At 42.4% G+C, this 72089-nt stretch overlaps 2 protein-coding genes across 2 annotated transcripts; both read right to left on the reverse strand.

Moving 5' to 3' along the window:
* Nucleotides 1-2015: 2015 nt before the first annotated feature.
* On the reverse strand, nt 2016-4162 carry LOC139563492 (serine/arginine repetitive matrix protein 1-like). The gene is made up of 2 exons (XM_071382202.1): nt 4104-4162; nt 2016-3990 (listed from the first exon to the last, which is right to left on the reverse strand). Exons 1-2 carry the CDS (start codon nt 4160-4162, stop codon nt 2016-2018), a joined length of 2034 nt encoding a protein of 677 aa, XP_071238303.1.
* A 5544-nt stretch (nt 4163-9706) lies between these two features.
* foxi2 (forkhead box I2) lies at nt 9707-17516 on the reverse strand. The gene is made up of 2 exons (XM_071382379.1): nt 16949-17516; nt 9707-11444 (listed from the first exon to the last, which is right to left on the reverse strand). The coding sequence occupies exons 1-2, from the start codon at nt 17514-17516 to the stop codon at nt 10753-10755; spliced, it is 1260 nt and encodes a 419-aa protein (XP_071238480.1). The 3' UTR covers nt 9707-10752.
* Between the last annotated feature and the right edge of the window lie 54573 nt (nt 17517-72089).

Genomic DNA, 72089 nt, shown 5'->3' on the forward strand with positions numbered 1-72089 from the left:
TGTTGGAGTATCAGTGTGTGTTGGAGTATCAGTGTGATGGTGTATCAGTGTGATGGTGTATCAGTGTGTGATGGAGTATCAGTGTGATGGTGTATCAGTGTGTGTTGGAGTATCAGTGTGTGTTGGAGTATCAGTGTGTGATGGAGTATCAGTGTGATGGAGTATCAGTGTGATGGTGTATCAGTGTGTGATGGAGTATCAGTGTGATGGTGTATCAGTGTGATGGAGTATCAGTGTGTGATGGAGTATCAGTGTGATGGTGTATCAGTGTGATGGTGTATCAGTGTGATGGAGTATCAGTGTGTTGGAGTATCAGTGTGATTGAGTATCAGTGTGATGGAGTATCAGTGTGATGGAGTATCAGTGTGTGATGGAGTATCAGTGTGATGGTGTATCAGTGTGATGGAGTATCAGTGTGATGGTGTATCAGTGTGATGGAGTATCAGTGTGATGGAGTATCAGTGTGATGGAGTATCAGTGTGATGGTGTATCAGTGTGATGGAGTATCAGTGTGATGGTGTATCAGTGTGTAGGGCCCTGTCAGTGTATATAGAGACAGTGTGTAGGGCCCTGTCAGTGTGTATAGAGACAGTGTGTAGACTGTAGGACCCTGTCAGTGTGTATAGAGACAGTGTGTAGACTGTAGGGCCCTGTCAGTGTATATAGAGACAGTGTGTAGGGCCCTGTCAGTGTGTATAGAGACAGTGTGTAGACTGTAGGACCCTGTCAGTGTGTATAGAGACAGTGTGTAGACTGTAGGACCCTGTCAGTGTGTATAGAGACAGTGTGTAGACTGTAGGACCCTGTCAGTGTGTATAGAGACAGTGTGTAGGGCCCTGTCAGTGTGTATAGAGACAGTGTGTAGACTGTAGGGCCCTGTCAGTGTGTATAGAGACAGTGTGTAGGACCCTGTCAGTGTGTATAGAGACAGTGTGTAGACTGTAGGGCCCTGTCAGTGTGTATAGAGACAGTGTGTAGACTGTAGGACCCTGTCAGTGTGTATAGAGACAGTGTGTAGACTGTAGGGCCCTGTCAGTGTGTATAGAGACAGTGTGTAGACTGTAGGGCCCTGTCAATGTGTATAGAGACAGTGTGTAGACTGTAGGGCCCTGTCAGTGTGTATAGAGACAGTGTGTAGGGCCCTGTCAGTGTGTATAGAGACAGTGTGTAGGACCCTGTCAGTGTGTATAGAGACAGTGTGTAGACTGTAGGGCCCTGTCAGTGTGTATAGAGACAATGCAAAAATAATATTCAAATACAAATGTCATCTCAGATAGTACGTTTTGCCATTTTGTTAACTATTTAGTGAACTATTTATACTGAACAAAAATATAAACGCAACAATTTCAATGATTTGACATCCTCTTCCCCTCCTGTAGGTATTACAGACTCAATCAGGGAGAGGTTGAAGACACTGCCACATCTGACGAGCGTCAGAGCCGATGTAGGAGGATTCAATGTTAGTCCTGTATTGACACATTGTCTGTTTGATGGTTCGTCTGAGGGCATAGCAGATTTTCTTATAAGCGTCTGGTTTAGTGTCCTGCTCCTTGACGTCAGCAGCTCCAGCCTTTAAATTCATGGCTTCTGGTTGGGATATGTACAGTTTACTATTCTATCCTAAGTATTCTACAAATATTCTATATATTCTATTCACATACTGTCCATAATGTCTATAATGTCTATACATCCCATCACATATATACATGCATATTTATACTCTGGACTCTGACATTGCTCGTCCTAATATTTATATATTTCTTAATTCCATTATTCTACTTTTAGATTTGTGTGTATTGTTGTGAATTGTTAGATACTACTGCACAGTTGGAGCTAGGAACACAAGCATTTCGCTGCACCTGCAATAACATCTGTTCAACATGTGTATGCGACCAATAAAATAAAATGTTGATTTGATTCTGTCTATATAATAGTTAAATTCAGTGGTTCAAACAGAGGCAGCTGGATCGCTGAAGAAACGTCGACATGTTATATGTGTTGTAATAAGGTATTGGTCAATACATTCCTCTGCCCTCTCGGTGTCGGCGTGGACTGGGAGTCTCTGCCCTCTCGGTGTCGGCGTGGACTGGGAGTCTCTGTCCTCTCGGTGTCGGCGTGGACTGGGAGTCTCTGTCCTCTCGGTGTCGGCGTGGACTGGGAGTCTCTGCCCTCTCGGTGTCGGCGTGGACTGGGAGTCTCTGTCCTCTCGGTGTCGGCGTGGACTGGGAGTCTCTGTCCTCTCGGTGTCGGCGTGGACTGGGAGTCTCTGTCCTCTCGGTGTCGGCGTGGACTGGGAGTCTCTGCCCTCTCGGTGTCGGCGTGGACTGGGAGTCTCTGTCCTCTCGGTGTCGGCGTGGACTGGGAGTCTCTGCCCTCTCGGTGTCGGCGTGGACTGGGAGTCTCTGTCCTCTCGGTGTCGGCGTGGACTGGGAGTCTCTGCCCTCTCGGTGTCGGCGTGGACTGGGAGTCTCTGTCCTCTCGGTGTCGGCGTGGACTGGGAGTCTCTGTCCTCTCGGTGTCGGCGTGGACTGGGAGTCTCTGTCCTCTCGGTGTCGGCGTGGACTGGGAGTCTCTGTCCTCTCGGTGTCGGCGTGGACTGGGAGTCTCTGCCCTCTCGGTGTCGGCGTGGACTGGGAGTCTCTGCCCTCTCGGTGTCGGCGTGGACTGGGAGTCTCTGTCCTCTCGGTGTCGGCGTGGACTGGGAGTCTCTGTCCTCTCGGTGTCGGCGTGGACTGGGAGTCTCTGCCCTCTCGGTGTCGGCGTGGACTGGGAGTCTCTGTCCTCTCGGTGTCGGCGTGGACTGGGAGTCTCTGCCCTCTCGGTGTCGGCGTGGACTGGGAGTCTCTGCCCTCTCGGTGTCGGCGTGGACTGGGAGTCTCTGTCCTCTCGGTGTCGGCGTGGACTGGGAGTCTCTGCCCTCTCGGTGTCGGCGTGGACTGGGAGTCTCTGCCCTCTCGGTGTCGGCGTGGACTGGGAGTCTCTGTCCTCTCGGTGTCGGCGTGGACTGGGAGTCTCTGCCCTCTCGGTGTCGGCGTGGACTGGGAGTCTCTGTCCTCTCGGTGTCGGCGTGGACTGGGAGTCTCTGTCCTCTCGGTGTCGGCGTGGACTGGGAGTCTCTGCCCTCTCGGTGTCGGCGTGGACTGGGAGTCTCTGTCCTCTCGGTGTCGGCGTGGACTGGGAGTCTCTGCCCTCTCGGTGTCGGCGTGGACTGGGAGTCTCTGCCCTCTCGGTGTCGGCGTGGACTGGGAGTCTCTGTCCTCTCGGTGTCGGCGTGGACTGGGAGTCTCTGTCCTCATACGAGTGTCGGCGCTGGACTGGGAGTCTCTGTCCTCTCGGTGTCGGCGTGGACTGGGAGTCTCTGTCCTCATACGGTGTCGGCGTGGACTGGGAGTCTCTGTCCTCTCGGTGTCGGCGTGGACTGGGAGTCTCTGCCCTCTCGGTGTCGGCGTGGACTGGGAGTCTCTGTCCTCTCGGTGTCGGCGTGGACTGGCGAGTCTCTGCCCTCTCGGTGTCGCGCGTCGGACTGGGAGTCCCTGTCCTAACTCGGTGTCGGCGTGGACTGGCGAGTCTCTGTCCTCTCGGTGTCGGCGTGGACTGGGAGTCTCTGCCCTCTCGGTGTCGGCGTGGACTGGGAGTCTCTGCCCTCTCGGTGTCGGCGTGGACTGGGAGTCTCTGTCCTCTCGGTGTCGGCGTGGACTAGCGAGTCTCTGCCCTCTCGGTGTCGCGCGTCGGACTGGGAGTCCCTGTCCTAACTCGGTGTCGGCGTGGACTGGCGAGTCTCTGCCCTCACGGTGTCGGCGTGGACTGGGAGTCTCTGCCCTCACGGTGTCGGCGTGGACTGGCGAGTCTCTGCCCTCTCGGTGTCGGCGTGGACTGGGAGTCTCTGTCCTCTCGGTGTCGGCGTGGACTGGGAGTCTCTGCCCTCTCGGTGTCGGCGTGGACTGGGAGTCTCTGTCCTCTCGGTGTCGGCGTGGACTGGGAGTCTCTGTCCTTATTGTACAGTCAGTTCATAAAGGTCCCTCAGAGTCCCTGTCCTAACTGTGTCTGTACAGCGGTTCATAAAGGTCCCTCAGAGAGAGTCCCTGTCCTAACTGTGTCTGTACAGCGGTTCATAAAGGTCCCTCAGAGTCCCTGTCCTAACTGTGTCTGTACAGCGGTTCATAAAGGTCCCTCAGAGAGTCAGTCCCTGTCCTAACTGTGTCTGTACAGCGGTTCATAAAGGTCCCTCAGAGTCCCTGTCCTAACTGTGTCTGTACAGCGGTTCATAAAGGTCCCTCAGAGAGAGTCCCTGTCCTAACTGTGTCTGTACAGCGGTTCATAAAGGTCCCTCAGAGTCCCTGTCCTAACTGTGTCTGTACAGCGGTTCATAAAGGTCCCTCAGAGAGAGTCCCTGTCCTAACTGTGTCTGTACAGCGGTTCATAAAGGTCCCTCAGAGTCCCTGTCCTAACTGTGTCTGTACAGCGGTTCATAAAGGTCCCTCAGAGAGAGTCCCTGTCCTAACTGTGTCTGTACAGCGGTTCATAAAGGTCCCTCAGAGTCCCTGTCCTAACTGTGTCTCTACAGCGGTTCATAAAGGTCCCTGTCCTAACTGTGTCTGTACAGCGGTTCATAAAGGTCCCTCAGAGAGAGTCCCTGTCCTAACTGTGTCTGTACAGCGGTTCATAAAGGTCCCTCAGAGTCCCTGTCCTAACTGTGTCTGTACAGCGGTTCATAAAGGTCCCTCAGAGAGAGTCCCTGTCCTAACTGTGTCTGTACAGCGGTTCATAAAGGTCCCTCAGAGTCCCTGTCCTAACTGTGTCTGTACAGCGGTTCATAAAGGTCCCTCAGAGAGAGTCCCTGTCCTAACTGTGTCTGTACAGCGGTTCATAAAGGTCCCTCAGAGAGAGTCCCTGTCCTAACTGTGTCTGTACAGCGGTTCATAAAGGTCCCTCAGAGTCCCTGTCCTAACTGTGTCTGTACAGCGGTTCATAAAGGTCCCTCAGAGAGAGTCCCTGTCCTAACTGTGTCTGTACAGCGGTTCATAAAGGTCCCTCAGAGTCCCTGTCCTAACTGTGTCTGTACAGCGGTTCATAAAGGTCCCTGTCCTAACTGTGTCTGTACAGCAGTTCAGAGAGGTCCCTGTCCTAACTGTGTCTGTACAGCGGTTCATAAAGGTCCCTCAGAGTCCCTGTCCTAACTGTGTCTGTACAGCGGTTCATAAAGGTCCCTCAGAGAGAGTCCCTGTCCTAACTGTGTCTGTACAGCGGTTCATAAAGGTCCCTCAGAGTCCCTGTCCTAACTGTGTCTGTACAGCGGTTCATAAAGGTCCCTCAGAGAGAGTCCCTGTCCTAACTGTGTCTGTACAGCGGTTCATAAAGGTCCCTCAGAGTCCCTGTCCTAACTGTGTCTGTACAGCGGTTCATAAAGGTCCCTCAGAGAGAGTCCCTGTCCTAACTGTGTCTGTACAGCGGTTCATAAAGGTCCCTCAGAGTCCCTGTCCTAACTGTGTCTGTACAGCGGTTCATAAAGGTCCCTGTCCTAACTGTGTCTGTACAGCGGTTCATAAAGGTCCCTCAGAGAGAGTCCCTGTCCTAACTGTGTCTGTACAGCGGTTCATAAAGGTCCCTCAGAGTCCCTGTCCTAACTGTGTCTGTACAGCGTTTCATAAAGGTCCCTCAGAGAGAGTCCCTGTCCTAACTGTGTCTGTACAGCGGTTCATAAAGGTCCCTCAGAGGGTCCCTGTCCTAACTGTGTCTGTACAGCGGTTCATAAAGGTCCCTCAGAGAGAGTCCCTGTCCTAACTGTGTCTGTACAGCGGTTCATAAAGGTCCCTCAGAGAGAGTCCCTGTCCTAACTGTGTCTGTACAGCGGTTCATAAAGGTCCCTCAGAGTCCCTGTCCTAACTGTGTCTGTACAGCGGTTCATAAAGGTCCCTCAGAGAGAGTCCCTGTCCTAACTGTGTCTGTACAGCGGTTCATAAAGGTCCCTCAGAGTCCCTGTCCTAACTGTGTCTGTACAGCGGTTCATAAAGGTCCCTCAGAGTCTCTGTCCTGTGTCTGTACAGCGGTTCATAAAGGTCCCTGTCCTAACTGTGTCTGTACAGCGGTTCATAAAGGTCCCTGTCCTAACTGTGTCTCTACAGCGGTTCATAAAGGTCCCTGTCCTAACTGTGTCTCTACAGCGGTTCATAAAGGTCCCTGTCCTAACTGTGTTTGTACAGCGGTTCATAAAGGTCTCTGTCCTAACTGTGTCTGTACAGCAGTTCACAAAGGTCCCGTCCACTGGCCACAGCAGCAGAGGTCCCTGTCCTAACTGTGTCTGTACAGCGGTTCATAAAGGTCCCTGTCCTAACTGTGTCTCTACAGCAGTTCATAAAGGTCCCTGTCCTAACTGTGTCTGTACAGTCAGTTCATAAAGGTCCCTCAGAGTCTCTGTCCTAACTGTGTCTGTACAGTCAGTTCATAAAGGTCCCTCAGAGTCTCTGTCCTAACTGTGTCTGTACAGCGGTTCATAAAGGATCCCTGTCCTAACTGTGTCTGTACAGTCAGTTTCATAAAGGTCCCTGCCACGAGTCTGGCTGGTCCTAACTGTGTCTGTACAGTCAGTGTCTATACAACGGTCCCTCAGAGGTCTCTGTCCTAACTGTGTCTGTACAGCGGTTCATAAATGTCCCTCAGAGAGAGTCCCTGTCCTAACTGTGTCTGTACAGCGGTTCATAAAGGTCCCTGTCCTAACTGTGTCTCTACAGCGGTTCATAAAGGTCCCTGTCCTAACTGTGTCTCTACAGCGGTTCATAAAGGTCCCTGTCCTAACTGTGTTTGTACAGCGGTTCATAAAGGTCTCTGTCCTAACTGTGTCTGTACAGCGGTTCATAAAGGTCCCTGTCCTAACTGTGTCTGTACAGTCAGTTCATAAAGGTCCCTCAGAGTCTCTGTCCTAACTGTGTCTGTACAGTCAGTTCATAAAGGTCCCTCAGAGTCTCTGTCCTAACTGTGTCTGTACAGCGTTTCATAAAGGCCCCTGTCCTAACTGTGTCTGTACAGCGGTTCATAAAGGTCCCTGTCCTAACTGTGTCTGTACAGTCAGTTCATAAAGGTCCCTCAGAGTCTCTGTCCTAACTGTGTCTGTACAGTCAGTTCATAAAGGTCCCTCAGAGTCTCTGTCCTAACTGTGTCTGTACAGTCAGTTCATAAAGGTCCCTCAGAGTCTCTGTCCTAACTGTGTCTGTACAGCGTTTCATAAAGGTCCCTGTCCTAACTGTGTCTGTGCAGCGGTTCATAAAGGTCCCTGTCCTAACTGTGTCTCTACAGCGGTTCATAAAGGTCCCTGTCCTAACTGTGTCTGTACAGCGGTTCATAAATGTCCCTCAGAGAGAGCCCCTGTCCTAACTGTGTCTGTACAGCGGTTCATAAAGGTCCCTGTCCTAACTGTGTCTCTACAGCGGTTCATAAAGGTCCCTGTCCTAACTGTGTCTCTACAGCGGTTCATAAAGGTCCCTGTCCTAACTGTGTTTGTACAGCGGTTCATAAAGGTCTCTGTCCTAACTGTGTCTGTACAGCGGTTCATAAAGGTCCCTGTCCTAACTGTGTCTGTACAGTCAGTTCATAAAGGTCCCTCAGAGTCTCTGTCCTAACTGTGTCTGTACAGTCAGTTCATAAAGGTCCCTCAGAGTCTCTGTCCTAACTGTGTCTGTACAGTCAGTTCATAAAGGTCCCTCAGAGTCTCTGTCCTAACTGTGTCTGTACAGCGTTTCATAAAGGTCCCTGTCCTAACTGTGTCTGTGCAGCGGTTCATAAAGGTCCCTCAGAGTCTCTGTCCTGTGAAGGCCATCCTTATGAACTGGTCTGTCTCACCGTCTGATTGGCTGAGCCCATTTGGACCTGTGGTAACCCCTGCTACATTCTACATTACAATACATTCTACATTCCACGTTATACTGTACACATTATACCTTATACGATATACGTTTACAGGTTATATGCTACACGTTTTACATTATACGTTATACTCTATACGTTATATGATACACGTTATACGCTATACACTATATGTTATACCCTACATTCATCACAAAACCAACTGATATTGCCAAATACTTTAATTATTTTTTTCATTGACAAGATTAGTAAACTTAGGGATGTCATGCCAGCAACAAACACTGACACTACACATCCAAGTATATCAGACCAAATTATGAAAGACAAGCATTGTAATTTTGAAATCCGTAAAATGAGTGTGGAAGAGGTGAACAAAATAATTGTTGTCTATCAACAATGACAAGCCACCGGGGTCTGACAATCCAGATGGAAAATGACTGAGGATAATAGCAGACGATATTGCCACATCTTCAATTTAAGCCTACTAGGGAGCGTGTGCCCTCAGGCCTGGAGGGAAGCTAAACTCATTCCGCTACCTAAGAATAGTAAAGCCACCTTTACTGTCTCAAATAGCCGACCAATCAGCCTGTTACCAACCCTTAGTAAACTTCTGGAAAAAATGGTGTTTGACCAGATACAATGCTATTTCACAGTAAACAAATTGACAACACACTTATAGGGAAGGACACTCAACAAGCACAGCAATTATACAAATGACTGGTGATTGGCTGAGAGAAATTGATGATAAAAAGATTGTGGGGGCTGTTTTGTTAGACTTCAGTGAGGCTTTTGACATTATCGATCATAGTCTGCTGCTGGAAAAACGTATGTGTTATGGCTTTACACCCCCTGCTATAATGTGGATAAAGAGTTACCTGTTTAACAGAACACAGAGGGTGTTCTTTAATGGAAGCCTCTCCAACATTATCAAGGTAGAATCAGGAATTCCCCAGGGCAGCTGTCTAGGCCCATTACTTTCTCAATCTTTACTAATGACATGACACAGGGTTTGAGTAAAGCCAGTGTCTATCTATACACGTCATCTACTACAGCGTCTGAAATGACTGCAACACTTAACAAAGAGCTGCAGTTAGTTTCAGAGTGAGTGGCAAGGAATAAGTTAGTCTTAAATATTTAAAAAACTAAAAGCATTGTATTTGGGAAAAATCATTCACTAAACCCTAAACCTCAACTAAGTCTTGTAATGAATAACGTGGAAATTGAGCAAGTTGAGGTGACTAAACTGCTTGGAGTTACTCTGGATTGTAAACTGTCATGGTCAAAACATATTGATACAACAGTAGCTAAGATGGGGAGAAGTCTGTCCATAATAAAGAGCTGCTCTACCTTCTTAACAACACTATCAACAAGGCAGGTCCTACAGGCCCTAGTTTCTACCTTCTTAACAACACTATAACAAGGCAGGTCCTACAGGCCCTAGTTTCTACCTTCTTAACAACACTATCAACAAGGCAGGTCCTACAGGCCCTAGTTTCTACCTTCTTAACAACACTATCAACAAGGCAGGTCCTACAGGCCCTAGTTTCTACCTTCTTAACAACACTATCAACAAGGCAGGTCCTACAGGCCCTAGTTTCTACCTTCTTAACAACACTAACAACAAGGCAGGTCCTACAGGCCCTAGTTTCTACCTTCTTAACAACACTATCAACAAGGCAGGTCCTACAGGCCCTAGTTTCTACCTTCTTAACAACACTAACAACAAGGCAGGTCCTACAGGCCCTAGTTTCTACCTTCTTAACAACACTAACAACAAGGCAGGTCCTACAGGCCCTAGTTTCTACCTTCTTAACAACACTAACAACAAGGCAGGTCCTACAGGCTCTAGTTTCTACCTTCTTAACAACACTATCAACAAGGCAGGTCCTACAGGCCCTAGTTTCTACCTTCTTAACAACACTATCAACAAGGCAGGTCCTACAGGCCCTAGTTTCTACCTTCTTAACAACACTATAACAAGGCAGGTCCTACAGGCCCTAGTTTCTACCTTCTTAACAACACTAACAACAAGGCAGGTCCTACAGGCCCTAGTTTCTACCTTCTTAACAACACTAACAACAAGGCAGGTCCTACAGGCTCTAGTTTTGTCGCATCTGGACTACTGTTCAGTCGTGTGGTCAGGTGCCACAAAAAAGGACTTAGGAAAATTGCAATTGGCTCAGAGCAGGGCAGCATGGCTGGCCCTTGGATGTACACAGAGATCTAATATTAATAATATGCATTTCAATCTCTCCTGGCTCAAAGTACAGGAGAGATTGACTTCATCATTACTTGTATTAATGAGAGGTATTGACATGTTGAATGCACCAAGCTGTCTGTCTAAACTACTGGCACACAGCTCGAAAACCCATGCAGACCCCACAAGACATGCCACAAGAGGTCTCTTCACAATCCCCAAGTCCAGAACAAACAATGGGAGGTACACAGTACTACATAGAGCCATGACTACATGGAACTCTATTCCACATCAGGTAACTGATGCAGCAGTAGAATCAGATATAAAAAAACACCTTATGGAACAGCGGGGACTGTGAAGGAACACACACACACACACACACACACACACACACACACACACACACACACACACACACACACACGATAACATATGCACTATACACACGATAACATATGCACTATACACACACGTACACATGGATTTGGTACTGTTGATAATGTGGTAGTGGTGGAGTAGGGGTCTGAGGACACACAGTGTGTTGTAAAAACTGTGAATGTATTCTAATGTTTAAAAAAAATTAGAAACTGCCTTAATTTTGCTGGTCCCAGGAAGAGTAGCTGCTTCCTTGGCAGGAACTAATGGGGATCCGTAATAAATACGAATATAAAAACACGTTATACATTATACATTATACGCTACACGTCCGTGCCCTCTCTGGGGTATATTAGACCGTTGACGCTGAAGCTGTTGTAGAAGTGGCTGTTGAACTGTCCTGTCTGCCCCCCTCCGCTGAAGGTGTTGTAGAAGTGGCTGTTGAACTGTCCTTCCTGCCCCCCTCCGCTGAAGGTGTTGCAGTACACTCCTCTGTTGAAGTGAGACAGGCTGTCTGCTGGGTGACCGTGGACCTCATGGCCCGCTTCTGAGACCCCCGGGCAGTGACTGTCCTGGCCTGGGCCTGGGGTGTGGGTGGTGTGGTTGTGGTATGGGCTGCTATGGAGGGCTGTAATGTTCCTATTGGTCAGCTCGTTGACCAACCCCAGAGAGCCAGTCTGTCTGCTGGGGGGACCAGAGGCACCCAGGGGCCCGGAGCCCAGGGACCCAGAGCCCAGCCCAGCCATACTGCTGAAGAAGTTATTAAAACACGGAGCGCCGGACACCAGGCTTAGGGGGGAGGAGCTCTTATGACCCTCAGTGACCACCTCCATGTCTGGGGAGGCGGGGCCTAGGAGCTGGGGGCTGTCTAAGGTCTTGATGGGCGGGGCTGTTTGGCCGTCCTCTGTCTTGGTGCTGTTAGTGGAGTCGGAGCGACGTTTTCTCTTCCTCCTGAAGTTCCCGTTGTCAAACATCTTCTCACAGTTAGGATCCAACGTCCAGTAGTTCCCTTTACCTGGAACATGAAAAAAGACACGTTTTATTTTTCACATCAGTATTATGTACATATAATATAATTTACAGTATATTTATTTTCACATCAGTATTATGTACATATAATATAATTTACAGTATATTTATTTTCACATCAGTATGATGTACATATAATATAATTTACAGTATATTTATTTTCACATCAGTATTATGTACATTTTTATTTTATTTATTTAACCTTTATTTAACCAGGTAGGCAAATTGAGAACACGTTCTCATTTACAATTGCGACCTGGCCAAGATAAAGCAAAGCAGTTCGACACATACAACAACACATAGTTACACATGGAGTAAAACAAACATATAGTCAATAATACAGTGAAAAAAAAAAAAAAATAAGTCTATATACAATGTGAGCAAGTGAGGTGAGATAAGGGAGGTGAAGGCAAACAAATATATGTATAAATAAATAAAAATATAAAAGGCCATGGAGGCGAAGTGAGTACAACACAGCAAGTAAAATAAAAACTAAAAAAAAAACAATGGAATGGTTGGTTTGCAGTGGAAGAAAGTGCAAAGTAGAGACAGAAATAATGGGGTGCAAAGGAGCAAAATAAATTAATAAATAAATACAGTAGGTAAAGAGGTAGTTGTTTGGGCTAAATTGTAGATGGGTTATGTACAGGTGCAGTAATCTATGAGCTGCTCTGACAGCTGGTGCTTAAAGCTAGTGAGGGAGATAGGTGTTTCCAGTTTCAGAGATTTTTGTAGTTCGTTCCAGTCATTGGCAGCAGAGAACTGGAAGGAGAGGCGTCCAAAGGAAGAATTGGTTTTGGGGGTGACTAGAGAGATATACCTGCTGGAGCGCGTGCTACAGGTAGGTGCTGCTATGGTGACCAGCGAGCTGAGATAAGGGGGGACTTTACCTAGCAGGGTCTTGTAGATGACCTGGAACCAGTGGGTTTGGCGACGAGTATGAAGCGAGGGCCAGCCAACGAGAGTGTACAGGTCGCAGTGGTGGGTAGTATATGGGGCTTTGGTGACAAAACGGATGGCACTGTGATAGACTGCATCCAATTTATTGAGTAGGGTTTTGGAGGCTATTTTGTAAATGACATCACCGAAGTCGAGGATTGGTAGGATGGTCAGTTTTACAAGGGTATGTTTGGCAGCATGAGTAAAGGATGCTTTGTTGCGGAATAGGAAGCCAATTCTAGATTTGACTTTGGATTGGAGATGTTTGATGTGAGTCTGGAAGGAGAGTTTACAGTCTAACCAGACACCTAGGTATTTGTAGGTGTTCACATATTCTAAGTCAGAGCCGTCCAAAGTAGTGATGTTGGACAGGCGGGCAGGAGCAGGCAGTGATCGGTTGAAGAGCATGCATTTGGTTTTACTTGTATTTAAGAGCAGTTGGAGGCCACGGAAGGAGAGTTGTATGGCATTGAAGCTCGCCTGGAGGGTTGTTAACACAGTGTCAAAAGAAGGGCCAGAAGTATACAGAATAGTGTCGTCTGCGTAGAGGTGGATCAGAGAATCACCAGCAGCAAGAGCGACATCATTGATGTAAACAGAGAAGAGAGTCGGTCCAAGAATTGAACCCTGTGGCACCCCCATAGAGACTGCCAGAGGCCCGGACAACAGACCCTCCGATTTGACACACTGAACTCGATCAGAGAAGTAGTTGGTGAACCAGGCGAGGCAATCATTAGAGAAACCAAGGCTCGCCTGGTTCATCATTAGAGAAACATATAATATAATTGACAGTATATTTATTTTCACATCAGTATGATGTACATATAATATAATTGACAGTATATTTATTTTCACATCAGTATTATGTACATATAATATAATTGACAGTATATTTATTTTCACATCAGTATTATGTACATATAATATAATTGACAGTATATTTATTTTCACATCAGTATTATGTACATATAATATAATTTACAGTATATTTATTTTTCACATCAGTATTATGTACATATAATATAATTTACAGTATATTTATTTTCACATCAGTATTATGTACATATAATATAATTGACAGTATATTTATTTTCACATCAGTATTATGTACATATAATATAATTGACAGTATATTTATTTTCACATCAGTATTATGTACATATAATATAATTGACAGTATATTTATTTTCACATCAGTATTATGTACATATAATATAATTGACAGTATATTTATTTTCACATCAGTATTATGTACATATAATATAATTGACAGTATATTTATTTTCACATCAGTATTATGTACATATAATATAATTGACAGTATATTTATTTTCACATCAGTATTATGTACATATAATATAATTTACAGTATATTTATTTTCACATCAGTATTATGTACATATAATATAATTTACAGTATATTTATTTTCACATCAGTATTATGTACATATAATATAATTTACAGTATATTTATTTTCACATCAGTATTATGTACATATAATATAATTTACAGTATATTTATTTTCACATCAGTATTATGTACATATAATATAATGTACAGTATATTTATTTTCACATCAGTATTATGTACATATAATATAATGTACAGTATATTTATTTTCACATCAGTATTATGTACATATAATATAATGTACAGTATATTTATTTTCACATCAGTATTATGTATATATATTTTAATTTACAGTATATTTATTTTCACATCAGTATTATGTATATATATTTTCATTTACAGTATATTTATTTTCACATCAGTATTATGTACATATAATATAATTTACAGTATATTTATTTTCACATCAGTATTATGTATATATATTTTAATTTACAGTATATTTATTTTCACATCAGTATTATGTATATATATTTTAATTTACAGTATATTTATTTTCACATCAGTATTATGTACATATAATATAATTTACAGTATATTTATTTTCACATCAGTATTATGTATATATAATATAATTTACAGTATATTTATTTTCACATCAGTATTATGTACATATAATATAAATTACAGTATATTTTCACATCAGTATTATGTATATATAATATAAATTACAGTATATTTAGTTTCACATCAGTATTATGTATATATAATATAAATTACAGTATATTTAATCTATACAGGGCGTCTGGAAAGTATTCAGAACCCTTCCTTCAGTCCACATTTTGTTACGTTACAGTGTTATTCTAAAATGTATTAAATATTTTTATTTTTATTTATTTTTATTTTACCTTTATTTAACTAGGCAAGTCAGTTAAGAACAAATTCTTATTTACAATGACGGCCTACTCCGGCCAAACCTGGACGAGGCTGGGCCAATTGTGAGCCACCCTGTGGGACTCCCAATCACGGCAGGATGTGATACAGCCTGGATTCGAACCAGGGACTGTAGTGACATTTTGTAACCACCCAGACTCAGACTCCTTTGTCATTATGGGGTATTGTGTGTAGATTGATGATGGAAAAAAAACTATTGAATCCATTTTAGAATAGAAAATGTGGAAAAGGTCAAGGGGTCTGAATTCTTTCCGAATGCAATGTATATCCAATGAAGAACCGCAGAGAGACATGCTCATCTTGAGGATACCGCTGCTGGGACAAACAATATTACTGAGAAAAGAAATGAGGACTTGTGTAACGCCTGAAGGTTGTGTTGGGTGCAGCGACACTGACGAGCCTCTCCTTCCTTTATATGGAACGTACACATTCACACAAAGGGAGAGGAAAGGGGGATACCTAGTCAGTTGTACAACTGAATGTCTTCAACTGAAATGTGTCTTCTGCATTTAACCCTCTGAATCAGAGAGGTGCAGGAGGGCTGTCTTAACTAACATCCACGGCGCCCAGGGCAGAACGACAGATTTTTACCTTGTCAGCTCGAGGATTCGATCCAGCAACCTTTCAGTTACTGGCCCAACGCTCTAACCACTAAGATACCTGCCCACTGGGTGCACATTATCACCTGATACTCTGGCTTTTGATTTGGAATGATGCACTGATGAGGAAGCCAATGTCTTGGTAGCTATTCATTTTAGTGAGTGAGACAAGGGTTGGTGAGAATAGTGTCCTTCTCCCGGAATCTGTGTGCTCTGCTCTGCGCTCCAGGGTTAGGATTATCAAACCTTTTATCTATAACCTGCCATGGTAGGAAACTGACTGTCCACTCAGTATGCACGTGAAGCCTCTAATGACAAGCTGTAATCCCTAAAGTTTCCTATATCAAACTGTTGGGACGAACCTATAGAATAATATACAGAGCCTTCAGAAAGTATTCACACCCCTTGACTTTTCCCACATTTTGTTGTGTTACAAAGTGGAATTAAAATGGATTAAATAGTCTTTTATGTTGTTGTCAACGATCTACACAAAATACTCTGTAATGTCACATTGGAAGAAACATTCTAACATTTGAAGAAAAAGCACACGAACATATCTTGATTAGATAAGTGTTCAACCCCTGAGTCAATAGATGTTGGAATCCCCTTTGGCAGCGATTACATCTACCAATCGGTGCCTTTCTCTGCGAGGCATTGGAAAACCTCCCTGGTCTTTGAATCTGTGGTTGAAATTCACTGCTGGACTGAGGGACCTTACAGATAATTGTATGTGTGGGGTACAGAGATGAGGTAGTCATTCAACAATCATGTTAAACACTATAATGCACACATAGTGAGTCCATGCAACTCATTATGAGACTTGTTAAGAATATTTTTATTCCTGAACTTATTTAGACTTGCCATAACAAAGGAGTTTAATACTTATTGGCTCAAGATATTTCAGCATTTCATTTTTTATTAATTTAATTAATTCCACTTTGATATTATGGGCTATTGTGTGTAGGCCAGTGACACAATATCTAAATTTAATCATTTTTAAAATTAGGGCTGAAACACAACAACATTTGAACAACATTTGTAAAAAGTCAAGGGGTGTGAATACTTTGTGAAGGCTCTGTATGTAGTGCCACATAGTTCTACTTCCTGTGATAGAGCAGAAGGCCATTCATACATTATATATATATATATATATCATTATAATAATAATTATTATTATAATAAATAATAAATTATTAAGTATTATTATAGCCTATAATAATAATAATTATTATATTAGACTTCACATCCTAAATCTATGGAATATCATATAATACCAGTCATCGTCCTGCTAATAAGACTTTATATATTTGATTTTCACAAAATATGCGCTATAATACTTATTCTAGCCTTCAACATTGAGGGAACAATTTCAAAGTAGAAAATTAACAATTACCAGGATATGGGATAAGCCTTTATTTCATCCAACTGATTTTAACTGACACGATAGCCTGCAACCGGTCTACATCGAGATGTTCAATCGGTCATAGGAATACGCTTTTACACGTGTTTGTATAGGATTTGTAACGAACAGCTGAACATCACATAGCCTACCTGTGTCATTAACATATAACATAATATCTACAAATGAGCCCAGAACACTTATAGGTTACAAATAGGTGTTACAATAATATAATATAATTATAATACCTGGGTCGTCCTCATCGCGGGGCACCTTTTTAAAACAGTCGTTAAGTGACAGATTATGTCGGATAGAGTTCTGCCACCCCACCTTGCTCTTCTTGTAGAACGGGAAGTTATCAGCGATATACCGGTAGATCTGACTCAGGGTCAACTTCTTCTCGTGCACGTTCTGGATCGCCATGGCGATGAGCGCCGAGTAGGAGTAGGGAGGACGGACCAGCTTTAGCAACTCCTCCTGACTGGCGATGGATAGCCAACCCAGGTCTGGACCCCCGAACCCGGGCGGGTTGGTGAGGAACTGCCGCTGTGTCCCGTAGGAAGGCGGCATGAAGGATGCGGAGTTGACAGCGGGCCTGTTCAGCCAAAGGTATGGGTTCGGGGAGGATGTGTAATCTCCGAAGCCGTATCCAGACGGCCTCTGTGCGCCCTGGAAGGTCTGCTGGTGGTGATACATGCTTAAATTGTCGCAGTAGACTGCCATCTCCGGCGGCTCCTGGGTGCCCTTAGGCTGGGGTTGGAGAGAGCTGGCGGCTGGAGAGGAGGTGTGGTGGACTGAAGGGTCGACGGAGTTCATGCTCCACGCGGGAGGACAACCCCAAGACGCTACAGTAACGGGTTAGAACGGGTTGGAACGGATGAACACGCAACGGCAGCAACAAGTACCAGAATTGTATAACTTCAGACCGACAGTTTCTCATTCAGACAGATCACCTCTAGAAGCCAATAAACACCCACTAACTGTCTGGGGGTGTGGTCACTGAACTTGAACCGACATGCAGAGGTGAGAAAGAGAAGAACTCGACAGTGACGGTTTCCTTAAAATATAATATCCATTGAAAAATATGACTTGAAAATGATTACAATTATCGTCAGTAGAATAGGTCTAATATATAAAATACTTCCGATTATTTTATCCAAAGCCTTAGCCTAAATGATACAAATATTCTCATTGTTGTTATAATTAGAAGGCTATTATTATTATATGTAGCTTCCGTCCCTCTCCTCGCCCCTACCTGGGCTCGTACCAGGTACCCTTTGCACACATCAACAACTGACACCAACGAAACATCGTTACCCATCGCTGCCTTTGCAGAGCAAGGGGAACAACTACTTCAACGACTACTTATAATAATATAAATATGCATTGAAATAGTTTTTAATAATAGACATTCAAAGCAGGTCAATTAACTTGTTTATTGAGAGAATAAATGGGAAATTAAAGGATTATACAATTGAAGTCGAAAGTTTACATACATTTAGTTTGGAGTCATTAAAACTCGTTTTTCAACCACTCGTTTTTCAACCACTTAACAAACTAAAGTTTTGGCAAGTCTGTTAGGACATCTACTTTGTGCATGACACAAGTATTTTTCCAACAATTGTTTACAGACAGATTATTTCACTTATAATTCACTGTATCACAAATTCAGTGGGTCAGAAGTTTAAATACACTAAATTGACTGTGTCTTTAAACAGCTTTGAAAATTCCAGAAAATGATGTCATGGCTTTAGAAGCTTCTGATAGGCTAATTGACATAATTTGAGTCAATTGGAGGTGTACCTGTGGATGTATTTCAAGGTCTAACTTCTAACTCAGTGCCTCTTTGCTTGAAATATTGGGAAAATCAAAAGAAATCAACCAAGACCTCAGAAAAAAAACTGTAGACCTCCACAAGTCTGGTTCATCCTTGGGAGCAATTTCCAAATGCCTGAAGGTACCACGTTCATCTGTACAAACAATAGTACGCAAGTATAAACACCATGGGACCACGCAGCCGTCCGCTCAGGAAGGAGACACATTCTGTCTACTAGAGATGAACGTACTTTGGTGCGAAAAGTGCAAATCAATCCCAGAACAACAGCAAAGGACCTTGTGAAGATGCTGGAGGAAACAGGTACAAAAGTATCTATATCCACAGTGAAACGAGTCCTGTATCGACATAACCTGAAAGGCCGCTCAGCAAGGAAGAAGCCACTGCTCCAAATCTGCCATAAAAAAGCCAGACTATTGTTTGCAACTGCACATGGGGACAAAGATCATATTTTTTGGAGAAATGTCCTCTGGTCTGATGAAACAAAAATATAACTATTTGGCCATAATGACCATCGTTATGTTTGGAGGAAAAAGGGGGAAGCTTGCAAGCCGAAGAACACCATCCCAGCCGTGAAGCACGGGGGTGGCAGCATCATGCTGTGGGGGTGCTTTGCTGCAGGAGGGACTGGTGTATTTCACAAAATAGATGGCATCATGAGGATGGAAAATTATGTGGATATATTGAAACAACATCTCAAGACAACAGTCAGGAAGTTAAAGCTTGGTCGCAAATGGATCTTCCAACTGGACAATGACCCCAATCATACTTCCAAAGTTGTGGCAAAATGGCTTAAGGACAACAATGTCAAGGTATTGGAGTGGCCATCACAAAGCCCTGACCTCAATCATATAGAAAATGTTTGGGCAGATCTGAAAAAGCATGTACGAGCAAGGAGGCCTACAAACCTGACTCAGTTACACCAGCTCTGTCAGGAGGAATGGGCCAAAATTCACCCAACTTATTGTGGGAAGCTCGTGGAAGGCTCCCCAAAACGTTTGACCCAAGTTAAACAATTTAAAGGCAATTCTACCAAATACGAATTGAGGGTATGTAAACTTCTGATCCACTGGGAATGTGATGAAAGAAATAAAAGCTGAAATAAATCATTCTCTCTACTATTATTCTGACATTTCACATTCTTAAAATAAAGTGGTGATCCTAACTGACCTAAGACAGGGAATTTTTACTAGGATTAAATGTCAAGAATTGTGAAAAACTTGAGTTTAAATGTATTTGGCTTAGGTGTATGTAAACTTCCGACTTCAACTGTATATTTATATTTGTTTTATTCTTCAGTTTAAATTATTCTGATTATTAATTCATATTATTATTATGATCATCATCAGTGTTAGTAGGATCGGTATAACATAAGTAGTATTATTACCATTAGTAGGATCGGTATAACATAAGTAGTATTATTACCATTAGTTGGATCGGTAGCATTATTACCATTAGTAGGATCGGTAGCATTATTACCATTAGTAGGATCGGTATAACACCAGTAGTATTATTACCATTAGTAGGATCGGTAGTATTATTACCATTAGTAGGATCGGTAGTATTATTACCATTAGTAGGATCGGTAGTATTATTACCATTAGTAGGATCGGTATAACACAAGTAGTATTATTACCATTAGTAGGATCGGTAGTATTATTACCATTAGTAGGATCGGTACTATTATTACCATTAGTAGGATCGGTAGTATTATTACCATTAGTAGGATCGGTATAACACCAGTAGTATTATTACCATTAGTAGGATCGGTAGTATTATTACCATTAGTAGGATCGGTAGTATTATTACCATTAGTAGGATCGGTAGTATTATTACCATTAGTAGGATCGGTATAACACCAGTAGTATTATTACCATTAGTAGGATCGGTAGTATTATTACCATTAGTAGGATCGGTAGTATTATTACCATTAGTAGGATCGGTAGTAGTATTACCATTAGTAGGATCGGTATAACACCAGTAGTATTATTACCATTAGTAGGATCGGTAGTATTATTACCATTAGTAGGATCGGTAGTATTATTACCATTAGTAGGATCGGTAGTATTATTACCATTAGTAGGATCGGTAGTATTATTACCATTAGTAGGATCGGTATAACACCAGTAGTATTATTACCATTAGTAGGATCGGTAGTATTATTACCATTAGTAGGATCGGTAGCATTATTACCATTAGTAGGATCGGTAGTATTATTACCATTAGTAGGATCGGTAGTATTATTACCATTAGTAGGATCGGTAGGATTATTACCATTAGTAGGATCGGTAGTAGTATTACCATTAGTAGGATCGGTATAACACAAGTAGTATTATTACCATTAGTAGGATCGGTAGTATTATTACCATTAGTAGGATCGGTAGTAGTATTACCATTAGTAGGATCGGTAGTATTATTACCATTAGTAGGATCGGTATAACACCAGTAGTATTATTACCATTAGTAGGATCGGTAGTATTATTACCATTAGTAGGATCGGTAGTAGTATTACCATTAGTAGGATCGGTAGTGTTATTACCATTAGTAGGATCGGTAGTATTATTACCATTAGTAGGATCGGTAGTATTATTACCATTAGTAGGATCGGTATAACACCAGTAGTATTATTACCATTAGTAGGATCGGTAGTATTATTACCATTAGTAGGATCGGTAGTATTATTACCATTAGTAGGATCGGTATAACACCAGTAGTATTATTACCATTAGTAGGATCGGTAGTATTATTACCATTAGTAGGATCGGTAGTATTATTACCATTAGTAGGATCGGTAGTATTATTACCATTAGTAGGATCGGTAGTATTATTACCATTAGTAGGATCGGTAGTATTATTACCATTAGTAGGATCGGTAGTATTATTACCATTAGTAGGATCAGTAGTATTATTACCATTAGTAGGATCGGTAGTATTATTACCATTAGTAGGATCGGTAGTATTATTACCATTAGTAGGATCGGTAGTATTATTACCATTAGTAGGATCGGTAGTAGTATTACCATTAGTAGGATCGGTAGTATTATTACCATTAGTAGGATCGGTATAACACCAGTAGTATTATTACCATTAGTAGGATCGGTAGTATTATTACCATTAGTAGGATCGGTAGTATTATTACCATTAGTAGGATCGGTAGTATTATTACCATTAGTAGGATCGGTAGTATTATTACCATTAGTAGGATCGGTAGTATTATTACCATTAGTAGGATCGGTATAACACCAGTAGTATTATTACCATTAGTTGGATCGGTAGTATTATTACCATTAGTAGGATCGGTAGTATTATTACCATTAGTAGGATCGGTAGTATTATTACCATTAGTAGGATCGGTAGTATTATTACCATTAGTAGGATCGGTAGAATTATTACCATTAGTAGGATCGGTAGTATTATTACCATTAGTTGGATCGGTAGTATTATTACCATTAGTAGGATCGGTAGTATTATTACCATTAGTAGGATCGGTAGTATTATTACCATTAGTAGGATCGGTAGTATTATTACCATTAGTAGGATCGGTAGTATTATTACCATTAGTAGGATCGGTATAACACCAGTAGTATTATTACCATTAGTAGGATCGGTAGTATTATTACCATTAGTAGGATCGGTATAACACCAGTAGTATTATTACCATTAGTAGGATCGGTAGTATTATTACCATTAGTAGGATCGGTAGTATTATTACCATTAGTAGGATCGGTAGTATTATTACCATTAGTAGGATCGGTAGTATTATTACCATTAGTAGGATCGGTATAACACCAGTAGTATTATTACCATTAGTAGGATCGGTAGTATTATTACCATTAGTAGGATCGGTATAACACAAGTAGTATTATTACCATTAGTAGGATCGGTAGTATTATTACCATTAGTAGGATCGGTAGTATTATTACCATTAGTAGGATCGGTAGTAGTATTACCATTTTTAGGATCGGTATAACACAAGTAGTATTATTACCATTAGTAGGATCGGTAGTATTATTACCATTAGTAGGATCGGTAATATTATTACCATTAGTAGGATCGGTAGTATTATTACCATTAATAGGATCGGTAGTATTATTACCATTAGTAGGATCGGTATAACACCAGTAGTATTATTACCATTAGTAGGATCGGTAGTATTATTACCATTAGTAGGATCGGTAGTATTATTACCATTAGTAGGATCGGCAGTATTATTACCATTAGTAGGATCGGTAGTATTATTACCATTAGTAGGATCGGTAGCATTATTACCATTAGTAGGATCGGTAGTATTATTGCCATTAGTAGGATCGGTAGTATTATTACCATTAGTAGGATCGGTAGCATTATTACCATTAGTAGGATCGGTAGTATTATTACCATTAGTAGGATCGGTAGTAGTATTACCATTAGTAGGATCGGTATAACACCAGTAGTATTATTACCATTAGTAGGATCGGTAGCATTATTACCATTAGTAGGATCGGTAGTATTATTACCATTAGTAGGATCGGTAGCATTATTACCATTAGTAGGATCGGTAGTATTATTACCATTAGTAGGATCGGTAGTAGTATTACCATTAGTAGGATCGGTATAACACCAGTAGTATTATTACCATTAGTAGGATCGGTATAACACAAGTAGTATTATTACCATTAGTAGGATCGGTAGCATTATTACCATTAGTAGGATCGGTATAACACAAGTAGTATTATTACCATTAGTAGGATCGGTAGTATTATTACCATTAGTAGGATCGGTATAACACAAGTAGTATTATTACCATTAGTAGGATCGGTAGTATTATTACCATTAGTAGGATCGGTAGTATTATTACCATTAGTAGGATCGGTATAACACAAGTAGTATTATTACCATTAGTAGGATCGGTAGTATTATTACCATTAGTAGGATCGGTAGCATTATTACCATTAGTAGGATCGGTATAACACAAGTAGCATTATTACCATTAGTAGGATCGGTATAACACCAGTAGTATTATTACCATTAGTAGGATCGGTAGTATTATTACCATTAGTAGGATCGGTAGTAGTATTACCATTAGTAGGATCGGTATAACACCAGTAGTATTATTACCATTAGTAGGATCGGTATAACACAAGTAGTATTATTACCATTAGTAGGATCGGTAGTATTATTACCATTAGTAGGATCGGTAGCATTATTACCATTAGTAGGATCGGTAGTATTATTACCATTAGTAGGATCGGTAGTATTATTACCATTAGTAGGATCGGTAGTATTATTACCATTAGTAGGATCGGTAGTATTATTACCATTAGTATGATCGGTATAACACCAGTAGTATTATTACCATTAGTAGGATCGGTAGTATTATTACCATTCGTAGGATCGGTATAACACCAGTAGTATTATTACCATTCGTAGGATCGGTATAACACCAGTAGTATTATTACCATTAGTAGGATCGGTATAACACCAGTAGTATTATTTCCATTAGTAGGATCGGTAGTATTATTACCATTAGTAGGATCGGTAGTATTATTACCATTAGTAGGATCGGTAGTATTATTACCATTAGTAGGATCGGTAGTATTATTACCATTAGTAGGATCGGTAGTATTATTACCATTAGTAGGATCGGTAGTATTATTACCATTAGTAGGATCGGTATACCATCTTATTATATTATAAGTAGTAGAATTAATTTAATTATACTAATTAAGTAATATATATTTTTGTAATTATAGAATTATGCCTATAAAGAATATGACAATAACAAATAAGATGAATAATAATAATATAAGTAATAAGACATTGTAATAATACATTATAATAATACATTATAATAATACACTATAATAATAAGTAATAATACGACATTATAATAATACAATATATTAAATCATTATAATAACACATTGTAATAGTACATTATAATAATACAATATATTAAATCATTATAATAACACATTGTAATAGTACATTATGATAATACATTATAATAATCCCACTTTTTTGTTCTTGAACTCATCATTTTGATGAGCTTTTAGTTGAGGAAACATTGGATTAGAATGTTCATTTTTCACAGGGGACATCTGTCTTCAGTTTCAATATTTTAATAAAGTGGTACAGTGTATAGTGTGTGTTTAAATTGAAGACTGTGGGTATATAATGGTGACAAACTGTTGCCTCTCACATCACCCAACATTAATTATAAATTATATGAGTATAGGCCATAGGCCTAAATGTCGGATAGGCTCATCAGTTTTATAAAGCAGACATCTAAACGGATACGACATACACTGAACAAAAATATAAACGCAACATGCAACAATTTCAAAATGAGCATTTGCCGACTGAAGTCAGTTACAACACCGAACTGCAGTCAGGTCAAGACCCTGGTGAGGTCGACGACCACGCAGATGAGCTTCCCTGAGACAGTTTCTGACAGTTGTTGAAAAATGTGGATGGATTATCTTGGCAAGGGAGCAATGCTCACTAACAGCGATGTAAACAAATTTGTGCACAACATTTGAGAGAAAACCAGCTTTTTGTGTGTATGAAACATTTCCGTGATATTTTATTTCAGCTCATGAAACATGTGACCAACACTTTACATTGTACATTATATTTTTGTTCAGTTGGCCAATAATAAACAATGTGGCGTTTGTCAATTTAATTAAAAACCGTCATCGTAGACATTAGTTGTTCAGTGGGCTAACAGTTGCTGCAGTCTAGCTCTTGTCCAGTATCGAAAATACACCTGTGGCCTTCCTGTCAAACAACATCACTTGAAATCTCTGATCCTGTCCGCGATGACTCTGTGATCCATCATCAGGTTTATATATAGACGCTCAAAAAAAAATCTATTAACCAACGGTCTTGCAATCTTAAAAATCAATGCTTATATTTGAACACATTTCACAGTGGGAGAATTAAAAGTAATCCTATCGAATTTACAGCCTGCAAACTCAGACCCTTTTTGTTTTACACCAACTATAATATCTTGCTATAAAAAGACTGGTCACATTTTAGAACACGAAAACACAGATGGTGTATGTTCTAATAGATGTCAATCTGTGTTAGCAAAGCGCTCCCTACTGTTGGCCGACTGATGTTGGAGGAAAACAACAGTAATACATGACACAGTGCACAGATGAACCAACAGATGGTGCTGTGTCTCTTCTCTCTCCTCTGCGACCGTCACATTCTGTTGTGTAGTTTCACGCTTTCAAGTTTTAATGTCACGTGCACAAGTACAGTGAAATGTCTTTCTTGCTCTTTCCCAACAATGCAGTAATCAATATCAGTAGTACTTTATCAGTTGTACTTTATCAGTAGTACTTTAAAATAAAGTAGAACAAAAACACACCAGAAATAGAAATATGAGAGAATATGAGAAGGTATGTCAGCTTCACTACATGACCAAAAGTATGTGGACACCTGCTCGTCAAACATCTGATTCCAAAATCATGGGCATTAATATGAAGTTGGTCCCCCCTTTGCTGCTATAACTGCCTCCACTCTTCTGGGAAGGCTTTCCACTAGATGTTGGAACAATGCTGCAAGGACTTGCTTCCATTCAGCCACAAGAGGATTAGTGACTTCGGCACTGATGTTGGGCAATTAGGCGTTCGATGGGGTTGAGGTCAGGGCTCTGTGCAGGCCAGTCAAGTTCTTCTACACTGATCTCTACAAACCATTTCTGTATGGACCTCGCTTTGTGCACAGGGGCATTGTCATGCTGAAACAGGAAAGGGCCTTCTCCAAACTGGTGCCACAAAGTTGGAAGCCCAGAATCGTCTAGAATGTCATTGTATTCTGTAGCGTTAAGATTCTCCTTCACTGGAACTAAGGGGCCTGAACCATGAAAAACATCCCCAGACCATTATTCCTCCTCCACCAAACATTACAGTTGGCACTATGCATTGGGGCAGGTAGCGTTCTCCTGGCATCCGCCAAACCCAGATCTGTCGGACTACCAGATGGTGAAGGGTGAAAGAGAAGGCGTTTCACTCCAGAGAAGGCGTTTCACTCCAGAGAAGGCGTTTCACTCCAGAGAAGGCGTTTCACTCCAGAGAACGCGTTTCACTCCAGAGTCCAAAGACGGCGAGCTTTACCCCACTGCAGCCAACACTTGGCATTGCGCATGGTGATCTTTGGCTTGTGTGCGGCTGCTCGGCCATGGAGACCCATTTCATGAAGCTCCAGACGAACAGTTCTTGTGCTGACGTTGTTTGCAGAGGCAGTTTGGAACTGTATAGTGAGTGTTGCAACCAGGCGTTTCAGTCCTCGGAGGTCCCGTTCTGTGAACTGGTGTGGCTGAGACGGTGTTTTTTATACACCCGTCGGCAACGGGCTGAAAAGACGTGACGTTTAATACATTTTTCTTTGGATACACATGTTCTTGCAACGTTCTCACGAAGTGTGTCAGCAACGGGTGTGGCTAAAATATCTGAATCTACTGACTTAGAGGGGTGTCCACATACTTTTGTATATATAGTGTATATTGCTAAAAGTGAGAGTAAGGGTGACTGATGGGTCTCAAACCCAGTCCACCAGCACCAATGACAAACACCCTAACCACTGTGACAAAGGGATATCTCTAAGGCATCTTCTTATTGGGCCAGTATAGTTAGGCCATGTGTATGAAACCATCCTCCCTTTGTATAGATCTGAAACAACTGGATAGGTGTAAGCAATACACTTTGAAGTAAATCTCAGCTCTGTTAACTTCTTACTTTTAAGAAAATATTTGTTTGATCATAGTGATTCCGGGGTATAATGAAAACAGTTTATTATGCCAACCAACATTAGACAACTATTCAGAAAGCTCTTTAAGTAGATGAAATCAATGATGGAAAATAGTCAGATAAACTGACAGGGACATGCTGGCGTAGCACGAAGATGTAAGTACCAAGAGGTTGTAAATTCAAATCCCAGGTGAGGACATATTGAATAATATCTGTGTAATAAAGAACATAAACAGTGTAATCATGTATGTGAAATATGTCAGTTGAAAACTGAAACTAAACTTTGTTCCAAGATGGCATAGCAGTCAGACGTCCTTTGTCCTCGTCTTGTCGTGTCCCGTGTATATATATATATTTAAACTTTTCTTCGCATATTTTTTAATATATATTTTTTGAAAAACTCAACTTCAAAACACTCTCCTGCAACCCGCCTCACCAATTAAAATAAAAAGTATTATTCACCTCAAATCTGACATCCACAACAGAAGCTAGTAAGAAGTTAGCCAGTTCACATCTCCATCCCGAACTACAACATTTTCAGACAAGATAGAACGGCCAAAGGGGGCGGAGTTGCAATCTACTGCAGAGATAGCCTGCAGAGTTCTGTCCTACTATCCAGGTCTGTACACAAACAATTTGAACTTCTACTTTTAAAAATCCACCTCTCTAAAAACAAGTCTCTCACCGTTGCCGCCTGCTATAGACCACCCTCTGCCCCCGGCTGTGCTCTGGACACCATATGTGAACTGATTGCCCCCCATCTATCTTCAGAGCTCGTGCTGCTAGGTGACCTAAACTGGAACATGCTTAACACCCCAGCCATCCTACATTCTAAGCTTGATGCCCTCAATCTCACATAAATTATCAATGAAACTACCAGGTACAACTCCAAATCCGTAAACACGGGCACCCTCATAGATATCATCCTAACCAACTTGCCCTCTAAATACACCTCTGCTGTTTTCAAACAAGATCTCAGCGATCACTGCCTCATTGCCTGCATCCGTAATGGGTCAGCGGTCAAACGACCCCCACTCATCACTGTCAAACGCTCCCTGAAACACTTCAGCGAGCAGGCCTTTCTAATCGACTTGGCCGAGGTATCCTTGAATGATATTGATCTCATCCCGTCAGTAGAGGATGCCTGGTTATTTTTAATTTTTAATTTTTAAATGGCTTCCTCACCATCTTAAAAAAGCATTCCCCATTCAAGAAATTTAGAACTAGGAACAGATATAGCCCTTGGTTCTCTCCAGATCTGACTGCCCTTAACCAACACAAAAACATCCTATAGCGTTTATGCATTAGCAACTAACAGCCCCCGTGATATGTAACTTTTCAGGGAAGTTATAAACCAATATACACAGGCAGTTCGAAAAGCCAAGGCTAGCTTTTTCAAGCAGAAATTTACTTCCTGCAACACAAACTCAAAAAAGTTCTGGACACTGTAAAGTCCATGGAGAATAAGAGCACCTCCTCCCAGCTGCCCACTGCTCTGAGGCTAGGAAACACTGTTACCACCGATAAATCCACTATAATTGAGAATTTCAATAAGCATTTCTCTATGGCCATGCTTTCCACCTGGCTACCCCTACCCTGGTCCTTTCCACCTGGCTACCCCTACCCTCCTTTCCACCTGGCTACCCCTACACTGGTCATTTCCACCTGGCTACCCCTACCCTGGTCCTTTCCACCTGGCTACCCCTACCCTCCTTTTCAGTGTGTGCTAGGTTACCAGCCGGTCCTGGCACCGTGGCATCACAGCCAGATCGAGGCTCCTGCGGTGGATGAATGGTTTCGGCACTCGGAGGAGACATGGGACGCTGCTCATGTGCGGCTACAACGGGCCGTCAGGGGGCAAAAGGCGAGTGCCGACCGCCACCGCAGTGAGGCCCCGGTGTGTGGGCTATACTCGGCCTTGTCTCAGGATGGTAAGTTGGTGGTTGAAGATATCCCTCTAGTGGTGTGGGGGCTGTGCTTTGGCAAAGTGGGTGGGGTTATATCCTTCCTGTTTGGCCCTGTCCGGGGGTTTCTTCTGATGGGGCCACAGTGTCTCCAGACCCCTCCTGTCTCAGCCTCCAGTATTTATGCTGCAGTAGTTTATGTGTCGGGGGACGGTCAGTTGGTTATATCTGGAGTACTTCTCCTGTCTTATCCGGTGTCCTGTGTGAATTTAAGTATGCTCTCTCTAATTCTCTCCTTCTCTCTTTCTTTCTCTCTCTCGGAGGACCTGAGCCCTAGGACCATGCGTCAGGACTACCGGGCATGATGACTCCTTGCTGTCCCCAGTCCACCTGGCCTTGCTGCTGTTCCAGTTTCAACTGTTCTGCCTGCGGCTATGGAACCCTGACCTGTCCACCGGACGTGCTACCTGTCCCAGAACTGCTGTTTTCAACTCTCTAGAGACCGCAGGAGCGGTAGAGATACTCTTAATGATCGGCTATGAAAAGCCAACTGACATTTACTCCTGATTATTATTTGACCATGCTGGTCATTTATGAACATTTGAACATCTTGGCCATGTTCTGTTATAATCTCCACCCGGCACAGCCAGAAGAGGACTGGCCACCCCTCATAGCCTGGTTCCTCTCTAGGTTTCTTCCTAGGTTTTGGCCTTTCTAGGGAGTTTTTCCTAGCCGCCGTGCTTCTACACCTGCATTGCTTGCTGTTTGGGGTTTTAGGCTGGGTTTCTGTACAGCACTTCGGGATATTAGCTGATGTACGAAGGGCTATATAAAATAAACTTGATTTGATTTGATTTGAGTCTTGGTGGTTCCAAACTTCTTCCATTTAAGAATGATAAGGCCACTGTTTTCTTGGGAACCTTCTTGGGAGCGCTACGGACAATTCCTTCGACCTCATGGTTTGGTTTTTGCTCTGACATGCACCTTATATAGACAGGTGTGTGAGATGCCGTACCCGACAGGGTAAGAAGAAACGACTACCAGAGGCAGAGGGGACTGTTCACACGGTCCCAGTACCCACGGGACTGAGTGTCTTTAATTTATCAAGCAAGATATTGAGCCCTTCCCATGTCTCCTTGCTTAATAAAGGGTTATCCTTTGTGCCTACAACCCAGTGCAACGATTTCGATGTGAAGGTAGACATGTTAAAGTTTTTTAGATACATCTGTTGAAGGGAATACTTGAGCTCCCATAATCCTCCCATCTGTGAAACTTCAACTGAACATGTAGGTCGTTCACCTGCACATACTCTGACTCATTTTTAGAAGTAAGAGTTACTTTGTACCTCCAGCCAATCGCAATCACTTTATTGAGACATATTGCAGACTCGTAGAAACATGAGAACATATCTTTCCATGATTTACCTAAGGCAGAAAAAACAAACTGTGCTTGATTTACAATCAGCCCTGCTGATAAGGGTGGGTCGGTTGTACAATCCGATACGTCAGTCCTTACCCGCCCTGCTGATAAGGGTGGGTCGGTTGTACAATCCGATACGTCAGTCCTTACCCGCCCTGCTGATAAGGGTGGGTCGGTTGTACAATCCGATACATCAGTCCTAGCCCGCCCTGCTGATAAGGGTGGGTCGGTTGTACAATCCGATACGTCAGTCCTAGCCCGCCCTGCTGATAAGGGTGGGTCGGTTATACAATCCGATACGTCAGTCCTTACCCGCCCTGCTGATAAGGATGGGTCGGTTGTACTATCCGATACGTCAGTCCTTACCCGCCCTGCTGATAAGGGTGGGTCGGTTGTACAATCCGATACGTCAGTCCTTACCCGCCCTGCTGATAAGGGTGGATCGGTTGTACAATACGATACGTCAGTCCTTACCCGCCCTGCTGATAAGGGTGGATCGGTTGTACAATACGATACGTCAGTCCTTACCCGCCCTGCTGATAAGGGTGGGTCGGTTATACAATCCGATACGTCAGTCCTTACCCGCCCTGCTGATAAGGGTGGGTCGGTTATACAATCCGATACGTCAGTCCTTACCCGCCCTGCTGATAAGGGTGGGTCGGTTGTACTCATGGATAGGACAGTTTATGTAAATGAGTGTCATAGACAGCTGCTTGACAACACCTTTTACCAGAAACTCAGAAGTGACCCCACTTCCCAATTTCAGAACACTATCTTTACTGTCCTAGATGGGTATTTAACTTCTGGTCAGATAACCAAAAAATAACAGGACTTTTTGGTTATTCAACACCATAAAATTGCCACTTTCTATACTTTGCCAAAATTACAAAAGAATGTTACAAAACCTCCAGGGCGCCCTATTGTAGTGGGCATTGATGCAGTAACGGCCTCTTCGTCGACTTTTGTTGACTTTATTATTAGACCACTCGCAGAACAGCTCCCCTCCTTTGTAAAGGACACCAGCAGTATGATCTCAGAACAGCTCCCCTCCTAAAGGACACCAGCAGTATGATCTCAGAACAGTTCCCCTCCTTTGTAAAGGACACCAGCAGTATGATCTCAGAACAGCTCCCCTCCTAAAGGACACCAGCAGTATGGTCTCAGAACAGCTCCCCTCCTTTGTAAAGGACACCAGCAGTATGATCTCAGAACAGCTCCCCTCCTAAAGGACACCAGCAGTATGATCTCAGAACAGCTCCCCTCCTAAAGGACACCAGCAGTATGGTCTCAGAACAGCTCCCCTCCTAAAGGACACCAGCAGTATGGTCTCAGAACAGCTCCCCTCCTAAAGGACACCAGCAGTATGATCTCAGAACAGCTCCCCTCCTAAAGGACACCAGCAGTATGGTCTCAGAACAGCTCCCCTCCTAAAGGACACCAGCAGTATGGTCTCAGAACAGCTCCCCTCCTAAAGGACACCAGCAGTATGGTCTCAGAACAGCTCCCCTCCTAAAGGACACCAGCAGTATGGTCTCAGAACAGCTCCCCTCCTAAAGGACACCAGCAGTATGATCTCAGAACAGCTCCCCTCCTTTGTAAAGGACACCAGCAGTATGATCTCAGAACAGCTCCCCTCCTAAAGGACACCAGCAGTATGGTCTCAGAACAGCTCTCCTCCTAAAGGACACCAGCAGTATGGTCTCAGAACAGCTCCCCTCCTAAAGGACACCAGCAGTATGGTCTCAGAACAGCTCTCCTCCTAAAGGACACCAGCAGTATGGTCTCTATTATTGAATCTCTTGATCCTTTTCCTGAGAACACTTTGTTATTTTTGATGTTGAGTTGTTATTCACTAATATTCCACACGAGGGCGGTATTGAAGCTATGGAACATTTTCTTCTGCAACGTGACCCTAATGAACTATCTTCCAGTGCATGCATTATAACATTGGCTGAAATAGTACTCACACATAACTACCTCATGTTTCTAAATGATTTCTTTATTCAGACGAAGGGTACTGCCATGGGATCCCCTATCCCCTAAAATTCTTGCCTAACGTTACTATGTGGAAACGGTACATTCATATTTCTGTTCTATGGAGGAGTGATGCAGAACAGCTCCAGGCGTTTCCATGCTTTCTTTAACTCCTATTCTGAGCACCTGAGATGTATTATGCAGTCTGACGCACGTCAAATCAGTTTCCTTGATCTTCTGATCTTGTGTGAGGATAATGTTCTATACACTGATCTTTACAGGAAACCTACTGATCGTAACAGTTTCTTGAGGGCTGATAGTTGTCACCCGCTTCCCTTGAAAAACAGTTTGCCCTACAGCCAATTCTGTCAAATCAAAAGAATTTGCAAAAAACAATAAGATTTCGACAGAAATATGGCTGAGACTCTAAGAAAGTTCTTAACAAAACGAGACATGATCTCTTTCGAGGACAGTCTCGCAAAAAAGAAGCAATCTTGCGTTCTAACTACCCACTATTCAAAGCGCTCTGAACAAATTAAGGGAATCGTTCACAAACATTGGCACATTCTAAGATCCGATGACCGCATCGGTAACGTGTTTTCGGACCTTTCCCTTGGAGATCGATTGGGATGGAACACGTCACCCTCCCTAGGAGAGGGGGTGACCTCGACAATGTATTGTTAAAACGAGCGGCTGCTGGAAATTTTACTTAAAGACCCTTGCTCCCTTCTGTCTCAATGTCGACTTTGATTTGAAGCCATTATTGTGATTATTGTGATTTTGCTATTCATTGTAAATGTTTGTAGGCCTATGTAGCCAAATTGTATCTATTATCATATGCTATCCATTCATGTTTTTTGTAATGTTCTTCTTATATCTGAGAATTAACCAATGATATCAGGCCACACCTGACACCTGTGTGTATCCTTTGACACTATATAAACTAGTGACTCCACAGTGTTTGTCATTATGATTAGACACCTGTGTGTGTCCTTTAGAGTAGAGTATCTCATGATAAGCTGTAGACCACACTATCTAACTCGAGAGTTTTCATCTATAGTCTCCGTAGCTGTCTATTTACCACCACAGACCGAAGCTAGCACTAACACCTCACTCAATGAGCTGTATGCGGCCATAAGCAAACAGGAAACAATCCCCCAGAGGTGGCGCTCCTAGTGGCCGGGGACTTTAATGCAGGGAAACTTAAATCCGTTTGACCTCATTTCTACCAGCATGTTACATGTGCAACCAGAGGAAAGAAAATCTAGACCACCTTTACTCCACACACGAGACGCATACAAAACTCTCCCTCTGTCACGTTCGTCATAAGGATCGGACCAAGGTGCAGCGTGGTATGCGTACATTCTTCTTTTATTAAAGAAAGAACACTGAACAACAAAACGAACTAAACGTGATGCTATATGAATAGTGCAGACAGGCAACTAAACATAGAATAAGAACCCACAAACACCAACGGGAAAATGGCTACCTAAATATGATCCCCAATCAGAGACAACGACAAACAGCTGCCTCTGATTGGGAACCATATCAGGCCACCACAAACATACAAATACCTAGACAATACAAAACTCCTAGACAATACAAAAACCCTAGACAATACAAAAACCCTAGACAATACAAACCCCTAAAACTAGCGTATCCACCCTAGTCACAGCCTGACCTAACCAAAATATAAAGAAAACAGAGATATCTCAGGTCAGGGCGTGACACCCTCGCCCTCCATTTGACAAATATGAGCATAGTTATATCCTCCTGATTCCTGCTTACAAGCAAAAATTAAAGCAGGAAGCACCAGTGACTCGATCAAAAATTGTCAAAGACCCCAGCCACCCCAGTCATAGACTGTTCTCTCTACTACCGCATGGCAAGCAGTACCGGAGTGCCAAGTCTAGGACAAAAGGCTTCTCAACAGTTTTTACCCCCAAGCCATAAGACTTCTGAACAGGTAACCAATCGTTACCCGGATTATTTACATTGTGTGCCCCCCCAACCCCTCTTTTACGTTGCTGCTACTCTCTGTTTATCTTATATGCAGTCACTTTAACTATACATCCATGTGCATACTACCTCAATTGGCCCGACCAACCAGTGCTCCCGCACATTGGCTAACCGGGCTATCTGCATTGTGTCCCACCTCCCCCCAACCCCTCTTTTTACGCTACTGCTACTCTCTGTTCATCATATATGCATAGTCACTTTAACCATACCTACATGTACATACTACCTCAATAAACCTGACTAACCGGTGTCTGTATATAGCCTTGCTACTCTTATTTCAAATTTTTACGCTACACCGTACATTATCAAATTCTTCAACTACATGTTGGTTCCGTTGACACACACTTGAGAAATGGACATACTTTTTTTAACAGTTTAATTACAATACAAAAACTCTTCCAGCTCTTGAACACATTTCTACCTTCAAATAAACACATTTCTACCTTCAAATAAACACATTTCTACCTTCAAATAAACACATTTCTATCTTCAAATAAACACATTTCTACCTTCAAATAAACACATTTCTACCTTCAAATAAACACATTTCTACCTTCAAATAAACACATTTCTACCTTCAAATAAACACATTTCTACCTTCAAATGAACACATTTCTACCTTCAAATAAACACATTTCTACCTTCAAATAAACACATTTCTACCTTCAAATAAACACATTTCTACCTTCAAATAAACACATTTCTACCTTCAAATAAACACATTTCTACCTTCAAATGAACACATTTCTACCTTCAAATAAACACATTTCTACCTTCAAATAAACACATTTCTACCTTCAAATAAACACATTTCTACCTTCAAATGAACACATTTCTACCTTCAAATAAACACATTTCTATCTTCAAATAAACACATTTCTAGCGATAAATGTGTTAAACTATAGACATGGTATATAAGGGGTAATACTCCTTCCACCTCATTGATTATTTTCCATAGAACGCACAGTGCTTCATTGATTATCTCAGACACATTGTATTGCATTGGTTAGCATAATTTGAATGAACATTTTACATTACCATGGCAATCCAGCATCATCTGAATTAACATTTTACATTACCATGGCAATCCAGCATCAGTTGATATAACATTCTACATTACCATGGCAATCCAGCATCAGTTGATAGAACATTCTACATTACCATGGCAATCCAGCATCAGTTGATAGAACATTCCAAAATACCATGGAAATGATTGCATCACAATACCAGGCAGCCATTGGGAGTGTTCCCATATCTCATGAGTTTACCAGTCATTTGCCAGGGTTCCAAGTCCAAGTTCCAAGTTTCAATAACCCTACACATCAATCTTTCCCTCTCTTCCACATGCCAGTACTTACAATACATCAACACGTGCTTCTCTGTTTCATCAACCATACAGTCCATACACAAACCATTCACATGCTTGCCAACCAGATGTCATAGGTGCAATCAAGCAAGCACCACCTCTTCCTTCCTAATCTGACCCTTGAATCTTGGTGTCATAGTTCTTCCTGGCACCAGAGGGCAGCAGAGACCTCCCTAGAGACTTTTATTGGACTCATTATTTCATGATTGTGTTGTGTCCCTGTTAAAAGAGGTGTGTTTTGCAGAAGCTCGAATTGTTTACCGTGTGCATTCGTTTCCTGCGTGAGTTTTTCGAGACTTAGTGTTTGTTGTTTTTCTAGTGTACTGTGATCCTGTGGCTACTGTTTCTCAGTAAAGTATTTATGTTCATCTTTAACCACTGATTCCTCGTTTGGTCTCTTCTCTGCACCAGGGTTCAACCTCACCACGTCAAACTTGGTCCACGGACCTTTCTGTGGAGGGCATATAAATGCTGGCCCTTGGGCTCTCTGTCCCACCTCTCTGTCACACTCTCTGGCTCTTATCTTACATTTGGCCTCACCTACCTCTCCCGGGTCATACTGTCTGAACTAACTTGACAATATAGCAGGGTTCCCCGACTGGTGGTCCCGCGGGTGGATGATTGTTGTGGCTGTATGGTTTGTATAGCGTTGTATTTTAAATTTGTGTGACTGTCTGAAGCTGAAAAAGACAGGGGAAGTCTTAATTAATTGAACCTATGCACTAACAAGGCTTTTCAGCACCAGCAGCTTGACTACTGCTAGAGTACTGTGGCTTTATTGATACTGTTCTTCAACAACAGATGTCCTCACAGTGGACGGGTTGATTAGGATTCAAACCTTCTCTCACACAGCCTATTACTCTTAGAGTATCATGTCAACGTGTCTTTTCAATCTGATTACTTTGTTACTTTTGGATTACTTTCGCCTTAAGAGGCATTATATGAAGACAAAAAGTATCCATCAAACGCATGTGGTGTGTAATCTTAGTTGTCTCTGACTTGTGGTCAGACTCGCTCAGGTGGAACAAACATAAACTTTTTCAATGCTGAATTGAGCATTATTGAGAAAACAGAAAGGTTTCATGTATTTTTCTTTCTCAAACATTCTTCCTGAATTTAAAAATACTCCATGAAATAATGACCTAGTTTTCAAAATCATCTGTAATCTGAATTTTAAAAAATACACGTTTTTGCTGGTAGCGTAACTGATTACAGTTAATAACCGTTTTTTGTGCTTATGTTGCAATTAGCTACATCTACTAGTATTGAGAGGCTCTTTTCTACAGTTAGCTACATGTATTAGTATTGAGAGGCTATATGCTACAGTTAGCTACATGTAATAGTATTGAGAGGCTATATGTTACATGTACTAGTATTGAGATATGCTACAGTTAGCTACATGTACTAGTATTGAGAGGCTATATGTTACAGCTACATGTACTAATATTGAGAGGCTCTTTTCTACAGATAGCTACATGTATTAGTATTGAGAGGCTATATGCTACAGTTAGCTACATGTAATAGTATTGAGAGGCTATATGCTACAGTTAGCTACATGTACTAGTATTGAGAGGCTATTTGCTACAGTTAGCTACATGTACTAGTTTTGAGAAGCTATATGTTACATGTACTAGTATTGAGAGGCTATATGCTACAGTTAGCTACATGTACTAGTATTGAGAAGCTATATGTTACATGTACTAGTATTGAGAGGCTATATGCTACAGTTAGCTACATGTACTAGTTTTGAGAAGCTATATGTTACAGTTAGCTACATGTACTAGTATTGAGAGGCTATATGCTACAGTTAGCTACATGTACTAGTATTCAGAGGCTATATGCTACATGTATTAGTATTGAGAGGCTATATGCTACAGTTAGCTACATGTACTAGTTTTGAGAAGCTATATGCTACAGTTAGCTACATGTACTAGTATTGAGAGTATATGCTACAGTTAGCTACATGTACTAGTTTTGAGAAGCTATATGTTACAGTTAGCTACATGTACTAGTATTGAGAGGCTATATGCTACAGTTAGCTACATGTACTAGTATTGAGAGGCTATATGCTACAGTTAGCTACATGTACTAGTATTGAGAGGCTATATGTTACAGTTAGCTACATGTACTAGTATTGAGTGGCTATATGCTACAGTTAGCTACATGTACTAGTATTGAGAGGCTATATGCTACAGTTAGCTACATGTACTAGTATTGAGAGGCTATATGCTAAAGTTAGCTACATGTACTAGTATTGAGAGGCTATATGCTACAGTTAGCTACATGTACTAGTATTGAGAGGCTATATGTTACAGTTAGCTACATGTACTAGTATTGAGTGGCTATATGCTACAGTTAGCTACATGTACTAGTATTGAGAGGCTATATGCTACAGTTAGCTACATGTACTAGTATTGAGAGGCTATATGTTACAGTTAGCTACATGTACTAGTATTGAGAGGCTATATGCTACAGTTAGCTACATGTACTAGTATTGAGAGGCTATATGTTACAGTTAGCTACATGTACTAGTATTGAGAGGCTATATGCTACAGTTAGCTACATGTACTAGTTTTGAGAAGCTATATGTTACAGTTAGCTACATGTACTAGTATTGAGAGGCTATATGCTACAGTTAGCTAAATGTACTAGTATTGAGTGGCTATATGCTACAGTTAGCTACATGTACTAGTATTGAGAGGCTATATGCTACAGTTAGCTACATGTACTAGTATTGAGAGGCTATATGCTACAGTTAGCTACATGTATTAGTATTGAGAGGCTATATGTTACAGTGAGCTACATGTACTAGTGCTGAGAGGCTATATGTTACAGTTAGCTACATGTACTAGTATTGAGAGGCTATATGCTACAGTTAGCTACATGTACTAGTATTGAGAAGCTATATGTTACAGTTAGCTACATGTACTAGTATTGAGAAGCTATATGTTACAGTTAGCTACATGTACTAGTTTTGAGAGGCTATATGCTACAGTTAGCTACATGTACTAGTATTGAGAGGCTATATGCTACAGTTAGCTACATGTACTAGTATTGAGAGGCTATATGCTACAGTTAGCTACATGTACTAGTATTGAAAGGCTATATGTTACAGTTAGCTACATGTACTAGTTTTGAGAAGCTATATGTTACAGTTAGCTACATGTACTAGTATTGAGAGGCTATATGCTACAGTTAGCTACATGTACTAGTATTGAGAGGCTATATGCTACAGTTAGCTACATGTACTAGTATTGAGAGGCTATATGCTACAGTTAGCTACATGTACTAGTTTTGAAAAGCTATATGTTACAGTTAGCTACATGTACTAGTATTGAGAGGCTATATGCTACAGTTAGCTACATGTACTAGTATTGAGAGGCTATATGTTACAGTTAGCTACATGTACTAGTATTGAGAGGCTATATGCTACAGTTAGCTACATGTACTAGTATTGAGAGGCTATATGCTACAGTTAGCTACATGTACTAGTATTGAGAGGCTATATGCTACAGTTAGCTACATGTACTAGTATTGAGAGGCTATATGTTACGGTTAGCTACATGTACTAGTATTGAGAGGCTATATGCTACAGTTAGCTACATGTACAAGTATTGAGAGGCTATATGTTACAGTTAGCTACATGTACTAGTATTGAGAGGCTATATGTTACAGTTAGCTACATGTACTATTATTGAGAGGCTATATGCTACAGTTAGCTACATGTACTAGTATTGAGAGGCTATATGTTACAGTTAGCTACATGTACTAGTATTGAGAGGCTATATGTTACAGTTAGCTACATGTACTAGTATTGAGAGGCTATATGCTACAGTTAGCTACATGTACTAATATTGAGAGGCTATATGCTACATGTACTAGTATTGAGAGGCTATATGCTACATGTATTAGTATTGAGAGGCTATATGTTACAGTTAGCTACATGTACTAGTATTGAGAGGCTATATGCTACATGTACTAGTATTGAGAGGCTATATGCTACAGTTAGCTACATGTACTAGTATTGAGAGGCTATATGTTACAGTTAGCTACATGTATTAGTATTGAGAGGCTATATGCTACAGTTAGCTACATGTACTAGTATTGAGAGGCTATATGTTACAGTTAGCTACATGTACTAGTATTGAGAGGCTATATGTTACAGTTAGCTACATGTACTAGTATTGAGAGGCTATATGTTACAGTTAGCTACAAGTACTAATTTTGAGAGGCTATATGCTACAGTTAGCTACATGTACTAGTTTTGAGAGGCTATATGTTACAGTTAGCTACATGTACTAGTTTTGAGAGGCTATATGCTACAGTTAGCTACATGTACTAGTATTGAGAGGCTATATGCTACAGTTAGCTACATGTACTAGTTTTGAGAGGCTATATGTTACAGTTAGCTACGTGTACTAGTATTGAGAGGCTATATGTTACAGTTAGCTACATGTACTAGTTTTGAGAGGCTATATGTTACAGTTAGCTACATGTACTAGTTTTGAGAGGCTATATGTTACAGTTAGCTACATGTACTAGTTTTGAGAGGCTATATGTTACAGTTAGCTACATGTACTAGTATTGAGAGGCTATATGCTACAGTTAGCTACATGTACTAGTTTTGAAAAGCTATATGTTACAGTTAGCTACATGTACTAGTATTGAGAGGCTATATGCTACAGTTAGCTACATGTACTAGTATTGAGAGGCTATATGTTACAGTTAGCTACATGTACTAGTATTGAGAGGCTATATGTTACAGTTAGCTACATGTACTAGTATTGAGAGGCTATATGCTACAGTTAGCTACATGTACTAGTATTGAGAGGCTATATGCTACAGTTAGCTACATGTACTAGTATTGAGAGGCTATATGCTACAGTTAGCTACATGTACTAGTATTGAGAGGCTATATGTTACGGTTAGCTACATGTACTAGTATTGAGAGGCTATATGCTACAGTTAGCTACATGTACAAGTATTGAGAGGCTATATGTTACAGTTAGCTACATGTACTAGTATTGAGAGGCTATATGTTACAGTTAGCTACATGTACTATTATTGAGAGGCTATATGCTACAGTTAGCTACATGTACTAATATTGAGAGGCTATATGCTACATGTACTAGTATTGAGAGGCTATATGCTACATGTATTAGTATTGAGAGGCTATATGTTACAGTTAGCTACATGTACTAGTATTGAGAGGCTATATGCTACATGTACTAGTATTGAGAGGCTATATGCTACAGTTAGCTACATGTACTAGTATTGAGAGGCTATATGTTACAGTTAGCTACATGTATTAGTATTGAGAGGCTATATGCTACAGTTAGCTACATGTACTAGTATTGAGAGGCTATATGTTACAGTTAGCTACATGTACTAGTATTGAGAGGCTATATGTTACAGTTAGCTACATGTACTAGTATTGAGAGGCTATATGTTACAGTTAGCTACAAGTACTAATTTTGAGAGGCTATATGCTACAGTTAGCTACATGTACTAGTTTTGAGAGGCTATATGTTACAGTTAGCTACATGTACTAGTTTTGAGAGGCTATATGCTACAGTTAGCTACATGTACTAGTATTGAGAGGCTATATGCTACAGTTAGCTACATGTACTAGTTTTGAGAGGCTATATGTTACAGTTAGCTACATGTACTAGTATTGAGAGGCTATATGTTACAGTTAGCTACATGTACTAGTTTTGAGAGGCTATATGTTACAGTTAGCTACATGTACTAGTTTTGAGAGGCTATATGTTACAGTTAGCTACATGTACTAGTTTTGAGAGGCTATATGTTACAGTTAGCTACATGTACTAGTATTGAGAGGCTATATGCTACAGTTAGCTACATGTACTAGTTTTGAGAGGCTATATGTTACAGTTAGCTACATGTACTAGTTTTGAGAGGCTATATGTTACAGTTAGCTACATGTACTAGTATTGAGAGGCTATATGTTACAGTTAGCTACATGTACTAGTATTGAGAGGCTATATGCTACAGTTAGCTACATGTACTAGTATTGAGAGGCTATATGCTACAGTTAGCTACATGTACTAGTATTGAGAGGCTATATGTTACAGTTAGCTACATGTACTAGTATTGAGAGGCTATATGCTACAGTTAGCTACATGTACTAGTATTGAGAGGCTATATGCTACAGTTAGCTACATGTACTAGTATTGAGAGGCTATATGTTACAGTTAGCTACATGTATTAGTATTGAGAGGCTATATGTTACAGTTAGCTACATGTACTAGTATTGAGAGGCTATATGCTACAGTTAGCTACATGTACTAGTATTGAGAGGCTATATGTTACAGTTAGCTACATGTACTAGTATTGAGAGGCTATATGCTACATCTAGCTACATGTACTAGTATTGAGAGGCTCTTTTCTACAGTTAGCTACATGTACTAGTATTGAGAGGCTATATGCTACATGTACTAGTATTGAGAGGCTATATGTTACAGTTAGCTACATGTACTAGTATTGAGAGGCTATATGCTACAGTTAGCTACATGTACTAGTATTGAGAGGCTATATGTTACAGTTAGCTACATGTACTAATATTGAGAGGCTATATGCTACAGTTAGCTACATGTACTAGTATTGAGAGGCTATATGTTACAGTTAGCTACATGTACTAGTATTGAGAGGCTATATGCTACATGTACTAGTATTGAGAGGCTATATGCTACAGTTAGCTACATGTACTAGTGTTGAGAGGCTATATGCTACAGTTAGCTACATGTACTAGTATTGAGAGGCTATATGTTACAGTTAGCTACATGTACTAGTATTGAGAGGCTATATGCTACAGTTAGCTACATGTACTAGTATTGAGAGGCTATATGCTACAGTTAGCTACATGTACTAGTATTGAGAGTTTATATGCTACAGTTAGCTACATGTACTAGTATTGAGAGGCTATATGCTACAGTTAGCTACATGTACTAGTATTGAGAGGCTATATGCTACAGTTAGCTACATGTACTAGTATTGAGAGGCTATATGCTACAGTTAGCTACATGTACTAGTATTGAGAGGCTATATGTTACAGTTAGCTACATGTACTAGTATTGAGAGGCTATATGCTAGAGTTAGCTACATGTACTAGTATTGAGAGGCTATATGCTACAGTTAGCTAAATGTACTAGTATTGAGAGGCTATATGCTACAGTTAGCTACATGTACTAGTATTGAGAGGCTATATGTTACAGTTAGCTACATGTACTAATATTGAGAGGCTATATGCTACAGTTAGCTACATGTACTAGTATTGAGAGGCTATATGCTACAGTTAGCTACATGTATTAGTATTGAGAGGCTCATATGCTACAGTTAGCTACATGTATTACTAGTATTCAAGAGGCTATATGCTACAGTTAGCTACATGTATCTAGTATTGCCAGAGGCTATATGCTATAGTTAGCTACAGTAGTACTAGTATTCCCGAGCAGGCTATATGCTACAGTTAGCTACATGTACTAGTATTGAGAGGCTATATGCTACAGTTAGCTTTATGTCCCAGTATTGAGTATTCCCATGTCTCTGTGCTCTTTGCTACAGTAAGTATTACTAGTATTCCCCTGTCTCTATGCTCTTTGCTACAGTAAGTATTACTAGTATTCCCCTGTCTCTATGCTCTTTGCTACAGTAAGTATTACTAGTATTCCCCTGTCTATGTGCTCTTTGCTACAGTAAGTATTACTAGTATTCCCCTGTCTCTGTGCTCTTTGCTACAGTAAGTATTACTAGTATTCCCATGTCTCTATGCTCTTTGCTACAGTAAGTATTACTAGTATTCCCCTGTCTCTATGCTCTTTGCTACAGTAAGTATTACTAGTATTCCCCTGTCTCTATGCTCTTTGCTACAGTAAGTATTACTAGTATTCCCCTGTCTCTGTGCTCTTTGCTACAGTAAGTATTACTAATATTCCCCTGTCTCTATGCTCTTTGCTACAGTAAGTATTACTAGTATTCCCCTGTCTCTATGCTCTTTGCTACAGTAAGTATTACTAGTATTCCCCTGTCTCTGTGCTCTTTGCTACAGTAAGTATTACTAGTATTCCCCTGTCTCTGTGCTCTTTGCTACAGTAAGTATTACTAGTATTCCCATGTCTCTGTTCTCTTTGCTACAGTAAGTATTACTAGTATTCCCCTGTCTCTATGCTCTTTGCTACAGTAAGTATTACTAGTACTCCCCTGTCTCTGTGCTCTTTGCTACAGTAAGTATTACTAGTATTCCCCTGTCTCTATGCTCTTTGCTACAGTAAGTATTACTAGTATTCCCCTGTCTCTATGCTCTTTGCTACAGTAAGTATTACTAGTATTCCCCTGTCTCTATGCTCTTTGCTACAGTAAGTATTACTAGTATTCCCCTGTCTCTATGCTCTTTGCTACAGTAAGTATTACTAGTATTCCCCTGTCTCTGTGCTCTTTGCTACAGTAAGTATTACTAGTATTCCCCTGTCTCTGTGCTCTTTGCTACAGTAAGTATTACTAGTATTCCCCTGTCTCTATGCTCTTTGCTACAGTAAGTATTACTAGTATTCCCCTGTCTCTATGCTCTTTGCTACAGTAAGTATTACTAGTATTCCCCTGTCTCTATGCTCTTTGCTACAGTAAGTATTACTAGTATTCCCCTGTCTCTGTGCTCTTTGCTACAGTAAGTATTACTAGTATTCCCCTGTCTCTGTGCTCTTTGCTACAGTAAGTATTACTAGTATTCCCCTGTCTCTGTGCTCTTTGCTACAGTAAGTATTACTAGTATTCCCCTGTCTCTGTGCTCTTTGCTACAGTAAGTATTACTAGTATTCCCCTGTCTCTGTGCTCTTTGCTACAGTAAGTATTACTAGTATTCCCCTGTCTCTGTGCTCTTTGCTACAGTAAGTATTACTAGTATTCCCCTGTCTCTGTGCTCTTTGCTACAGTAAGTATTACTAGTATTCCCCTGTCTCTGTGCTCTTTGCTACAGTAAGTATTACTAGTATTCCCCTGTCTCTATGCTCTTTGCTACAGTAAGTATTACTAGTATTCCCCTGTCTCTATGCTCTTTGCTACAGTAAGTATTACTAGTATTCCCCTGTCTCTGTGCTCTTTGCTACAGTAAGTATTACTAGTATTCCCCTGTCTCTGTGCTCTTTGCTACAGTAAGTATTACTAGTATTCCCCTGTCTCTGTGCTCTTTGCTACAGTAAGTATTACTAGTATTCCCCTGTCTCTGTGCTCTTTGCTACAGTAAGTATTACTAGTATTCCCCTGTCTCTGTGCTCTTTGCTACAGTAAGTATTACTAGTATTCCCCTGTCTCTGTGCTCTTTGCTACAGTAAGTATTACTAGTATTCCCCTGTCTCTGTGCTCTTTGCTACAGTAAGTATTACTAGTATTCCCCTGTCTCTGTGCTCTTTGCTACAGTAAGTATTACTAGTATTCCCCTGTCTCTGTGCTCTTTGCTACAGTAAGTATTACTAGTATTCCCCTGTCTCTGTGCTCTTTGCTACAGTAAGTATTACTAGTATTCCCCTGTCTCTGTGCTCTTTGCTACAGTAAGTATTACTAGTATTCCCCTGTCTCTATGCTCTTTGCTACAGTAAGTATTACTAGTATTCCCCTGTCTCTATGCTCTTTGCTACAGTAAGTATTACTAGTATTCCCCTGTCTCTATGCTCTTTGCTACAGTAAGTATTACTAGTATTCCCCTGTCTCTGTGCTCTTTGCTACAGTAAGTATTACTAGTATTCCCCTGTCTCTGTGCTCTTTGCTACAGTAAGTATTACTAGTATTCCCCTGTCTCTGTGCTCTTTGCTACAGTAAGTATTACTAGTATTCCCCTGTCTCTGTGCTCTTTGCTACAGTAAGTATTACTAGTATTCCCCTGTCTCTGTGCTCTTTGCTACAGTAAGTATTACTAGTATTCCCCTGTCTCTGTGCTCTTTGCTACAGTAAGTATTACTAGTATTCCCCTGTCTCTGTGCTATGTAAGAGAAAAACGAATTATAGGCTGTTTTCATCCCTACTTGCTTCTTTAATTCACAAACCAATTACTTCAGATTTTCCACTTCAGGTAGAGTGAGAGAGTGGTAGAGAGGGAATGAGGGAGGGGTGGAGAGACAGAGAGAGAAGTAGAGCAAGAGACAGAGAAATGGAGAGAGAGAGAGGGAGAGAGAGAGAGGGAGGGGTGGAGAGACAGAGAGTCAGAGAAATGGAGAGAGAGAGAGGGCACAAAGACAGTCGTTTGAATTGGTACCACATGTAGACGGAGATGAAAGGAGTAGGCTGCCCCAGGCTACTTCAGTACGAAGGATTCCCTCCCAGTCTCTCTGTCTGTCTCTCTGTCTGTCTGTCTGTCTGCCTGTCTGCCTGTCTGCCTGTCTGCCTGTCTGCCTGCCTGCCTGCCTGCCTGCCTGCCTGTCTGCCTGTCTGCCTGCCTGTCTGTCTGTCTGTCTGTCTGTCTGTCTGTCTGTCTGTCTGTCTGTCTGTCTGTCTGTCTACTGCAGTGTGGCCCAGGCTGCTTCAGTATGAAGGATTCCCTCCCAGTCTGTCTGTCTGTCTGTCTGTCTGTCTGTCTGTCTGTCTGTCTGTCTGTCTGTCTGTCTGTCTGTCTGTCTGTCTGTCTGTCTGTCTGTCTGTCTGTCTGTCTGTCTGTCTGTCTGTCTGTCTGTCTGTCTGTCTACTGCAGTGTGGTAGAGAGCTGGTGTGATAACGAATCTGTGAGATTACAGTTCCTTCAGAAAGTATCCACACGCCTTGATTTATTTACATTTTTTTGTGTTACAGCCTGAATTCAAAATGTCTTTGAAAAAAAAAAACGCATCTACACATAATACCCCATAATGACAAAGTGAAAACACGTTTTTAGAAATGTTTGCCAATATATAAAAAAGGAAATAGAGAATACTCACACCTCTGAGTCAATACATGTTAGAATCACCTTTGGCAGCGATTACAACTGTGAGTCCTTCTGGGTAAGTTTCTAAGAGTCTTGCACACCTGGATTGTACAATATTTGAATATATGATTATTTTTTAAATTATTCAAGCTCTGGCAAGTTGGATGTTGATCATTGCTAGACAGCCATTTTAAAATCTTGTCATAGATTATCAAGCTGATTTAATTTAAAACTGTTACTAGGTCACTCAGGAACATTTAATGCAATCTTGGTAAGCAACTCCAGTGAATTTGTGGCCTTGTGTTTTAGGTTATTGTCATGCTGAAAGGTGAATTTGACTCCAAGTGTCTTTTGGAAAGCAGACTGATCCAGGTTGTCCTCTAAGATTCTGGCTGTGCTTAGCGCTATTCTGTTTCTTTTTATCCCCCAAAAACTCCCTAGCTGATGACAAGCATACCCATAACATAATGTAGACATCACCATGCTTGAAAATATGAAGAGTGGTAATTAGTGATGTGTTGTGTTGGATTTCACCCAAACATAACGGTTTGTATTTAGGACAAAATCATTTCTTTACAGATTTACTTTAGTGCCTAATTGCAAACAGGAAGCATGTTTTGGAATATTTATATTCTGTAAAGGCGTCTTTCTTTCCACTCTGTCATTTATGTTAGTATTGTGGAGTAACTATAATGTTGTTGATCCATCCTCAGTTTTCTCCTATCACAGCCTTTAAACTCTGTAGCTGTTTTAAAATCACCATCGGCCTCTTGGTGAAATCTCTGAGTGTTTTCCTTCCTCTCTGGCAACTGAGTTAGGAAGGGCGCTGGTATCTCTGTAGTGACTGGGTGTATTGATACAGAGTTAGGAAGGGCGCCGGTATCTTTGTAGTGACTGGGTGTATTGATACTGAGTTAGGAAGGGCGCCGGTATCTCTGTAGTGACTGGGTGTATTGATACCACATCCAAAGTGTAATAATAACTTCAGCATGCGCAAAGGGGTGACTGCTTTTATTATTTATTTTTACCCATCTACCAATAGGTGCCCTTCTTTGCGAGGCATTGGAAAACCTCCCTGGTCTTTGAATCTGTGTTTGAAATCCACTGCTGGACTGAGGGACCTTACAGATAATTGTATGTGTGGGGTACAGAGATGGAGTCATTATTGCACAGTGAGTCTATGCAACTTATGAGACTTGTTAAGCCTTTTTCCCCTCCTGAACTTATTTAGGCTTAACATAACAAAGGGGTTGAATACTTATTTGTATTTATTTAACCTTTATTTAGCTAGACAAGTCAGTTAACAACAAATTCTTATTTACAATGACGGTCTACCAAAAGGCCTCCTGCTGAGATGGGGGGCTGGGATTAAAAAAATATATTTTTTAAATTAATAATATAGGACAAAACACACATCAAGACAAGAGAGACAACACAACATAAAGAGATACCTAAGACAACAACACAGCAGGCAGCAACACATGACAACACAGCACGGCAGCAACACATGACAACACAGCAGGCAGCAACACAGCATGGTAGCAACACTACATGACAACACAGCATGGTAGCAACACATGACAACACAACATGGTAGCAACACATGACAACACAGCATGGTAGCAACACAACATGACAACAACATGGTAGCAACACAACATGACAACACAGCATGGTAGCAACACATGACAACACAGCATGGTAGCAACACAACATGACAACAACATGGTAGCAACACAACATGACAACACAGCATGGTAGCAACACATGACAACACAGCATGGTAGCAACACATGACAACACAGCATGGTAGCAACACATGACAACATAGCAAGTCAGCAACACATGACAACACAACATGGTAGCAACACATGACAACGCAGCATGGTAGCAACACATGACAACATAGCAAGTCAGCAACACATGACAACACAACATGGTAGCAACACATAACAACACAACATGGCAGCAACACATGACAACACAACATGGTAGCAACACATGACAACACAGCAGGCAGCAACACATGACAACACAGCAGGCAGCAACACATGACAACACAGAATGGTAGCAACACAACATGACAACACAACATAAAGAGATACCTAAGACAACAACATAGCAGGCAGCAACACATGACAACATAACATGGTAGCAACACATGACAACACAGCATGGTAGCAACACATGACAACACAGCATGGTAGCAACACATGACAACATAGCATGGTAGCAACACATGACAACATAGCAAGTCAGCAACACATGACAACACAGCATGGTAGCAACACATGACAACACAGCAGGCAGCAACACATGACAACACAGCATGGTAGCAACACATGACAACACAGCAGGCAGCAACACATGACAACGCAGCACGGCAGCAACACATGACAACACAACATGGTAGCAACACATAACAACACAGCACGGCAGCAACACATGACAACACAACATGGTAGCAACACAACATGGCAGCAGCACAACATGGTAGCAACACAACATGGCAGCAGCACAACATGGTAGCATCACACGGTACAAACATTATTATTGGGCACAGACAACAGCAGAAAGGGCAAGAAGGTAGAGACAATAATAATCACGCATAGCAGCCACAACTGTCAGTAATAGTGTTATGGACTCAAGACTATTCAGCTGGTCCACTAACGAAGCAGCTCTCTGCTGAGATGCAGACTCCCAGTCTTCACGAGAGGAGAGTAAGGCTGACAAGGACACACATGGGGAGGAGTGATCCAGGACATGTGAGGCGGAATGCATCTGCACACGTCCGTCTTCCACAAGGCACGCGCTCCAGCAGGTATATCTCACTGGTCACCATAACAACACCCACCTGTAGCACGCGCTCCAGCAGGTATATCTCACTGGTCACCATAGTAGCACGCGCTCCAGCAGGTATATCTCACTGGTCACCATAGTAGCACGCGCTCCAGCAGGTATATCTCACTGGTCACCATAGTAGCACGCGCTCCAGCAGGTATATCTCACTGGTCACCATAGTAGCACGCGCTCCAGCAGGTATATCTCACTGGTCACCATAGTAGCACGCGCTCCAGCAGGTATATCTCACTGGTCACCATAGTAGCACGCGCTCCAGCAGGTATATCTCACTGGTCACCATAGTAGCACGCGCTCCAGCAGGTATATCTCACTGGTCACCATAGTAGTACGCGCTCCAGCAGGTTTATCTCACTGGTCACCATAGTAGCACGCGCTCCAGCAGGTATATCTCACTGGTCACCATAGTAGCACGCGCTCCAGCAGGTATATCTCACTGGTCACCATAGTAGCACGCGCTCCAGCAGGTATATCTCACTGGTCACCATAGTAGCACGCGCTCCAGCAGGTATATCTCACTGGTCACCATAGTAGCACGCGCTCCAGCAGGTATATCTCACTGGTCACCATAGTAGCACGCGCTCCAGCAGGTATATCTCACTGGTCACCCCCAAAGCCAATTTACGTAAACAACCGCTGAATTGTAGAGCGCCAAATTCAAAAGAAATTGCTAAAAATATTTATAATCATGAAATCACAAGTGCAATATAGCAAAACACAGCTTAGCTTGTTGTTAATCCACCTGTCGTGTCAGATTTTGAAAATATGCTTTACAGCGAAAGCAATCCAAGCGTTTGTGTGAGTTTATCGATCACTAAACAAAACATTAAGAACACCTAGCAGCAATGTATATTGGTCACGAAAGCCAGAAAAGCAATAAAATTAATCGCTTACCTTTGATGATCTTCGGATGTTTGCACTCACGAGACTCCCAGTTACACAATAAATGTTCCTTTTGTTCGATAAAGATTATTTTTATATAAAAAAAACTCAATTTGTTTGGCGCGTTATGTTCAGTACTCCACAGCCTTAGACAGGTCATCAAGGCTTGACGAAAATTCCAAAAAGTATCCGTAAAGTTCGTAGAAACATGTCAAACGTTTTTAATAATCAATCTTCAGGTTGTTTTTAACATCAATAATCGATAATATTTCAACCGGACTGTAAACTATTCAATATTGGAGAGAAAGAAAATGTCGAGCAACCAGTGTCGAGCGCATGAACTAATGTAAGGACCTCCGTCTATCCACTGAAGCGTTTTGGATAAATCTCGCTCATTTTTCAGAATAAAAGCTTGAAAATATGTCTAAAGACTGTTCACACCCTGAGGAAGCCATTGGAAAAGGAATCTGGTTGATATCCCTTTAAATGGACGAAAGGCAGGCAATGGAACAGTGATTTTTCAAAATAAGAGTCACTTCCGGGTTGGATTTCCTCAGGTTTTCGCCTGCAAAATCAGTTATGTTATACTCAGAGACAATATTTTGACAGTTTTGGAAACTTTAGAGTGTTTTCTATCCTAATCTGTCAATTATATGCATATTCTAGTATCTGGACCTGAGAAATAGGCAGCTTACATTGGGAACGTTATTTTTCCAAACATAAAAATTCTGCCCCCTAGCTTCAAGAGGTTTTAAGCACCAGATGTCGGAGCAGCTCACAGATCACTGCACCTGTACATAGCCCATATGTAAATAGCCCATCCAAATACCTCATCCCCATACTGTATTTATTTATTTATCTTGCTACTTTGCACCCCAGTATCTCTACTTGCACATTCATCTTCTGCATATCTACCATTCCAGTGTTTAATTGCTATATTGTAATTACTTCGCCACCAAGGCCTATTTATTGCCTTACCTCCCTTTTCTTTCCTAATTTGCACACACTGTATATAGACTTTTTCTACTGTATTATTGACTGTATGTTTGTTTATTCCACAACTCTGTGTTGTTGTATGTGTCGAACTGCTTTGCTTTATCTTGGCCAGGTCGCAGTTGTAAATGAGAACTTGTTCTCAACTAGCCTACCTGGTTAAATAAAAATAAATAAAAAACATCACACACTTTCCTAAGCATCTCCAAATATGTCTCAGACAAGAGTCGATAACTCAGTGGCTTCACAAACAGGTTCCCTGCTCAGAGCGTCAGCCACAACATTCAGTTTTCCTGGAACGTGATCTCGAAGCAGTATGTTGCAAGCTTAGAGAACCAGCGCTGCTCACATGACTCAAGCTTGGGGTTGGTCATGATGTACACTGCCATTCAAAAGTTTGGGGTCACTTAGAAATGTCCTTGTTTTTGAAAGAAAAGCACATTATTTGTCCATTAAAATAACATCAAATTGATCAGAAATACAGTGTAGACATTGTTAATGTTGTAAATGACTATTGTAGCTGGAAACGGCTGATTTTTTATGGAATATCTACATAGGCGTACAGAGGCCCATTATCAGCAACCATCACTCTTATGTTCCAATGGCACGTTGTGTTAGCTAATCCAAGTTTATTATTTTAAAAGGCTAATTGATCATTAGAAAACCCTTTTGCAATTATGTTAGCACAGCTGAAAACTGTTGAACTGATTAAAGAAGCAATAAAACTGTCCTTCTTTAGACTAGTTGAGTATCTGGAGCATCAGCATTTGTGGGTTCGATTACAGGCTCAAAATGGCAAGAAACAAAGCACTTTCTTCTGAAACTCGTCAGTCTATTGTTTTTCTGAGAAATGAAGGCTATTCCATGCGAGAAATTGCAAAGAAACTGACGATCTCGTATAACGTTTTGTACTACTCCCTTCACAGAACAGCACAAACTGGCTCTAAGAAAGAGGAGGTGGAGGCCCCGGTGCACAACTGAGCAAGAGGACAAGTACATTAGAGTGTATAGTTTGAGAAACAGACGCCTCACAAGTCCTCAACTGGCAACTTCATTAAATAGTACCTGCAACCCACCAGTCTCAACGTCAACAGCGAAGAGGCGACTCCGGGATGCTGGCCTTCTAGGCAGAGTTCCTCTGTTCAGTCTCAATGTCAACAGCGAAGAGGCGACTCCGGGATGCTGGCCTTCTAGGCAGAGTTCCTCTGTTCAGTCTCAATGTCAACAGCGAAGAGGCGACTCCGGGATGCTGGCCTTCTAGGCAGAGTTCCTCTGTCCAGTGTCTGTGTTCTTTTGCCCATCTTAATCTTTTATTTTTATTGGCCAGTCTGAGATATGATATGAACAGCTTCTAGCCATCAAGCCATAAGACTGCTAAACAAGACTGCTAAATAGCTAATCAAATAGCAACCCGGACCACCTGCATTGACCCTTTTTTGCACTAACTCTCTTGCACTGACTCTATGCACACACACTGGACTCTACCCACACACTGGACTCTACCCACATACTCACACATACTTAAACTGGCAAACCAACACTGACATTAATGTGTTGGAAAAACCAAATTCTTTGCATAGTCAACTTACAAAACAGCACTGCCACACACACCCCACCAGACATGTCACCATGGGTCTTTTCACAGTCCCCAGGTCCAGAACAACTTCAAGGAAACGTACAGTATTATACAGAGCCATGAGTGCATGGAACTGCCTTCCATCTTATATAGTGCAGGTGATCAGAAAACCTGGTTTCAAGAAGCACATAAATCAGCACCTCACCTCATGTGACCTACCTGTTGATGTGTGGAACTGACATGTGACCTACCTGTTGATGTGTGGAACTGACATGTGACCTACCTGTTGATGTGTGGAACTGACATGTGACCTACCTGTTGATGTGTGTGAACTGACATGTTTGTGGAACTGATAGATGCACTACATGTCCATGTTTTTGATGTTTTTAAATGTATGTTCTGTACATTTTAAAGTCTTTTGTCTGGAATGTATTTTTTGTTGTGTCAGACCCCAGTAAGACTAGCTGTCACAATTGGCGTCGACTCATGGGGACGCTAATAAATCAAATCAATCACACACGTACACACACACGCATACACACACGTACACACACACGTACACACACACATACACACACACACACACACACTGCATACGCCCACGCACACTGCATACGCCCACACACACAGAATACGCCCACACATACACACAAGCACACACACACACACACACATACACACACACACACACACACACACACACACACACACACACACACACACACACACACACACACACACACACACACACACACACACACACACACACACACTGCATACGCCCACGCACACTGCATACGCCCACACACACAGCATACGCACACACACACACACACACACACAAACACAAACACTGCATACGCTCAAACATACACACCCACACACATAACATGCACACACATGCATACTGATGGAACACACACACAATATACACTGCTGTTACGGTCTATTATCTATCCTTTACCCCTACCTACAGTATACTGCTGTTACGGTCTATTATCTATCCTTTAACCCTACCTACAGTATACTGCTGTTACTGTCTATTATCTATCCTTTACCCCTACCTACAGTATACTGCTGTTACGGTCTATTATCTATCCTTTAACCCTACCTACAGTATACTGCTGTTACTGTCTATTATCTATCCTTTACCCCTACCTACAGTATACTGCTGTTACTGTCTATTATCTATTCTTTACCCCTACCTACAGTATACTGCTGTTACTGTCTATTATCTATCCTTTACCCCTACCTACAGTATACTGCTGTTACTGTCTATTATCTATCCTTTACCCCTACCTACCGTACACTGCTGTTACTGTCTATTATCTATCCTTTACCCCTACCTACAGTATACTGCTGTTACTGTCTATTATCTATCCTGTTGTCTAGTTGCTTTACCCCTACCTACAGTATACTGCTGTTACTGTCTATTATCTATCCTGTTGTCTAGTCACTTTATCCCTACCTACAGTATACTGCTGTTACTCTCTATTATCTATCCTTTACCCCTACCTATATGTACATATCTACCTCAACTACCTCGTACCACTGCATATCCACTTGGTACTGTTACTCCCTGTATATAGCCATGTTATTACCTGGTACTCCCTGTATATAGCCATAGTATTACTTGGTACTCCCGGTATATAGCCATATTATTACCTGGTACTCCCTGTATATAGCCATATTATTACCTGGTACTTCCTGTATATAGCCATATTATTACCTGGTACTTCCTGTATATAGCCATGTTATTACCTGGTACTCCCTGTATATAGCCATGTTATTACCCGGTACTCCCTGTATATAGCCATGTTATTACCTGGTACTCCCTGTATATAGCCATGTTATTACCTGGTACTCCCTGTATATAGCCATGTTATTACCTGGTACTCCCTGTATATAGCCATATTATTACCTGGTACTCCCTGTATATAGCCATGTTATTACCTGGTACTCCCTGTATATAGCCATATTATTACCTGGTACTTCCTGTATATAGCCATATTATTACCTGGTACTCCCTGTATATAGCCATATTATTACCTGGTACTCCCTGTATATAGCCATGTTATTACCTGGTACCTGGTACTTCCTGTATACAGCCATGTTATTTCCTGGTACTCCCTGTATATATCCATGTTATTACCTGGTACTTCCTGTATATAGCCATGTTATTACCTGGTACTTCCTGTATATAGCCATGTTATTACCTGGTACTTCCTGTATATAGCCATGTTATTACCTGGTACCTGGTACTTCCTGTATACAGCCATGTTATTTCCTGGTACTCCCTGTATATATCCATGTTATTACCTGGTACTTCCTGTATATAGCCATGTTATTACCTGGTACTTCCTGTATATAGCCATGTTATTACCTGGTACTTCCTGTATATATCCATGTTATTACCTTGTACTTCCTGTATATAGCCATGTTATTACCTGGTACTTCCTGTATATAGCCATGTTATTACCTGGTACTTCCTGTATATAGCCATGTTATTACCTGGTACTTCCTGTATATAGCCATGTTATTACCTGGTACTTCCTCTATATAGCCATGTTATTACCTGGTACTTCCTCTATATAGCCATGTTATTACCTGGTACTTCCTCTATATAGCCATTTTTATTACCTGGTACTTCCTCTATATAGAACCATGTTCCTTGTGTTCCTCACTACATCTATTTTGTGTTGTTGTTATCGTTATCTATAACTCTGCATTTGTTCCCTGGGACTGGAATAGTATCTCCAGGATGTTCCCTGGGACTGGAATAGTATCTCCAGCATGTTCCCTCAGACTGGAATAGTATCTCCAGCATGTTCCCTCAGACTGGAATAGTATCTCCAGCATGTTCCCTCAGACTGGAATAGTATCTCCAGCATGTTCCCTCAGTCTGGAATAGTATCTCCATCATGTTCCCTCAGACTGGAATAGTATCTCCAGCATGTTCCCTCAGACTGGAATAGTATCTCCAGCATGTTCCCTCAGACTGGAATAGTATCTCCAGCATGTTCCCTCAGACTGGAATAGTATCTCCAGCATGTTCCCTCAGTCTGGAATAGTATCTCCAGGATGTTCCCTCAGTCTGGAATAGTATCTCCAGCATGTTCCCTCAGACTGGAATAGTATCTCCAGCATGTTCCCTCAGACTGGAATAGTATCTCCAGCATGTTCCCAGCTGTATGCTTATTGTGAAGACATGTCAGAGGAGGGAGTGAATACACTACACACACCAGCCAGTCAGTCAGAGGAGGGAGTGAATACACTACACACACCAGCCAGTCAGTCAGAGGAGGGAGTGAATACACTACACACACCAGTCAGTCAGAGGAGGGAGTGAATACACTACACACACCAGCCAGTCAGTCAGTCAGAGGAGGGAGTGAATACACTACAGACACCAGCCAGTCGGTCAGAGGAGGGAGTGAATACACTACACACACCAGCCAGTCAGTCAGTCAGAGGAAGGAGTGAATACACTACACACACCAGCCAGTCAGTCAGAGGAGGGAGTGAATACACTACACACACCAGCCAGTCAGTCAGAGGAGGGAGTGAATACACTACACACACCAGCCAGTCAGTCAGAGGAGGGAGTGAATACACTACACACACCAGCCAGTCAGTCAGAGGAGGGAGTGAATACACTACACACACCAGCCAGTCAGTCAGTCAGAGGAGGGAGTGAATACACTACACACACCAGCCAGTCAGTCAGTCAGAGGAGGGAGTGAATACACTACACACACCAGCCAGCCAGTCAGTCAGAGGAGGGAGTGAATACACTACACACACCAGCCAGTCAGTCAGAGGAGGTAGTGAATACACTACACACACCAGCCAGTCAGTCAGTCAGAGGAGGGAGTGAATACACTACACACACCAGCCAGTCAGTCAGAGGAGGGAATGAATACACTACAGACACCAACCAGCCAGTCAGAGGAGGGAGTGAATACACTACACACACCAGCCAGTCAGTCAGAGGAGGGAGTGAATACACTACACACACCAGCCACTCAGTCAGTCAGAGGAGGGAGTGAATACACTACACACACCAGCCAGTCAGTCAGAGGAGGGAATGAATACACTACACACACCAGCCAGCCAGTCAGAGGAGGGAGTGAATACACTACACACACCAGCCAGTCAGTCAGAGGAGAGAGTGAATACACTACACACACCAGCCAGTCAGTCAGAGGAGAGAGTGAATACACTACACACACCAGCCAGTCAGTCAGAGGAGGGAGTGAATACACTACACACACCAGCCAGTCAGTCAGTCAGAGGAGGGAGTGAATACACTACACACACCAGCCAGCCAGGCAGAGGAGGGAGTGAATACACTACACACACCAGCCAGTCAGTCAGAGGAGGGAGTGAATACACTACACACACCAGCCAGTCAGTCAGTCAGAGGAGGGAGTGAATACACTACACACACCAGCCAGCCAGTCAGAGGAGGGAGTGAATACACTACACACACCAGCCACTCAGTCAGTCAGAGGAGGGAGGGAATACACTACACACACCAGCCAGTCAGTCAGAGGAGGGAATGAATACACTACACACACCAGCCAGTTAGACAGAGGAGGGAGTGAATACACTACACACACCAGCCAGTCAGTCAGTCAGAGGAGGGAGTGAATACACTACAGACACCAGCCAGTCAGTCAGAGGAGGGAGTGAATACACTACACACACCAGCCAGTCAGTCAGAGGAGGGAGTGAATACACTACACACACCAGCCAGTCAGTCAGAGGAGGGAGTGAATACACTACACACACCAGCCAGTCAGTCAGAGGAGGGAGTGAATACACTACACACACCAGCCAGTCAGTCAGTCAGAGGAGGGAGTGAATACACTACACACACCAGCCAGTCAGTCAGAGGAGGGAGTGAATACACTACACACACCAGCCAGTCAGTCAGGGGAGGGAGTGAATACACTACACACACCAGCCAGTCAGTCAGGGGAGGGAGTGAATACACTACACACACCAGCCAGTCAGTCAGAGGAGGGAGTGAATACACTACACACACCAGCCAGTCAGTCAGAGGAGGGAGTGAATACACTACACACACCACTCAGTCAGTCAGTCAGAGGAGGGAGTGAATACACTACACACACCAGCCAGTCAGTCAGAGGAGGGAGTGAATACACTACACACACCACTCAGTCAGTCAGTCAGAGGAGGGAGTGAATACACTACACACACCAGCCAGTCAGTCAGAGGAGGGAGTGAATACACTACACACACCATCCAGTCAGTCAGAGGAGGGAGTGAATACACTACACACACCAGCCAGTCAGTCAGAGGAGGGAGTGAATACACTACACACACCAGCCAGTCAGTCAGAGGAGGGAGTGAATACACTACACACACCAGCCAGTCAGTCAGAGGAGGGAGTGAATACACTACACACACCAGCCAGTCAGTCAGTCAGAGGAGGGAGTGAATACACTACACACACCAGCCAGTCAGTCAGTCAGAGGAGGGAGTGAATACACTACACACACCAGCCAGCCAGTCAGTCAGAGGAGGGAGTGAATACACTACACACACCAGCCAGTCAGTCAGAGGAGGGAGTGAATACACTACACACACCAGCCAGTCAGTCAGTCAGAGGATGGAGTGAATACACTACACACACCAGCCAGTCAGTCAGAGGAGGGAATGAATACACTACAGACACCAACCAGCCAGTCAGAGGAGGGAGTGAATACACTACACACACCAGCCAGTCAGTCAGAGGAGGGAGTGAATACACTACACACACCAGCCACTCAGTCAGTCAGAGGAGGGAGTGAATACACTACACACACCAGCCAGTCAGTCAGAGGAGGGAATGAATACACTACACACACCAGCCAGCCAGTCAGAGGAGGGAGTGAATACACTACACACACCAGCCAGTCAGTCAGAGGAGGGAGTGAATACACTACACACACCAGCCAGTCAGTCAGAGGAGGGAGTGAATACACTACACACACCAGCCAGTCAGTCAGAGGAGGGAGTGAATACACTACACACACCAGCCAGTCAGTCAGTCAGAGGAGGGAGTGAATACACTACACACACCAGCCAGCCAGGCAGAGGAGGGAGTGAATACACTACACACACCAGCCAGTCAGTCAGAGGAGGGAGTGAATACACTACACACACCAGCCAGTCAGTCAGTCAGAGGAGGGAGTGAATACACTACACACACCAGCCAGCCAGTCAGAGGAGGGAGTGAATACACTACACACACCAGCCACTCAGTCAGTCAGAGGAGGGAGGGAATACACTACACACACCAGCCAGTCAGTCAGAGGAGGGAATGAATACACTACACACACCAGCCAGTTAGACAGAGGAGGGAGTGAATACACTACACACACCAGCCAGTCAGTCAGTCAGAGGAGGGAGTGAATACACTACAGACACCAGCCAGTCAGTCAGAGGAGGGAGTGAATACACTACACACACCAGCCAGTCAGTCAGAGGAGGGAGTGAATACACTACACACACCAGCCAGTCAGTCAGAGGAGGGAGTGAATACACTACACACACCAGCCAGTCAGTCAGAGGAGGGAGTGAATACACTACACACACCAGCCAGTCAGTCAGTCAGAGGAGGGAGTGAATACACTACACACACCAGCCAGTCAGTCAGAGGAGGGAGTGAATACACTACACACACCAGCCAGTCAGTCAGAGGAGGGAGTGAATACACTACACACACCAGCCAGTCAGTCAGGGGAGGGAGTGAATACACTACACACACCAGCCAGTCAGTCAGAGGAGGGAGTGAATACACTACACACACCAGCCAGTCAGTCAGAGGAGGTAGTGAATACACTACACACACCACTCAGTCAGTCAGTCAGAGGAGGGAGTGAATACACTACACACACCAGCCAGTCAGTCAGAGGAGGGAGTGAATACACTACACACACCACTCAGTCAGTCAGTCAGAGGAGGGAGTGAATACACTACACACACCAGCCAGTCAGTCAGAGGAGGGAGTGAATACACTACACACACCATCCAGTCAGTCAGAGGAGGGAGTGAATACACTACACACACCAGCCAGTCAGTCAGAGGAGGGAGTGAATACACTACAGACACCAGCCAGTCAGTCAGAGGAGGGAGTGAATACACTACACACACCAGCCAGTCAGTCAGAGGAGGGAGTGAATACACTACAGACACCAGCCAGTCAGTCAGAGGAGGGAGTGAATACACTACACACACCAGCCAGTCAGTTAGAGGAGGGAGTGAATACACTACACACACCAGCCAGTCAGTCAGAGGAGGGAGTGAATACACTACACACACCAGCCAGTCAGTCAGAGGAGGGAGTGAATACACTACACACACCAGCCAGTCAGTCAGGGGAGGGAGTGAATACACTACACACACCAGCCAGTCAGTCAGAGGAGGGAGTGAATACACTACACACACCAGCCAGTCAGTCAGAGGAGGGGAGTGAATACACTACAGACACCAGCCAGTCAGTCAGTCAGAGGAGGGAGTGAATACACTACACACACCAGCCAGCCAGTCAGAGGAGGGAGTGAATACACTACACACACCAGCCACTCAGTCAGTCAGAGGAGGGAGGGAATACACTACACACACCAGCCAGTCAGTCAGAGGAGGGAATGAATACACTACACACACCAGCCAGTTAGACAGAGGAGGGAGTGAATACACTACACACACCAGCCAGTCAGTCAGTCAGAGGAGGGAGTGAATACACTACAGACACCAGCCAGTCAGTCAGAGGAGGGAGTGAATACACTACACACACCAGCCAGTCAGTCAGAGGAGGGGAGTGAATACACTACAGACACCAGCCAGTCAGTCAGAGGAGGGAGTGAATACACTACACACACCAGCCAGTCAGTCAGTCAGAGGAGGGAGTGAATACACTACACACACCAGCCAGCCAGTCAGAGGAGGGAGTGAATACACTACACACACCAGCCAGTTAGACAGAGGAGGGAGTGAATACACTACACACACCAGCCAGTCAGTCAGAGGAGGGAGTGAATACATTACACACACCAGCCAGTCAGTCAGAGGAGGGAGTGAATACACTACACACACCAGCCAGTTAGACAGAGGAGGGAGTGAATACACTACACACACCAGCCAGTCAGTCAGAGGAGGGAGTGAATACACTACACACACCAGCCAGTCAGTCAGAGGAGGGAGTGAATACACTACACACACCAGCCAGTCAGTCAGAGGAGGGAGTGAATACACTACACACACCAGCCAGTCAGTCAGAGGAGGGAGTGAATACACTACACACACCAGCCACTCAGTCAGTCAGAGGAGGGAGTGAATACACTACACACACCAGCCACTCAGTCAGACAGAGGAGGGAGTGAATACACTACACACACCAGCCAGTCAGTCAGAGGAGGGAGTGAATACACTACACACACCAGCCAGTCAGTCAGAGGAGGGAGTGAATACACTACACACACCAGCCAGTCAGTCAGAGGAGGGAGTGAATACACTACACACACCAGCCAGTCAGTCAGTCAGAGGAGGGAGTGAATACACTACACACACCAGCCAGTTAGACAGAGGAGGGAGTGAATACACTACACACACCAGCCAGTCAGTCAGAGGAGGGAGTGAATACACTACACACACCAGCCAGTCAGTCAGAGGAGGGAGTGAATACACTACACACACCAGCCAGTCAGTCAGAGGAGGGAGTGAATACACTACACACACCAGCCAGTCAGTCAGAGGAGGGAGTGAATACACTACACACACCAGCCAGTCAGTCAGAGGAGGGAGTGAATACACTACACACACCAGCCAGTCAGTCAGAGGAGGGAGTGAATACACTACACACACCAGCCAGTCAGTCAGTCAGAGGAGGGAGTGAATACACTACACACACCAGCCAGTCAGTCAGAGGAGGGAGTGAATACACTACACACACCAGCCAGTCAGTCAGAGGAGGGAGTGAATACACTACACACACCAGCAACTTCACCATGAGGAGTTGACTCAGAAACAGGTCTGACTAGCTCTGTCGTTCCCTCCTCCCCAGCAAAGCACAGCACCATGCCTGCAGAGGACAGGACACCAGTGATTGTGTGTGAAAATTAAACACTCAGCTTAGAAATGTCCTACTATGGCTGACCCTGTAAAACAAAACATTTCATTGCCTATGATTTAAAATGCAGCGAAATAAAACCAGGTCAAACAATTAAATGAATTAGTTGAGTTAATGACATTAGTTGATTGCAGTTTTAGAACTTGTTCAAATCTGGCCATAAATAAAACAAATACATTTAAAAAGCAGTGCATTGAGATATAGGCATACTATGTTTTGATTGTAAATGGTAAAACACAAAATAATCTCTTTCAGAATGTTTTCAATAGCATTTTCATCACAAACAACAGAATGCCACTGTCAAATTAAGCTGTTAGTGCTCCCAATGTTTCAGTAGACCTACTCCCTCTTATCAATGTTTCAGTAGACCTACTCCCTCTTATCAGTGTTTCAGTAGACCTACTACCTCTTATCAGTGTTTCAGTAGACCTACTCCCTCTTATCAGTGTTTCAGTAGACCTACTCCCTCTTATCAGTGTTTCAGTAGACCTACTACCTCTTATCAGTGTTTCAGTAGACCTACTCCCTCTTATCAGTGTTTCAGTAGACCTACTACCTCTTATCAGTGTTTCAGTAGACCTACTCCCTCTTATCAGTGTTTCAGTAGACCTACTCCCTCTTATCAGTGTTTCAGTAGACCTGCTCCCTCTTATCAGTGTTTCAGTAGACCTACTCCCTCTTATCAGTGTTTCAGTAGACCTACTACCTCTTATCAGTGTTTCAGTAGACCTACTACCTCTTATCAGTGTTTCAGTAGACCTACTCCCTCTTATCAGTGTTTCAGTAGACCTACTCCCTCTTATCAGTGTTTCAGTAGACCTACTACCTCTTATCAGTGTTTCAGTAGACCTACTCCCTCTTATCAGTGTTTCAGTAGACCTACTCCCTCTTATCAGTGTTTCAGTAGACCTACTACCTCTTATCAGTGTTTCAGTAGACCTACTCCCTCTTATCAGTGTTTCAGTAGACCTACTACCTCTTATCAGTGTTTCAGTAGACCTACTCCCTCTTATCAGTGTTTCAGTAGACCTGCTCCCTCTTATCAGTGTTTCAGTAGACCTACTCCGCCTTATCAGTGTTTCAGTAGACCTACTCCCTCTTATCAGTGTTTCAGTAGACCTACTCCCTCTTATCATTGTTTCAGTAGACCTACTACCTTTTATCAGTGTTTCAGTAGACCTACTACCTCTTATCAGTGTTTCAGTAGACCTACTCCCTCTTATCAGTGTTTCAGTAGACCTACTCCCTCTTATCGGTGTTTCAGTAGACCTACTACCTCTTATCAGTGTTTCAGTAGACCTACTACCTCTTATCATGGTTTCAGTAGACCTACTCCCTCTTATCAGTGTTTCAGTAGACCTACTCCCTCTTATCAGTGTTTCAGTAGACTTACTACCTCTTATCAGTGTTTCAGTAGACCTACTCCCTCTTATCAGTGTTTCAGTAGACCTACTCCCACTTATCAATGTTTCAGTAGACCTACTCCCTCTTATCAATGTTTCAGTAGACCTACTCCCTCTTATCAGTGTTTCAGTAGACCTACTCCCTCTTATCAGTGTTTCAGTAGACCTACTACCTCTTATCAGGGTTTCAGTAGACCTACTCCCTCTTATCAGTGTTTCAGTAGACCTACTCCCTCTTATCAGTGTGTCAGTAGATCTACTCCCTCTTATCAGTGTTTCAGTAGACCTACTCCCTCTTATCAATGTTTCAGTAGACCTACTCCCTCTTATCAGTGTTTCAGTAGACCTACTACCTCTTATCAGGGTTTCAGTAGACCTACTCCCTCTTATCAGTGTTTCAGTAGACCTACTCCCTCTTATCAGTGTGTCAGTAGATCTACTCCCTCTTATCAGTGTTTCAGTAGACCTACTACCTCTTATCAATGTTTCAGTAGGCCTACTCCCTCTTATCAATGTTTCAGTAGACCTACTCCCTCTTATCAGTGTTTCAGTAGACCTACTCCCTCTTATCAGTGTTTCAGTAGACCGACTCCCTCTTATCAGTGTTTCAGTAGACCTACTCCCTCTTATCAGTGTTTCAGTAGACCTACTCCCTCTTGTCAGTGTTTCAGTAGACCTACTCCCTCTTATCAGTGTGTCAGTAGACCTACTCCCTCTTATCAGTGTTTCAGTAGACCTACTCCCTCTTATCAATGTTTCAGTAGGCCTACTCCCTCTTATCAGTGTTTCAGTAGACCTATTACCTCTTATCAGTGTTTCAGTAGACCTACTCCCTCTTATCAGTGTTTCAGTAGACCTACTCCCTCTTATCAGTGTTTCAGTAGACCTACTCCCTCTTATCAGTGTTTCAGTAGACCTACTACCTCTTATCAGTGTTTCAGTAGACCTACTCCCTCTTATCAGTGTTTCAGTAGACCTACTCCCTCTTATCAATGTTTCAGTAGACCTACTCCCTCTTATCAGTGTTTCAGTAGACCTACTCCCTCTTATCAGTGTTTTAGTAGACCTACTCCCTCTTATCAGTGTTTCAGTAGACCTACTCCCTCTTATCAATGTTTCAGTAGACCTACTCCCTCTTATCAGTGTTTCAGTAGACCTACTCCCTCTTATCAGTGTTTCAGTAGACCTACTCCCTCTTATCAGTGTTTCAGTAGACCTACTCCCTCTTATCGGTGTTTCAGTAGACCTACTACCTCTTATCAGTGTTTCAGTAGACCTACTACCTCTTATCATGGTTTCAGTAGACCTATTCCCTCTTATCAATGTTTCAGTAGACCTACTCCCTCTTATCAGTGTTTCAGTAGACCTACTCCCTCTTATCAGTGTTTCAGTAGACCTACTCCCTCTTATCAGTGTTTCAGTAGACCTACTCCCTCTTATCAGTGTTTCAGTAGACCTACTACCTCTTATCAATGTTTCAGTAGACCTACTCCCTCTTATCAGTGTTTCAGTAGACCTACTACCTCTTATCAGTGTTTCAGTAGACCTACTCCCTCTTATCAGTGTTTCAGTAGACCTACTCCCTCTTATCAGTGTTTCAGTAGACCTACTACCTCTTATCAGTGTTTCAGTAGACCTACTCCCTCTTATCAGTGTTTCAGTAGACCTACTCCCTCTTATCAGTGTTTCAGTAGACCTACTCCCTCTTATCAGTGTTTCAGTAGACCTACTCCCTCTTATCAGTGTTTCAGTAGACCTACTACCTCTTATCAGTGTTTCAGTAGACCTACTCCCTCTTATCAGTGTTTCAGTAGACCTACTCCCTCTTATCAGTGTTTCAGTAGACCTACTCCCTCTTATCAATGTTTCAGGTGCCTACTTACTCTCATTCAATAAATATAGAACTAAGAACAGATATAGCCATTGGTTCACTCCAGACCTGACTGCCCTTGACCAGCACAAAAACATCCTGTGGCGTTCTGCATTATATTCGAATAGTCCCCGCGATATGAAACTTTTCAGGGAAGTTAGGAACCAATATACACAGGCAGTTAGGAAAGCAAAGGCTAGCTTTTTCAAACAGAAATGTGCATCCTGTAGCACAAACTCCAAAAAGTTCTGGGACACTAAAGTCCATGGAGAATAAGAGCACCTCCTCCCAGCTGCCCACTGCACTGAGGCTAGGAAACACTGTCACCACCGATAAATCCACGATATTTTAGAATTTCAATAAGCATTTTTCTGCAGCTGTTCAGTTCACTGGTCACCATAGCAGCACCCACCCGTAGCATACGCTCCAGCAGGTATATTTCACTGGTCACCATAGCAGCACCCACCCGTAGCATACGCTCCAGCAGGTATATCTCACTGGTCACCATAGCAGCACCCACCCGTAGCATACGCTCCAGCAGGTATATCTCACTGGTCACCATAGCAGCACCCACCCGTAGCATACGCTCCAGCAGGTATATCTCACTGGTCACCATAGCAGCACCCACCCGTAGCATACGCTCCAGCAGGTATATCTCACTGGTCACCATAGCAGCACCCACCCGTAGCATACGCTCCAGCAGGTATATCTCACTGGTCACCATAGCAGCACCCACCCGTAGCATACGCTCCAGCAGGTATATCTCACTGGTCACCATAGCAGCACCCACCCGTAGCATACGCTCCAGCAGGTATATTTCACTGGTCACCATAGCAGCACCCACCCGTAGCATACGCTCCAGCAGGTATATCTCACTGGTCACCATAGCAGCACCCACCCGTAGCATACGCTCCAGCAGGTATATCTCACTGGTCACCATAGCAGCACCCACCCGTAGCATACGCTCCAGCAGGTATATCTCACTGGTCACCATAGCAGCACCCACCCGTAGCATACGCTCCAGCAGGTATATCTCACTGGTCACCATAGCAGCACCCACCCGTAGCATACGCTCCAGCAGGTATATCTCACTGGTCACCATAGCAGCACCCACCCGTAGCATACGCTCCAGCAGGTATATCTCACTGGTCACCATAGCAGCACCCACCCGTAGCATACGCTCCAGCAGGTATATCTCACTGGTCACCATAGCAGCACCCACCCGTAGCATACGCTCCAGCAGGTATATCTCACTGGTCACCATAGCAGCACCCACCCGTAGCATACGCTCCAGCAGGTATATCTCACTGGTCACCATAGCAGCACCCACCCGTAGCATACGCTCCAGCAGGTATATCTCACTGGTCACCATAGCAGCACCCACCCGTAGCATACGCTCCAGCAGGTATATCTCACTGGTCACCATAGCAGCACCCACCCGTAGCATACGCTCCAGCAGGTATATCTCACTGGTCACCATAGCAGCACCCACCCGTAGCATACGCTCCAGCAGGTATATCTCACTGGTCACCATAGCAGCACCCACCCGTAGCATACGCTCCAGCAGGTATATTTCACTGGTCACCATAGCAGCACCCACCCGTAGCATACGCTCCAGCAGGTATATTTCACTGGTCACCATAGCAGCACCCACCCGTAGCATACGCTCCAGCAGGTATATCTCACTGGTCACCATAGCAGCACCCACCCGTAGCATACGCTCCAGCAGGTATATCTCACTGGTCACCATAGCAGCACCCACCCGTAGCATACGCTCCAGCAGGTATATTTCACTGGTCACCATAGCAGCACCCACCCGTAGCATACGCTCCAGCAGGTATATCTCACTGGTCACCATAGCAGCACCCACCCGTAGCATACGCTCCAGCAGGTATATTTCACTGGTCACCATAGCAGCACCCACCCGTAGCATACGCTCCAGCAGGTATATCTCACTGGTCACCATAGCAGCACCCACCCGTAGCATACGCTCCAGCAGGTATATTTCACTGGTCACCATAGCAGCACCCACCCGTAGCATACGCTCCAGCAGGTATATTTCACTGGTCACCATAGCAGCACCCACCCGTAGCATACGCTCCAGCAGGTATATCTCACTGGTCACCATAGCAGCACCCACCCGTAGCATACGCTCCAGCAGGTATATCTCAATGGTCACCATAGCAGCACCCACCCGTAGCATACGCTCCAGCAGGTATATCTCACTGGTCACCATAGCAGCACCCACCCGTAGCATACGCTCCAGCAGGTATATCTCACTGGTCACCATAGCAGCACCCACCCGTAGCATACGCTCCAGCAGGTATATTTCACTGGTCACCATAGCAGCACCCACCCGTAGCATACGCTCCAGCAGGTATATTTCACTGGTCACCATAGCAGCACCCACCCGTAGCATACGCTCCAGCAGGTATATCTCACTGGTCACCATAGCAGCACCCATCCGTAGCAGACGCTCCAGCAGGTATATTTCACTGGTCACCATAGAAGCACCCATCCGTAGCATACGCTCCAGCAGGTATATCTCACTGGTCACCATAGCAGCACCCACCCGTAGCAGACGCTCCAGCAGGTATATTTCAATGGTCATCCCCAAAGCCAAATCCTTCTTTTCCGCCTTTCCTTCCAGTTCTCTGCTGCCAATGACTGGAACAAATTGCAAAAATCACTGAAGCTGGAGGGTCATATCTCCCTCACTAACTTTAAGCATCAGCTGTCTGAGCAGCTCACAGATCACTGCACCTGTACATAGCCCATCTGTAAATAGTACACCCAATTACCTCCTCCCCATATTGTAATTTTTTTTCTTCTCCTTTGCACGCCACTATCTCTACTTGCACACTCATCTTCTGCACATCTATCACTCCTGTGTTTAATTGCTAAAGTGTAATTATTTTGCCACTATGGCCTATTTATTGCCTTACCTATAATGATTAGCTTATTTTTATATACTACCCATAATGAATATCTTCTTTGTATATTACCTATAGTGAAAACATTCTTTGTATAGATTACCAAAAGTGAATAGCTTCTTTGTAGATTACCTATAGTGAATAGCTTCATGGTATAGATTACCTATAGTAAATGCTTCTTTGTATAGATTACCTATTATAGTGAATAGCTTCATGGTTATAGATTACCTAAAGTTAATAGCTTCTTTGAATAGATGACCTATAGTGAATAGCTCTATTGTAGATGACCTATAGTGAATAGCTCTATTGTAGATTACCTATAGTGAATAGCTCTATTTGTCACGATCGTCTTGCGAAGAGAGTGAGGACCAAAACGCAGCGTGTGAAAAGTACATCTTCTTTATTTTTCAAAAGAAGACGAAAACGAAACGAACACTATACAAACTAAACAAAACAACAAAACAGACGACCGTGAAGCTATACAAACATAAGTGCTGACACTAAACACTTACATAGACAATCTCCCACAATCACCTAAAGCCTATAGCTGCCTTAAATATGGCTCCCAATCAGAGACAACAATAACCAGCTGTCTCTGATTGAGAACCAAACCAGGCAACCATAGACTTTCCTAGAACTCTCTCCTGAACACAACCCCATACACTATACAACACCCCCTAAACAATACACACACCCTAAACTAGACAAAACACACAAACTTCCCATGTCACACCCTGACCTAACTAAAATAATAAAGAAAACAAAGAATACTAAGGCCAGGGCGTGACACTATTGTAGATTACCTATAGTGAATAGCTCTATTGTAGATTACCTATAGTGAATAGCTCTATTGTAGATTACCTATAGTGAATAGCTTAATGGTATAGATTACATAGAGTGAATGGCTTCTTTGAATAGATTACCTATAGTGAATAGCTTATTTGAATAGATTACCTATAGTGAATAGCTTCATTGTATATATTACCTATAGTGAATATGTTACGAATCCCTTTGGCCCGGTCTAAGGGGGATGGTATCGAGACCCGTAACATAACTCATGCAAAGTGTAATAGTGACAAAGTAACGGTGAGAACGAAATAACCACGACACTTAAATCTACCGTCAAACTCAGGGTTTATTAGTAAACACACGGTAATAATGGGGGGGGGGGGGAGCAGGAAAAGGGGCTGAGCTGGACCCAAGGAATGAAACAATAATAATCCAAAAACACCCCTAAACTAGACTAGCCTATTTCAACAACCACTAACTAACTAACCAAAAATACAGTGGGTGGTCCGCCCAGTTCTAACTAGTGTATTTAACAAAGTTTACCTACGGGTAGTGTATGCCCATGGGCGAACTGTCTGGTTACCCCCTTTTCCCACCATCAAACAAACACTCAAACACCATAACAAAAACAATACTCACAGGTGGGGACAAAGTGACATGTATCCTAAACTACACAAGAGATCTACAAACATATGGCATTTACAGAGAGATTGCTACACAAAGAGATCAATCTCCAGAGAACACAACTGACAGGGTTTTTATCCCAAGGGAAAGCGACTGTGATTGGGTAAGGGAAAAGGAGCAGGTGTCTTCTGATTAGCGACTGATTGATGACTGATTGGGGAATGATGATGGTCACCTGTGAGTAGGGGAGAAGGGGAGAAAAGAAATGCACACAGGAAACACACAGAATACTTGTATCCGTAACAGAATAGCTTCTTTGAATAGATTACCTATAGTTAATAGCTTCATGGTACAGATTACCTATAGTGAAAAGCTTCTATGTAGATTACCTATAGTGAATAGCTTCATTGTATAGATTACTATAGTGAATAGCTTCATGCTATATATTACATAGAGTGGATAGCGTCTTTGTATAAATGATGTATAGTTCATAGATTTATTGTAGATTACCTATAGTGAAGAGCTTCATTGTAGATGACCTATAGTGAAGAGCTTCATTGTATAGATTACTATAGTGAATAGCTTTATTGTATAGATTACTATAGTGAATAGCTTCATTGTATAGATTACTATAGTGAATAGCTTTATTGTATAGATTACTATAGTGAATAGCTTCATTGTATAGATTACTATAGTGAATAGCTTCATTGTATAGATTACTATAGTGAATAGCTTCATTGTATAGATTACTATAGTGAATAGCTTCATTGTATAGATTACTAAAGTGAATAGCTTCATTGTATAGATTACTATAGTGAATAGCTTCATTGTATAGATTACTATTGTGAATAGCTTCATTGTATAGATTACTATAGTGAATAGCTTCATTGTATAGATTACTATAGTGAATAGCTTCATTGTATAGATTACCTATAGTGAATAGCTTTGTGCTATAGATTACCTATAGTGAATAGCTTATTTGTATATATTAACTAAAGTTATTCGCTTCATTGTATTAATTACCTATAGTGAATAGCTTCATTGTATAGATTACTATAGTGAATAGCTTATTTTTATTTATGACCTATAGTGAATAGCTTCTTTATAGATGACCTATTATGAATAGCTTCATTGTAGATTACCTATAGTGAATAGCTTCATTGTAGATTACCTATAGTGAATAGCTTCGTTGTATAGATTACTTATCGGGAATAGCTTCATGGTTATAGATTACCTATAGTGAATAGCTTCATGGTATAGATTACCTATAGTGAATAGCTTCGTTATATAGATTACTTATCGGGAATAGCTTCATGGTTATAGATTACCTAAAGTTAATAGCTTCTTTGTAGATTACCTATTATGAATAGCTTCTTTGTAGATTACCTATAGTGAATAGCTTCTTTGTAGATTATCTATAGTGAATAGCTTCATTGTAGATGACCTATTATGAATAGCTTCATTGTAGATGACCTATTATGAATAGCTTCATGGTACAGATTACCTATAGTGAATATGTTCTTTGTATAGATTACCTATAGTGAATAGCTTCATTGTATAGATTACTATAGTGAATAGCTTCATTGTATAGATTACTATAGTGAATAGCTTCATTGTATTGATTACTATAGTGAATAGCTTCATTGTATAGATTACCTATAGTGAATAGCTTCATTGTATAGATTACCTATAGTGAATAGCTTCATTGTATAGATTCCCTATAGTGAATAGCTTCATTGTATAGATTACCTATAGTGAATAGCTTCATTGTATAGATTACTATAGTGAATAGCTTCATTGTATAGATTACTATAGTGAATAGCTTCATTGTATTGATTACTATAGTGAATAGCTTCATTGTATAGATTACCTATAGTGAATAGCTTCATTGTAGATTACGTATAGTGAATAGCTTCATTGTAGATTATCTATAGTGAATAGTTTCATTGTATTGATTACCTATAGTGAATAGCTTCATTGTATTGATTACCTATAGTGAATAGCTTCATTGTATTGATTACCTATAGTGAATAGCTTCATTGTATTGATTACCTACAGTGTGTACTCCTTTTATTAGCCATTGCTTCCTGTACAGATATTTTTATTATCCGTACACCAGGATTATGCCACAGTGATGAGTACCTTTGTTTTAGATGCTAAA

Source organism: Salvelinus alpinus, chromosome 34, assembly GCF_045679555.1.
Source record: "Salvelinus alpinus chromosome 34, SLU_Salpinus.1, whole genome shotgun sequence".
Lineage (NCBI taxonomy): Eukaryota > Metazoa > Chordata > Actinopteri > Salmoniformes > Salmonidae > Salvelinus > Salvelinus alpinus.

Coding starts and splice junctions, on each gene's coding strand:
- LOC139563492 (XM_071382202.1), bottom strand. CDS start 4,162: ATGAACCGCTGTACAGACACAGTTAGGACAGGGACTCTGAGGGACCTT. Junction 3,991..4,103: donor AGGGACCTTTATGAACCGCT/GTACAGACACAG, acceptor CTGTACAATAAG/GACAGAGACTCCCAGTCCAC.
- foxi2 (XM_071382379.1), bottom strand. CDS start 17,516: ATGAACTCCGTCGACCCTTCAGTCCACCACACCTCCTCTCCAGCCGCC. Junction 11,445..16,948: donor CCGCGATGAGGACGACCCAG/GTATTATAATTA, acceptor TTCATGTTCCAG/GTAAAGGGAACTACTGGACG.